General features: G+C 40.1%; 4 protein-coding genes and 2 long non-coding RNA genes across 16 annotated transcripts; 2 read left to right on the forward strand and 4 right to left on the reverse strand.

Annotated features, from left to right (window-relative positions):
• The first annotated feature begins 4,508 nt into the window (after window positions 1–4,508).
• LOC117184350 (uncharacterized) lies at window positions 4,509–5,470 on the forward strand. Its single transcript, XR_004469652.1, has 3 exons — window positions 4,509–4,975; window positions 5,052–5,100; window positions 5,206–5,470. It is a non-coding gene; the product is annotated as an uncharacterized lncRNA (long non-coding RNA).
• Window positions 5,471–12,451: 6,981 nt separating this feature from the next.
• Window positions 12,452–19,366, reverse strand: lgs (BCL9 domain-containing protein legless). 4 transcript variants are annotated; one of them, XM_015188794.2, is made up of 7 exons: window positions 19,097–19,366; window positions 18,670–18,860; window positions 18,282–18,611; window positions 17,999–18,226; window positions 15,438–17,528; window positions 14,534–14,730; window positions 12,452–14,469 (listed from the first exon to the last, which is right to left on the reverse strand). In XM_015188794.2, the coding sequence occupies exons 1-7, from the start codon at window positions 19,210–19,212 to the stop codon at window positions 12,892–12,894; spliced, it is 4,731 nt and encodes a 1,576-aa protein (XP_015044280.1). In that variant the 5' UTR covers window positions 19,213–19,366; the 3' UTR covers window positions 12,452–12,891. The 4 variants fall into 4 exon arrangements, with proteins under 4 accessions (XP_015044280.1, XP_033237081.1, XP_001382224.1 ...); XM_033381190.1 differs by lacking the exon at window positions 18,670–18,860 and having other exon boundaries at window positions 12,892–14,469; XM_001382187.4 differs by having other exon boundaries at window positions 12,892–14,469; window positions 18,670–19,366.
• An 11,080-nt stretch (window positions 19,367–30,446) lies between these two features.
• Window positions 30,447–38,076, reverse strand: onecut (homeobox protein onecut). 2 transcript variants are annotated; one of them, XM_001382188.4, is made up of 4 exons: window positions 37,656–38,076; window positions 34,368–36,978; window positions 32,218–32,384; window positions 30,447–32,159 (listed from the first exon to the last, which is right to left on the reverse strand). In XM_001382188.4, the coding sequence occupies exons 2-4, from the start codon at window positions 36,892–36,894 to the stop codon at window positions 31,797–31,799; spliced, it is 3,057 nt and encodes a 1,018-aa protein (XP_001382225.2). In that variant the 5' UTR covers window positions 36,895–36,978; window positions 37,656–38,076; the 3' UTR covers window positions 30,447–31,796. The 2 variants fall into 2 exon arrangements, with proteins under 2 accessions (XP_001382225.2, XP_033237202.1); XM_033381311.1 differs by having other exon boundaries at window positions 31,797–32,159; window positions 34,368–36,996.
• A 32-nt stretch (window positions 38,077–38,108) lies between these two features.
• LOC26532881 (uncharacterized) lies at window positions 38,109–38,820 on the forward strand. 2 transcript variants are annotated; one of them, XR_001453442.2, is made up of 2 exons: window positions 38,109–38,324; window positions 38,389–38,820. It is a non-coding gene; the product is annotated as an uncharacterized lncRNA (long non-coding RNA). The 2 variants fall into 2 exon arrangements; XR_001453443.2 differs by having other exon boundaries at window positions 38,150–38,324; window positions 38,422–38,820.
• A 152-nt stretch (window positions 38,821–38,972) lies between these two features.
• LOC4811845 (43 kDa receptor-associated protein of the synapse homolog) lies at window positions 38,973–42,962 on the reverse strand. Of its 4 annotated transcripts, none has more exons than XM_001382189.4 (10): window positions 42,613–42,958; window positions 42,427–42,500; window positions 42,285–42,367; window positions 42,032–42,201; window positions 41,756–41,940; window positions 40,636–41,110; window positions 40,476–40,574; window positions 39,805–39,996; window positions 39,538–39,737; window positions 38,973–39,444 (listed from the first exon to the last, which is right to left on the reverse strand). In XM_001382189.4, the coding sequence occupies exons 2-10, from the start codon at window positions 42,462–42,464 to the stop codon at window positions 39,042–39,044; spliced, it is 1,845 nt and encodes a 614-aa protein (XP_001382226.1). In that variant the 5' UTR covers window positions 42,465–42,500; window positions 42,613–42,958; the 3' UTR covers window positions 38,973–39,041. The 4 variants fall into 4 exon arrangements, with proteins under 4 accessions (XP_001382226.1, XP_015044282.1, XP_015044281.1 ...); XM_015188796.2 differs by having other exon boundaries at window positions 42,427–42,529; window positions 42,613–42,957; XM_015188795.2 differs by having other exon boundaries at window positions 42,427–42,545; window positions 42,613–42,957.
• A 4,213-nt stretch (window positions 42,963–47,175) lies between these two features.
• Window positions 47,176–56,894, reverse strand: Ephrin (ephrin). Of its 3 annotated transcripts, none has more exons than XM_001382190.4 (5): window positions 56,640–56,894; window positions 54,154–55,097; window positions 50,933–51,243; window positions 50,242–50,853; window positions 47,176–49,333 (listed from the first exon to the last, which is right to left on the reverse strand). In XM_001382190.4, exons 2-5 carry the CDS (start codon window positions 54,945–54,947, stop codon window positions 49,011–49,013), a joined length of 2,040 nt encoding a protein of 679 aa, XP_001382227.2. In that variant the 5' UTR covers window positions 54,948–55,097; window positions 56,640–56,894; the 3' UTR covers window positions 47,176–49,010. The 3 variants fall into 3 exon arrangements, with proteins under 3 accessions (XP_001382227.2, XP_033237096.1, XP_033237095.1); XM_033381205.1 differs by having other exon boundaries at window positions 56,856–56,893; XM_033381204.1 differs by having other exon boundaries at window positions 56,851–56,887.
• Between the last annotated feature and the right edge of the window lie 8,958 nt (window positions 56,895–65,852).

Below are 65,852 nucleotides of genomic sequence, written 5' to 3' on the forward strand. Positions count from 1 at the left end.
TAAAATAAAATTGGTTTGTTTCATTGGACGAATTAACCACTAAAGTTACTCCGTTACAAGAATATCGTAAGAAGCTTGCTTTAATCATATAAGTAATCTTGTTGTGTTCGTTTTTTTATTATTCAATTCACTTTGAGCCCACACATTTTCACCCCAGTTGAACACCCAGTACAGTTGTGCCAAAAAAGCTAATATGGTTTGCCTTCACTTCCACTGTTTTCGGTCCAAGGCCCATGCTCATGTCTTAAAAATATTTATACATTTTCTTGTCGCTCTCCTTAGGAATACATATGCATAACCACAACTCGCGAGATTTTCCTCATTATATTGTCCTAGCACATATTGAATGCGTGAACATGTAGGTATGTTTATGTATATACATATATATTATGTATGCATGGGTGTGTGTATTCAATTCACCCCCCAAACGCAAAGGACTCGCAACCCAGGCAGCGCAATTTGATTGGTTGTTAGAACTCGCGTTCGCCCCATCCGTACGGAGGATGTTATAGGAAGGAAAAGGACGGGCCATGAGAAAGAAAAGGGGGAAGGAATGACTTAGCGAAGAGGCGGTTTCCTCAAGACCCCAAGACGCAAGAAATGCTTCGCGCTCGGTATACACACACACTTTTAACCCGATTGAACGTAAAAATCACACCCATACTATCATACGTATGTATATATTTATTTACATTTTTACATACTCGAATAAACCAAGTTGGGCGGTCGGCAAGGGCAAGTGAAGTGTAGGAAATGATTCCAAGGAGTGTTCCGTTAATAATTATGCCGGGAGAACAGAAAATTTCATATTTTTTATGTAAACTTTTTGTATTTTATATTTTTTACGTTCATAATGTTGTGGCTATCAAATGGCTAAGCTTTAAATTTACTACATTATATATGTGGGGAAAGTGGATGTGTGTAACGCCCAGAAGGAAGCGTAGATGTATTCTTGATCAGCATCGAAAGATTGAGCAATGTCTGTCTGTCTAGTTCTCAGAGACTATAAGAACTAAAGCAACGATATTTTGTATCTAAACTCCTGTGATATTTCACAACAGTGAACACTTGTTACAATGAGTGTATTTTGAAAACTTCTCCCCGCCCCATAAAAGACGAAAATCTGTGTTACCCACATTTTTTTAGTCAGGAGAAAATCAAAACCACAGAGTAATAGAGAATGCGCATATCTTCTAGACAGCTGAATCTGGATCCCAGCGGATTATTATTAAGCAAGAAGGCGCCAATCTATTTGAAGTGGCTACGCAGACCCAGCCCCGCGCCTACTCATTTTCTCTCTCTCTCTCTCACACAGACACATGGCAATATCGACTAGGATATTAAAAATCTATAACAAAACACAAAACTATTAACTCTCTATTGTATAAAATAGTTTTGGGTCGTCCTCTCTTTCTCCATGGCCCGATATATTTTCACAGATAAAAATGTATCTCATATACACAAATGTATCTCACAGATAAAAATGTATCTTACAGATGTATCTTATAGATACAATGCTTGAAAAATTGCGGTCCATCGAGCCTATTTTTTTTAGTTAATTAAGTAAGTGAGATGGGTTGGAACACGAGCAATGCGAGTGCTTAGGGTGCTGGTCCCCTAGTATCTTTATAATCTTTTAGTATCTGGTATAAACGAAACCATAATCTGTTAAAGAGTCACAAATTTTGAATACACTTGTAACAGTGAGATCTAACAGCATACAAAATTTGGTTGCTCTAGCTCTTATAGTCTTTGAGCACTAGGCGCTGATAGGGACGGACAGACAGACATGGCTCAATCGACTCGGCTATTGATGCTGATCAAGAATATATATACTTTATGGGGTCGGAAACGATTCCTTCTGGACGTTACACACATCCACATCTGTCCGTCCCTATTAGCGCCTAGTGCTCAAAGACTATAAGAGCTAGAGCAACGATGTTTTGGATCCAGACTTCTGTGATATGTCACTGCTACAAGAATATTTCAAAACTTTGCCCCGCCCACTTCCGCCCCCACAAAGGGCGAAAATCTGTGGCATCCACAATATTGCAGATTCGAGAAAACTAAAAACTCAGAATCATTAATAACGACCATATCTATCAGATTCCTGAATTTGGATCAGATCAGATCATTTTTATAGCCAAAAGGAACAAATGAATTTTCAGTGGCTACGCAGCGCCCGACGTCACGCTCAGATTGATTTTCTGTCTCTCTCGCACGCACTCTTTGTCGTGTCGTTTAATATTAGCGGCGTCTGCCGGAGGAGAGCCATACTGACTTAGTATCGGGTATAACTGTAGAGTTGCGGTGTCCGCAGCAACTCTGAACGTTCTCCCTCGTTGATTTTAGATCCGTAGTAGTCAGTTCGGCCGTTTCGCCCACTGTGCAACGTTCCGATAACCAAATCGGGCTGCGTCAGCTGTTGGCAATTGCAGCATTTCAGCATCAAGATCACTTCAAGAAAAACTCAATTGATATAGTTCTGTGTAACTAAGAATACGCTCAGAGAAAAATTATTCTGCATTTTCATTTTGAATTGGCGGGCTGGTCCGCAAGGAATGACGATAAATGATACGGTGATTACGCTAAAAGTGTAACCAGCTCTTCTTCTTTTAATTTAAATGTAAAATGTACATAATATAATTGATAACTGACAAAAGCTCGCCGCCACATGTAAATTATGGGTTTGTCACTCAACAAAAGCTGAAATGTGTGAAAAACTAAGGTTCAGCTTCTGCCCAATAGAGTATGCTGTAAAATCCTTTACAGTAAGGATTCGGAATGTAATAGCAAATCTAACGATTTTTCTTGAATATTTTGAATTTGAATACTTATGAGACTCTAATAAAAGGAAATCCTGTTAATTATATGTATCTATTATATAAAAAAATGTTTTGCGTCATCGTTGGGCATTATTCAGCAACTCTGCCTTAATAAATATTGATATTATATTTATGTATAAAAATGTTATTTAATGTAATTTTGAATATATGTATAATAATAATATTTTGCTAGCATCTGCTCTGAGAATATTTAACTCATTATGAGGTCATCGCACATTCAATTTTGGGCTGATTTTTTGTTGCATAAATGAGATGTAGCAAACGTTCGGAAGTTCCTTGAAAGACAGACAACGTCAGCCTTTACTAAATTCGTCTTGAGCAAGACGCTCTCTCGTTCTACACGTGCAGCTGAGATTTTGAGTCTGCTTGTTTGTATTAGTTTACTTTTTACGATAGAATTGCCCACAATACAAAAAAAGTAATATTTTATATATCCCTAATATGCTAATTTTGCTAAACATAATTTTAATTAATTAATGTTGCTTCTGTAGGGTATTCGTGCGTCGTGTCAATCGCAATTGTCTCGTTTGTCCAAGGGAACATTGACCAAACGGTACCAGACTACTCATTGAATAATTGGAAGGGGTTTAGTTAAGGGAAATATGGAGCCTCTGATTGGGATAGAACTACAAACAGCTACAAGTAAAGACGCGCAGATAATGGGCAAAATTACAAAGTTATAACTGCGAAGACGAACCTAAAGCACTAATTTATTGTAACTGATATCATGGACGACATCATAATATAAGTTTATTTTATCACCCGTTACGGTTTTATACTGGACTTGAAGGATAGAGTCTTCAGTCCCTTATATTTGAAAACGGTACAGGAAAACATCGACGCTGTAGTTCAGACCAAAACTATACCCAAGTCCCGGGCTGTTTAGCTGCCTCAGGATTTCAGGAAGAAAGATGCCCGCCTAGTCTAAAAGGCAGAAGAATCGTCTGCCACGCACACGCTCAGTGGAACGAACAACGCACAGTGGAACATTCGGCCGTTTAAGCTTGCTAATTTAATGACTTCTGCACGAGTTAAGATTTCGTCATGTTCTTCAAATAAAAGAAAAATCCTTTAAAATTAAGCCTACCCAAGAACACGATTTTACGATGTCTAAATGCTTCACAATATTGTGTCAATGTTGAACTTGAATCCGGTGCATTTTTTTTATTTTTTTGGATCAATAAAGAACGTTTAATAGTCAATTTCTCTATACAAATATCTCTATACATATCTGTATACCTTATTTTTAATCTAATTTTTAAAAAAAGTCCAAACAAACATGTCAATTACAAAACTTTGCCTAATTATATATTTTTGTAAAATAATCATGCAAATTGGAAAAAAAAATGTAATAAATTTAATGTTTCTGAAAAAAAAATGATTTGCCGATTTATTTTGGTATTGTATCTCACATGTTTAATATGTGAAATACATGGATGTATTAGTATATGGAACTCGTTTTTTGACCATCTCGACTTTGCAGGAGCTTTTTCTCTTGAAGGAAATTCCCTCTTTATATATATACTCTGTAAGAGAGTGTGTATACAGAACTGGAAATAAAATGTCCATAAGGGCAATTTTCCGTTGCACCCCTTAAATTTCCAGTAAGGGGAAAGAGAGAAATTCCTTTTTCACGAACCAATGAACCACGAGCCAATCTCTAAGCTAGGACGCGTGCTGGCGGCGACTACCCCGTTCTATGGGATAAGATGCATCTCTGGAGCAACCTGGCCGACAAAAAAAAGCAAGTGGACAGGATCATCGAGCAGTTACACAACATGAAATTCGATGAGCTCACATGGGACATATGTAGCTCGGTATCCGTCTGTGAACCAGCTGGAGTTGGACACAATCGCGCGAAGGGTGCTCAACGAATTGGACAATATCCAAAAATTAATTTGAATCAGACGAAGCCGCCATTTTCAGAAAGGCCTACGTAATTCTTCAGTATGTCTTACGTGACCCACCCCGCAGAGTTTGAGGCGGATCCTATTATGTTTGAGGCTCCCGAGGTGGGAGTTACGGATCTCCTAACGCCGAAGCCCAATAAGGAATTTTGTTCAAGTTGGAGAGGGTTTTGAAGAGTTGGCCAGCGGGCAGGTGGTAAGAGGAACGATGGCTTGAGAGAGGTGGGTGTGTGTGTTTGATTTTACTTGTTTTTTCAATTTAATATTTTTTTAATTTGCTTATTTTTGTATGCTACAGCTAAAATATGAACAACAGCCTTGCATCTCTGGCTATAAATTGTTCCCAAGTAAGTGAACCGTGGCTAATTTTAAAACAAACTCGATTCAGTGTGATATCACAGGAGTATGGATATTATATATTTATATTATTATATTATATTATTATTTTATAGTCTCTGAGAAGTAGCCGTCAAACAAGATGGGAAGACTGACAAGGCTATATCGACTCGGCTATCGATGCTGATCAAGGATATATATGGGGCCGGAAAGGCTTTAATGAAATGCCGAATGAAAAAATGTCTCGTCAGCATTAATTGATTCATGATTTTCATTTATTTGGAGAAAAAAAAATCTGTAACTATAATGAAAAAATTTTAATTTAACTACAAATAAAATAGAAATCAATCTGTCCGTATGACCCCATGGGACATACATATATATATAAGCGTTCTGCACCAAGTCTAAAGTTTTTTTACGCTTTAAGTTTGTTGCTCCAATTGTGAAAAATGGGTATGGTATTACTTTTCATGTAGGGGCGACCTCTTATTCTGACACAGAACTTGTTTATCTATCTAATTGATACCTTATATAGATTTATAAGTCTAAAATTAATTTTATTTTCTGCGATACTCCAACAACAATATTATCAACAATGGAAAAAAGTGGCTTGTTGCCCTGGAGAACCACAATGGCTTATTGGTATGCTTAATTTATCCAAGAGAATAAAGGACGCTCGATCGTTAAAATGAGGCGCTCGCTTCAAAATTCTAACGATCATTATGGCATAGTGTTGGCGCATTTGGTATTTATTAGGACAATATTGTTTATTGGCATACAATATACATAAATCTAAATTGCTATACATTTTGTCCAATACGTTGGACTCTAGGACTTATTTTTATTTAAGGTTATATTTTAATTTAAATACAAATTTGTTAAATCAAACCCAAAACGATTAGCTGCGAATATTTAACTCATTTTAATATGATTTCTTTTCGATTTTTCTTCAATCCGTGTGTAATCAGGACCTACAGTTTGTGGGTATAGGTAAAATTATAAACGAACTTGGTCTGTTTACACAAGTTATTATATGAGAAACTTGTCCTTATATCTTGCGTTTTTATAGTTATTTTTTTTTTATTTATCAAAAAACAAGATAGCGTTCAACAAGAACATACTGCAACTTTTACTTCGGTAAAATACTAGGCTTAGGCTTTCAAAAAAGAGCCATAAAGAACGGTAGTGTCAGTTTTATGGTATGGGTGCGAGTGCTGACTACAAGTTATACTATACAATTCTGGGATGCTTACGAAAAGCAAAAAGCGGAAGGTATTCTGCAATTTCAACAGGAGTCAGTATTCAGGTGATGGTAAAATTTTACGTGGGGAAATTGCGTATTTAAATGCAGCCCTCGGCCCTTTCATTGCTATTGTTTTGCAAGTGCCAAGCCAAGTTTATTGAATAAATTTTTCTCTTCGCGTAAAAGTACTTAAAAGTTGAAGAATTACGGGGGTGAGGACGACGGAGCAGCTAAACCAAAATGCGACACAGTCCGAATAAACCCGTTAGCAGAAAGGGGTTCACAATAAGCGTGGGGGATGGATATGGATGGGCCTCACAAAATTTAAATCCTGTTGAATGGGACAGCATGGAAGAATCGAAATATGAAATATTTGAAAGATTGATTCGTCAACACATATTTTTTGCAGAGAATGCAATTTTTGCGCCATTGTGAATTAATTTTATAAACATATTTTTCATGTTTACATAGATCTATCTATTACATAGATATGGAAGTTATTTATGTATATGAAATGGTCGGAAGTATGGCGAAAGAAACGATTAGTCCTAAGACACCCAAACTTAACAAGCGTTCTTCAATATCATTCTACAATTAAACATTATTATGTATTTTATTGTGTTATTTTTATTATTCTCTAGCCAAATTTATAAAATTTGTTTGAAGACGGGCAAACTCGAATTGAATTGTAAAACCGGCTGTGTTGGGCTGTCTATCGCACAGGTTGTCCGTATTTACAAGTATTCCGTTGGCGTTTTATAAGCAAGGGGAAAAAAAATTTAAATAAATAAGATGAAAACCAACCACCAAACGCAAGGCCAGATAGCAAGTACGATTTGAGAACCGAAAGGAGGAAAATTGAGCGACTTGGACTGCCCGGACACCCTCGCCAACCCACTACTGCCCACCCTATCTTCGCCGTCAATCTGAAACCTTCGCATCACAAAAACCCCCTCCCCACAAAATGGGCAGTCAAGGAAAGTCGGTTTCCATCGCCATACAGTCCTACGCCAGTTCTTGTAGACGTTCCTGCTGCGAGGGGGGCTGGGAGCTGGATGATGACCGTGCTGCTTCTAGGGTAAGTGCGAGCCGTGCCGTGCCGTCATCGTCATCATCAATATTTGAATTTAAAATTTCTTATTTTGCAAAACACGCGCCATATTTATTTCTTTTCTTTTGATTTTTCTCGCCTCCCCTTCTATCGTCTTTTCTGCCTCCCATTTTCTGTCGGTCCGGTCAGGCATCCAATCTCAACATACAACCACCCGGTCGGGCAGTGGCACTCTCACCACCCTTCTTCCCTTGATCCACAATGCCGTTTTGTTTTATTACGCAAGCATTTTCCTCCATTAATAGCCGCGAGGCATTAAATTTTTAAATCAGCAACTTGTGCGAGAAATGGCGTGGATGGAAAGAAATGGCAGCGGGAGTGGGAGTAGGATGGAAAACGATGGTGCAAGATGGTGATGAGGGATGGTAATGGCGTGGGTACAAACGGGATGGCGCTACAGAACGAAAGAAGTCATCGCTAATGATGTCCTGGGTACAGTCGCGCATAATTGTATACACCCGACAAAGAATGGTTGCGCATTTGTATCTGGACAAGTACAAGTACATATTTATGTACACTCCACGAAAAATGCACAAATTATTAGGTAATCGAGATACTGTTCGTTAGTGCTTAGTCATATTATACTAGTGCGTATGCGGAATATTGAAAAGGTCTGCATTAAGTGTCAGTGTGAAACGTCTGGAGCGCTCACAGGTTACAATACACACAAATAGGTACATTACTTTCATTGGGGATGGTAAATATCATCTAAGCGCTTCTTAGGATCGCCAAGATTCATATGCAAATGATCAGTTTTATATCTCGAATTCCAAGTAGACCGCACCAACCCTTGAATTTCTCCGCGTGGTGCTGTGGTAAGGAACCTATCCTGCAGCTGCGCTCACGGGACCAGAGTCATGGACCGTTACCGGACACTGGACGATCTGACCAAAGGGTAGAGGAACATCTGGAAAACTGGTTTTCTCACGCTTACCCTATCCATAGCGATCTCAGGACAAGCAGGACCCTGACAGCACGGAAATCTCACCGCGCAAGTATTCAAATTTTATTTGTTAGTGTTCGCTGGACGGCACCGTCACGTCACGTCAGCTTCATATCGTCCACAACCCGGCTAATACAGCCCAACGGACACTAGAGAACCCATAAGAGGGCTAGGGTTAGGTCAGTTGCTTCAAATTTGCATAAATGCCCGACCTTCAGCAATCTGAATTAGAACCGGTAAACTGGTCAGACCGGTTGCGTGTATCCTCTCAACCAACTCAGCATATGCATGCCCATCGAACCCATCAGTGCCCAAGGGCCTTAGCCTTAGCCCGTGCATGGTGTGGCCCAAAAACCCTTTAGCACAGTCCTTGTCGTTGCTGTTGCTGCTCCCCTCTTTCACCCCCAGTTGCTAGGCGCGCAACCTCAACACACATTCTCTCTCACATATGGCCACTCTCGGCTGGTTTTAGCACACATATTCTGTCCATGCCAGGAAAGCTCGCTTAGGCTCATTTAGAGTTTGACGCTGAGCCATAGCAGTTGATTGTTATTGCAAAAATTGATTACGGATGCACGATACACACCTATGTACATACATCTACATATGTATATTTGTTCAGCATGGAGAGCCGGCGGCATTGCGGTATTGTGGCATTTGCAAGTCTGCTAAATGACCGGAAAATCTTTTCTTACCGAGTTGTTAAAAACTTTTAATTGTTTACGATAATGTGGATAGCAATGAACTTTGAATAACATAAACATAGAATCTTAACCAGTGGAATGGCATGGCAGTATAGTGTTAAGTTAGTTAAGTGAGTAATTTTCCTGTTAATGATTTAATGATCCATTGAAATTCTGTCTCGGGCACAATCGAATAGATTCGCTAGCAACAACATGGATAATATTTTTCAATGATTTTATCCAAAGTGACCGCAATTATTATATTCTGAATTTATTGTGTTGATATGCATAGATGCAATGGTAAGCGTCCAGACATACGGCAGTCTGAAATCCAGGTTGTTAACATTTAGTTTATTCTAAATTTTTTATTTATTCACACCTAAGTTAGCTTAGAGAAATGTAGTAATCAACTGTGGTAATCCTTTACGTGCAAGTCCAAGTCGATGAAATTTTCTAAGAGAATTATTTTATGGAAATGTACAAAAACCAGTAGATAGCCAGAACAAGGAAAACTTTTCTTCCTAACTGGCCAAACGAAAAAGTCTCAGGGCTTTTTCATATTTTCATTTTTTCTCTACACCATTTTGTACTCGAGAGAGGAGAGTTGTCCCATTTGTCGATTGTCTACTTTTCTTTATTTCTTTTTTTTTACGTTGCCAAACTTACGCAAGCTGAGGGTGGATTTTATTGTATCGGCCGAGAGCTTGGCCAACCATTTTGTTTTCTTTCACTTGCAGAACCCACCCCACCCTCACCAATACAATCAGATGAGGTAACTAGAGGAATTCCGATTGCGTTATACGCTACTCAAAGAGCAAAGGGCAGACTCGTACTAACATTGTGTAAATGAAAGTCCTTTCCGTCCCCATAAAGTATATATAGCCTTGATCTGATATATATCAAACTCTCATAGTAGGTCAGTTTTCATTTCCGTCGTTTCTCAAAGATAGCGTTATACGCTACTCAAAGAGCAAAGGGCAGACTCGTACTAACATTGTGTAAATGAATGTCCTTTCCGTCCCCATAAAGTATATATATCCTTGATCTGATATATATATATCTCATAGTAGGTCAGTTTTTATTTCCGTCGTTTCTCAAAGACATTACTCCTCCCTCTACCCCTATATACTGCTAGCTTTCTCATAGTGATAATCAATACCTTCCTCCGCTTCCTGACATTAAATTCCATATCACCGCGTATTTAAATGTCGTGTCAAAAGGTCCCACTAAGCTGCTACTGGTCCATTCTCCGCTCAAACTCGTCAAAAACAGGAACAAAAACCCAAGGAAATTACGATATTCTTTTTTATACATTTACATTGCTGTGGTAAAATAAGAAGGCGTAGCAAGTGAAATGCAAAGTGAATACACTCAAGGGACCGACGATTATACGATTTTATTTTATGGTTGCCATGTTTGTAATAGGTTTGAGAATAAAACTAATTAATTTTTTAATCAAAACAAAAAATTTAATTCAATAACAAGATTTTTTCATAAAAAGGCGGGTACATACATATGTATGTACATATAATGCATATTCAAAGGCATAATATAACAAGATGAATTTCTGTATGCGGTTTTTCCTTTTATTCTGAATTTAAATAATCAGTAATTTTTGATTGTTTATCAGTAGTTTTTGACATGTAGAAACAGTCGCGCACAGTATTATTTAAACGAGACATGCTGTGCCTTAAGCTCTCGTCATTAAAATTTGAATGGACAAATCTATTCCGAATTTCCGCAGCCTTAATGCCTCAATAACGCTAAGTGCTGACACATTTCCATTTTGATCTTCAACGTTATCGTCGCTGTCCTGTCCGTCATCTAATATATTTTTAACAATGTTGTCTTCGGAAGGTTCCTCACAAATCGCCACACCATTGTCAATAAGAACATATTCATCCAGTTCTTCTTTTGAAATCGGTGCTGATCACTGATAAATACATACATTTCTAAATGCGTCTTTTTTTTGCATTATTGCGCTGTTGTTTTTTCGGCTTGTCGCAATAGCCGTTATATATAGTCGTTATAACCGGATTCTATAACCGCTCTCCCAAGCGATAGCATCTGAATATTATATAATACATATTACATACATACATACATACATACATATTATATAATTTTAAATATGCAATAAATGTGGGTATAGAATATTTTTTGTTTTTCTATTCTGCAATGTCAGAAATCGCTATCCGGTTCCCGCCGTATTCTGTTGATCGTCTCCCATTTCGCATCTGCATGATTAGTCCACTCTTCCCTGCCCAGCCCACTTTTCCTGAGTCATAATCGAAAGTCGAAAATCGAAAATCATACTTGTTAAGTATGATTAAGTCAAAATCGGTCAACTTTTATGGCAGAACTTTTCATTGGACTATCATCAGATGTACCCCTAGATCTCAAAGATCTCTAATTTCCCATAATAGTCAAGTCAAGTCATAGAGTCAAACCTTCGCAAGAAAACATCTCATATTGGTATGAAAAATGCGAATGCTGCTGCTGTAAATGTTATGCCATATGCATGATATGCCATAGTTTTTAAGAGCCACTTCGAAACACTCCAACTATAAAAAATGTATCTCTCACATTGTGAGATTAATATACAATATTACATAACTCTCTATTTTTATACTCAATCCGGAAACACAACACAACACAACACAATAAGACACATTTTAAAATAAAATTTAAGAAAACAACTTTTATAATAAAACTAAAATTTTAAGTGTATACTTAAGAAAAGTATAAAGTTACATTATGTAGTACATGATTATACTCCGTTAAAAAATAAATAAATAAATTCTAAATTTAAGTTTTTTCATGTTCTTTAAAAAACAACGAACGCAGCCAAGAATATTGAAATATTAAATAGATATGTACATATATAAAATTGAACATTTGTTTGTTAAAGGGTGGCGAAGAGTATGTATCTTTACAAACAAACAAAGCAGAAGGATTTTCTACAGAATCGTCGACATTCTTTCGTCGTCTATAAAAACAAAAAGATATCAAGAATAATGTTGGACGGGACTATTTGAAATGTTATGCAATTTTGAATGCTACATAGGAAGATCAAGTCTATTTCAAATTGGAGCCGGACTCCGAAAATCAAAAAAAAAGGTTTTGCAAAAGCTGTTGTTAACGAGAAATCGATCTTCAGCTCCGCAGATAGCTTTCGTTCTAGTTTATGTTTATTCCTTTAATCGTGTTTGATTTAACCCGATAAGAGGTATAAGATATTAATTTGATTTTGATGGTAATTCTCACGTTCACCCAGCATTGAAATAAACAGAATATTTGTTAGAAACATGTTTCCATTTCCATTCTACTGCAATGGCAATTTTCAAAATAAAATTTATCATGACACAGATTGTTGGACAAGTTTAGTTGCGTTAATTATCTTTTTAATGGAAGAATTTACAGTCATCTTAAAATTTGATATAATAGAGTTGAGAGTAATTTGTTTATATTAGATTTTTACATAGATTTTCTTAATTGCATTTAACACAGAGAGCAGCTTTCAAATAAAAATACAAAGACAGCTGCATTTGAATAACTGATAGATCGATAGCCAATCATTGGCTCGCAAGTCGATTCTTACATAGTCCGTAAAATACATGCACAATATACGGATGGGATACATCTCTGTTTGGTATTCAGAATGTTTCTTTCAATTGTTGCTCCCCATCTAAAACATCTACGATAATAAGCTTAACGAAAACCTTATTTAGAGATGGATGCTTGATAATGGAGACTAGTATCTGAATCATGGCAAGGACTGCAGTTGCGTAGTAGTTGTAGGTAAACAGGCTCTGAAAACTCTTATTTATTCACAAAAAATGCCGGATTGGGTGACAAGTTAGGTGGCATCGCTATCATGTTGCCTTGCTGCTGCTGCATCTGCTGTTGTTGCTGACTCCTTGTGTTGGTTGCGTAAAGCTGTTGCTGGAAGCTGTGATATTGCTGTGCATACTTTAGATCGTTTGAAGAGGGACCAACAAAATTAACGCCAGTCGCGCCATTGGATGTGCTATTACTGGCACCTGACATTATGTTATTGTTGCTGGGCCCGATTATAGACTGGCCCTGACCCTGTGCCTGTATTTGAGCTTGTACCGGTGTAGAGCCAACACCGACACCTACACCCGTTGGATTTTGGCACATCCCACTAGTCATCGACTTCAGGTGCAGAGGTTTTGTCTGATTGGATTGTTGTGATGATGAAAACATACCGGGACCGGGTCCAGAACTATTACATGGTGCGTTATTAAAAATAGCAGTGGGGTCGCCTCCGCAATCAAGCTGCCCATCTGCTGTGTGTGTGAACTGAATCTGCTGTCTATTAATTAAGTTGCCGACGGGGGCTTGTAAACGGGGGCCCATTCCGTGTTGGCGCATTCCATGTGGGCGCATGCCGCGTATCATCGACTGTTGCCCAATTCCCATTCCCATATCATGACCTGCCAGCGTTGCATCTTCCTCCATGACGCTTAATTGATTGCAATTTTGGAAAAAGCCCATGCCGTTTCCAGGATTACCTGGATTGTTTGCCATCTTGTTTTGCTGCTGCTGCTGCTCGGTGGAGGTGTTCATAAGCATGGGTCCTGCTCCTGGTCCAACAATCATTCCACCATCACTTCCCAGTGGAGGACAGATTGATGGTGGAACATTACCACCTGCAGCCATTTGCGGGTTTGCGTATCTCTGCAAGAACTCCAGGCTAGGTGGCATTCGAACATTACCTACTCCATTATTATTGTTATTGTTTGCGTTCTGTGGTCTGACTGGCATGTACTGTATGGTATTTGGTGTACTAGCCTTTACCTGTATATTTGGATTAAAGTTTGATCCAAAATTGACTGGCATTCGACCCATTAAGCGCGCACCAGGTGGTAGAATGCCATGGAAATTCGGAGCATTACCTTGTGACGGGACTGGTCCAGTGGCAGGGCCAGGCCCTAAACCCTCCCGGATAACACCATTGGGAGAATTCGGGTTAAATCCAGGAGGGGCACCTGGAATGCACATTTTCGGATTCAGCATACGTTGACCCATCGGATTCATCAAGGGATTCATGGGATGACAACTGTTTTGAGCATTCATGGCATCCATGCCAGTTGAATCTATGCCGGACATCATACTATGATCAATATTTATATCAACCGGTCCTGGTCCTGGTCCGGCTCCGCCCATCATATTCATCCCACCAGCACCGGCAGGACTTCCCATGCTAGAAACACAGCTAGTAAGCTGCTGGGACATCTGTGCTAATGACGATATTGGATCAAAGTTCTGAGCCATTTTATTTGGTGGCGGGCGATTACCACTGTTCGGATTCAGTGGAATATTATCAGAACGCCGATTAAATTGCACCTGACCACCAGGCGCAGAATTTTGTCGCTAAAATAAAATAAAAAAAAGTATTTCAAAATTGAATGCAAAAATTAAACAAATCGGAAATTACCTCCATGGCAATATTTGAAGAGGATACTTTGTAGGCATTCAATGCTGTATTTGTATTGCTTTGCATATGTGGATGTGGATTAAAATTCACGCCAGGACTAGAAGCTGCAAATCGGGTTTCAATACTTGCATCTATAAGACAATTTCCTGGAGAACGTGGACGATGTGGGCTAGGTCGTCTATTTTTCATATTATCTCCTGGAAATATATTGTTGGAAACAGCTTGTGTAAAAAAGAGTAACAAAAGTGGGAAGCAAAAGATAGATAGTCACAACTGATAATTATATGGTAGCTAAAACTAAAAACTAAACCAAATCTAACAAAAAGGGTTTCCATTCAATCTAACAATATTAAAATAAAATTTGACACGATTTTGTGCTTAAAGCGACCAATAAAAGCGTTTCTCATTATAATGTGGAAAAAAAAGGTTTCCATTCAATCTAACATTATTTTTATAAAATTTGACACGATTTTGTGCTTAAAGCGACCAGTAAAAGCGTTTCTCATTTAGAACTTTGTAGGTTAAGTAGAATTTTCTATAAAACGCTGTGTACAACTGTACCCAACATCAAGTCTCTAATTTAATTTTTTGAATTTGGCTGTCTGGTCCAATGTGCATTGGTTCGAACCGGTGGATTCCGACAAATGATCTGCCTATTTATTAAAGAATTATTAATGGCTTGTGTTGCTGATCAAGAATATGGCCTTAAGGGGTCGCTAGTTTCAGTAAAATTTGCAATTGAATTTTGAATATAAGAAAAAATACATAAAGAAAAATACTGGTATACAGTTACATGAACCAATGCACGGAAGGAATTCGGAAAGTATTCGGCAAATAACGAATATCGTATACATTTATGGAAACCTAAACCTAAACCTTACTCTAGTCAAATATGTTTCATTACCAGAATTAGAATTTGATTGGTTAAACGAGTCCAATTCCTTCGGGGAAAGATGAGATAGTGGCGTGCTCGGATTACTGTTTAGATGATTTAGCACTCCTGATGTGCCGCTACTTCGATTTCGATTGGGATTCGAGTTTTGATTTGATGGCGAGGCCGCGTCCGCCTGAAAGCAGTTCTTCGACCCTGAGTGCACCGCCATTGTGTTTGCTTGCGACGTGGCTACCGCCGCAGCTGCCACCGCTGCTGCTGTTGTGGTCGACACCGGCACTGACCCCGGACCCTCCATGATGGGTGAATTGGCCGGTAAACCCATAGCAGCACCAGTAGTTCGTGGAGAAGGCAGGGATAAGTTGTTTGGACTCGATGGATTTGGAGATTGAGTGGCAATCGGAACCGAAGCCGATCTCTGAGTAGAATGATATGGCGGCGGAGGTCCTTGGAGGGAGTTTCGCACCTGATTGCTGCCGGTAGACTGCTGATGTGTTTGTGCTATTAGAGGCCCTGAAGGTCCTGTCCCTGGTCTGGCTTTACCCCCTTTCAAGCGCTCTTCGAAAAATTGCTGTTGTATTTTGGACCACTCCATTTGGGCCATTCCCGCTTGGGGCGCCTGAGATAACCCATCCTGCAGTTGATTTGGCATTCCTTTAGACATATCTGGCCCAGTTCCTATGATGCCTATGCCGCAGTTCGTGTTTCCAAACGAACCCAGCAAATCTGATGAATTACCTATCAAATTGCCATTTGGGGCTCCAGAGTTTGGGCCTTGCATGTTAACGTTTATCGATCCTGCTCCAGTTACAGGTGTCACTCCCGGTGCTGGCCCGCACTGCAGGCTATTTTTTTGACCGCTATTGCACATCGCAGTTCCCATGTCGGTCATAACATCTCCAGGGAGCAGTACTTCTTCGGATAGTCCAGGGCCTGTTATGTGTTCAGGCTTCATGTTTCCTGGCAAGTGCATATGACGCATTTGCGGATTTACAATAGTGGCACCGGCACCCGCACTGCCTCCACCAGCCATGCTCATCATCATGTCGGTTGGCAACTTAGACAGCTGATTGCCCATTATTTGATTTGCTCCACTACCAGTATCGTTCTCCGGAAAGAGAAATTGATTCATTTTCTTGATCTTGGCAAGCTGCTCTTCCCGATGCTGCCGTTGCTGGGGGGTGAGGTTCTCGTCTGGCACTTTAACCCCTTGCAGCGATATGATGTTGTTCTCGTGGCTGAGGTTCAAATCGTTGGACTTGCCCTGCCCTAAGTCAACGCCCGCAGCTTCCAAGAGCTTTATTGCTTGCGACTCATTAGGTCCGTTGCAGCTTTCGTTGTTATTTCGAGAGTTGGGTCCAGAGCCGCTTCCGGTGCCACCCGCTCCCGCTCCTGACTCCCAGCACATTAGATCGTTCTCATTGAGGGTATCGGTTTGATCAGCATAATTGCTACTAGGAGCATTCATAGCATTACGTTTGCTGTTATCAGATTGATTGAACTGCGCCTGTGACTTTTGGAGACTGCCTGACGACTTCGATTGTGGCGTTGGCTGCTGGGATAACTTTGATACAAGATTGGGACCTGTTGTAGCGATTCCGGGTACAATACCCATCCAGGGTATACCTAACGAGCTTTGCCGTTGCAATTTGTTCATTTTCATCGGATTTTTCATGAAAAAGTCCTCCAGAAAACTTTTGGTCGCTGGCTGTGTGCAGTGGTATGCAATTATAGTTTGGAATTGCCCGCTTAAAACTGATTCAGCTCCTTTGTTTGCAAGCTGGGTGGAAAATACAAAAATGTGATTCTGTTGTTGCATGTAATCCAAGCAATTTCCCACTCCCACGCCGATAGATGTACCTCCATTGCCTGCCATTAAATTTCCCACTCCAACTACACATCCTGCTCCTCCTGGAGTGGCATGTGGAGCGTTCATGTTTAAAGCCACTCCGCTAGATCCGGGCGTACTGTTTGAAGTTTCGCTCATTAAATCAGAGCTTAAATGATTGCAGACAATGCCTCCCATTCCTCCCATTTCGTCAGTGTTCAACGCCGTGGTCGTTTTTTCGGAGCTACTGCTTCCGACATTGAGTTCCATTTTAACTAAATTAGGAGAGAGAAATAATTGTTTAACAATATGTAAGTTTACAAGGTATACAATATAAAAATCTATAAGGCTTGAAACTATTTATAGATATTATTCCAGATCGGCATGGGAACTCTTTGACAAATTTTTCCGATGGTCTTATGCATCTTCCGATCTTACGGTTCAGACTTAAAACTGCTTGTATCAAAGAGAATGGTTTCAGCCAGATAGCTTTAACAGACAGAAAGCACTGACAAATAATTTAGATCGTCGAGCAAGAGGGGAATCATTTTAATTCTGGCAAACATTTAAAATAAACTTTCTGGTCTGGTACAAGCCACGAACTAAAATATACGAGACCTAGTTAGTGATATAAAGGTTTATGAGGCCAAACGTTGTGTATAAGGTTAATTTTAGTTGACGTCACAGAAACTGACTTTCGAAGCGGGTTCTTATGACACCATTCAAATTTTTTTTCTGAACGTACCAGTCGTTACCACACTCTCCTGTGTGTTCCCGGATCGGCCTCCAATTGAACCAAACCCGACAGGTGACATATTTGGTGAGTGATTCTCTTCTTTCTTTACATTCACCAAGCTAGTTAAAACGTCGGCGGGTTCCTCTTTGATCGCAACGGTAGCATTCAATCCCGATCCCGGTCCCGATCCTGAGCCAGCTCCAGAACCTAAGCCCTTAGCTTTATTGGAAGCTTTTTCTGTTGGAACCGTAAAAAATAATTGAAAAATAAATACATAAATAAATAAAATTACCCGCATCTTCATCCTTGACAATCATCTTTTTTTTCTTCGAATGCTCTTCCTGCGACTGGCCAAGATCGCTATCACCCATTTGTGCAAGGGCAGCCACCGCAGATACATTGCTGCTATTGGAGTGCTCACTGGTATTGTTTGGAGATGCGATCAGACACGAGTTGATGCTGCTGGAACCTACAGAAGACGATGGTTGTCCATCGGCTGTGCCTGTTCCAGAGCTACCGTTACCAACTCCACTCGCACTTCCACTTGCGGCGATGACATCTTTCCCATTCTTTGGTACTCCGTTTTTCTCACTCGCATCGTCTGACATTGCTTTCGTTTGGTCTGTAACGATTACCAAATATATTAGGGGCAAGAACCATAATGTACGCTGGACCCTTACCAGGGGATACTGTGGAAAAAGGATCACTTTTGGGAGATCCAATCCCGATCCCAATCCCAACCGACGAAGCACTTGTTGAAGTATCAACGTTTGCTTGTGTCTGTGCTTGAGCAGGGCTAACTGGCATTGTTGTTGACAGCATTCTACATAAGTCTACATAAGTCTTAAGATGTACATATAACTTTTGATTTCTTGCAATTCAGAAAAGAAAAGAAACGGAAACCAGTAAAGGGTATGTCACTTTACGCACACTGGCACATTTTCGCATTACCATACACTTGAATACAGTCACATATTTTAAGCAAAGACTAATTTGTGACTACTAATTGTTATTATATTTTTAAATATAGTTTTTCGCCACTTAACAATCTATTTATTTATAAATTGGTTCAATATAAGGATCATCATGATGTAAATATGTACATACATTTCACGATTTTCGGTATACAACACTAATACACTTGTACAAAGATTCACAAGAGCCAGAAAGAGAAAATGTATAATTTTTGTTTCAACGTATGAATTCGACCAAAACCACACCATTCACATAGAGACACAGGCATATATTTGCAGACCCTTTTACGCGTTATTGCTTAGTTATCCGAATTCTTAGTAAATATCCAAAATAAATGTGCATTATTATTGTTTCTTGCCCACCTTCCAGTGTGACCGCGGAGTTATCGATAAAATATACCGTCCGACCCTCAGAAATATACCGAAACACACCGCCTCATTTTCAAAATATACCGTAAATATACTGACGAATTCAACTTATATTTTACATATTCCTGGTTTTTGATATTCCGTTGAATATTACTAGCTATATAGAACATTTAGCCATACCATCATAAATTCATACGATTTATGAATCAATTTTCTACTTAACTGGCTTACTCTAAATACTTGCTTCTATTGGATCTAGTCTAAAAAAAGGTTTTAGCGGAATAGTTCATACAAAGTAGGATTTAGCGAAATAGGTCACACAAAAAAAACGAAAGAGGATAGTCGTTCATATTGTTCAATTTTTATATTCCGTTGAATAATTCTGGCTAACTTAAACTCTTAGTTCTGCCCACATAATTTTGAGCCATTGATGAATACATTTTCTACAAAATCTGTTAGATTTTACTCCATGCTTTTATTGTATTTTGACTAAAACAAAGTTTCAACGAAACAGCACAACAACAACAAAAAAAATTGTCGCAGTGTTGTGACGTCAATGCTGTTGGTATTTGCAGACTCATTTCTTGTCAAACAGAGTATGTGTATTTGTATACCCTATTTCGTTAATATTATATAAAAATACTGGTTTTCCAAGCTGCTTTCAAACGTAATTAATAAAGTCCTTGTCCTAGATTGCAAGGCCTATTTTTAAGGCCTATTCATGCATTCGATTAGTTTCTTGTATATAAATCCTGAACCCTGTACCTTCTCTGTAAGAAGAATACTAATTGCAAAATATCGTTTAAAACAGAGACTGATTAATTTCTGCATTAATTAGAGCCTGGATGACAAACATATTCTCAGTTCTATAACATTCAGTTCCCCCAGGGTATGTGAACATGTGAACATGGAGTGGGACTCATTTGTCGTGAACCGGGTATTGCCAAACTTATCTTCCGTCGAATATTTCAAGCTATATAGATCTCTCAGCTTTGCTTACTTTATTTTCTCCCTTTAAAGAATACATTTTGTACAAAATTAACCAATTTTAAGTACTTTCATGTATTGTATTTTGACTAAAACACGGTTTACAAGGTAATGTTGCCCGCAACAGACAAGAAACAATAGGCTAAAACAGAGACTTAATTGTTTTTGCCTGGGATGACAAACATTTCCTCAACTCTATAATATCCTTTCCTAGGCTATGCATTGTTGCTTGCATGTTGCCGCAACATGGAACGCGATTTTTGCTTTCGGCCAATGAAAATTCATTTTTGACGATTTTCATCGCGTCGTTCCGTTTTAACCGGTTCGTAGTGTGGCGGTATATTTAAAAAAAACCATGTTTATATGGATATATTTACGTTGTGATATGGAATTAGTCTCATTGTAGTCAACCGGGGAATTACCGATTCAAAAAATACGATGAATTCCTCAATTTTGATATTCCGTCGAATATTCCCAGCTATATAAAACATTTAGCCATGCCCACATAATTTTATACGATTGATGAATCACTTTGCTACTTGATTGGCTTAATTTAAAAAATTTCTTTTATTGGATTTCTATATAACGTTGAAAATGAAATTTATAGATTGATGAAATTGACAAAATATACCATTATATACCGATCTACCGTAAATATACCGTCGGGTCAATTTTGACCTCACAAATTACCGAAGCGTATTAAAAATACCGTAAGCGGTATAAAATATACCGTCCGATCCTCGGAAATATACCGTCTCACTTTAAAAATATACCGTAAATTTACTGACGATTTCAAGTTATATTTTACATATTCCTCGTTTTTTATATTCCGTCGAATATTACTAGCTAAATACATATGTACATCATTTTATCCGATTAATGACTCAATTTTCTGCTTGACTGGCTTGTTTTAAATACTTGACTTGTTTGATTGTTTTTGCCTCAAATTTTGATTTGAATACTGATTGTAAATTCTTCTTGTAGAACCATGTCATCTTTCCTCTGAACTTACAAAAAAACGATATCTTTCACCTGAACCGCGCTAAAATGATTCAATTTTCATTATTTTACTCCCATATTCCTCGATCCTAATATTCCGTTGAATATTACTAGTTATATAGAACCCTCAGCCAAGTCCTCATAATTTTATCCAATTAATGAACTTAATTTCTACTTGACTGGTTTATTTTAAGACTGGCTGTTATTGGATTTTGTCTAAAAAAAGGTTTTAGAGAATAATGGTGGCAAACAAAAACCCTCAGCTCTGCCCACATATGTATATACATAGTTTTATCTTATTTATGAATAAACTTTCTACAGGATTAAACAAGGTTTAAACAAAAAAGGTTCAACAAAAAAATGTTTTCACGTCAATGGTATTTGAAGACTTGTTGCTTATCAACAATTTTTATACTCTATTTCCTTTTTATTTCCTATTTCCTGTTAAAATTTTGTTTTCCAAGCTTCTTTAAAAAGTAACTAATAATGAATTTTTCTCAGATGGAAATGTTTTTGACATATTTATGCATATGCCTCTTTTTCGTACATATAAATATATATATATCCCAATACCTATTCTTGGCCTCTCTAAGAAGTCAACTAAGTGCAAAATTTCGTTGAAATACCTTTACAACTGAGACTGACTAGTTTCACAAACATTTCAGCAATCCTACAATGTCATTTTCCCTAGGGCATGGAATGAAGAATGTTACACTGTCCGTTACGTTTTCTCGGCACATCCAAATTAGTTAATCAATGAATTTTTGACGATTTTCATTGGCCGAAAGCAAAAATCGCGTCGTTCCCGTTTTAACCGGTTCGTAATGTGGCGGTATATTTAAACCTAACACATGAAAAACTAAGTTTATATGGATATTTTATATGTGCTGTACATATATCAAATACATTTTAAAGCTAACTTATCAGTACCAATTTTAATACTAGTCCCTGGGCTGGGCTCCGTTAAAGTGACCAACATGGCTACTACCCTGCTGAAATGAAAATCAAAATCAAAATATGGCTCACTGCCCATCCAAGTCCACATGTTGACGTCCACGTCCTCTCGCTGGGGGTGCCCCAGCAGCTGGTCCTGCTGATTCTCCATCCTTAGCGAATGTCCGAATGCCGCCAGCTTTTGGATATTAAAATGGCTCAGTCTAAATAGTTTACCATCCAAGGGACCATTTTTGCCGAACCTTCTGAATCTGACTCTTTGAGTACATAATTTAAAAGTATGGAATGAGACTCATTGTGTCAACGGATTCAAAGAGAGCCTGACGAGTGGTGCGCGCCAAATATAAATTGTTTGAAATTAAATTCTATTATACTCTATAGAATGAACCTCAACTGCAAATTTTACAAATGGACAGGGAAGGAAGAAAAAGCTTTTGAATATAACATGTGAATTGAAGAAATAAAGAATGTTCCCAACTTTTTTGCGATTCGATATCATTTTTTTAGCTCTTTGTTAAGTACAAAAGATGGGCCCCTCATCCAGTTTTCATAATGATAGCAATAAACATGTTGTCGCGAACGTACGCGAAATAGAAGTCACTTTGGCTTAATATAGTCTTATGTAGGTTTCTATCGATTATATACACAATAATTTATATCTATTGGTGGTTTTATACCCGATACTCAAGATGAGTATAGGGGTATATTAGATTTGTGATTATTCTTGATTAGCATCAATAGCCGAGTCGATTGAGCACTGTCTGTCTGTCCGTCCCTATAAGAGCCTAGTGCTCAAAGACGTCATCCCGCCCACTTCCGCCCCAAACAAAGGGCAAAAGAGGGTCGACTATTGCAAAATGTGAGTTCCTAGATCTCAGAGACAATAAAAGCTAGAGTAACAAAATTTGGTATCCATATTCCTTCTAGACCTCACTATAACACGTGTATTTCAAAATTTCGCCGAACCCCCTTTCGCCCCCACAAAAGACGAAAATCTGTGGCATCCACAATATGGAAGATACGAGACAACTAATAACGCAAAATCATAGAGAATGACCATATATATCAGATTGCCGATAGATCTGGATCAGATCGGATTATTAGTAAAACCGAAAGGAACAAATCAATTTGCAGTGGCAGTGATTTTTTGTCTCTCTCGTACGCACTCTTTGTCGTTCTATGTTAGCGCCGTCTGGCGGAGGAGAGCCATACTGACTAACTATAGGGTACAAGTGTAGAAATACGCTCGCAGTAGCAGCTCACAACGTTCCCCCTCGTAGTTTGAAATGATGTCTTTGAATACTTTGTTGATGAGCTCGTCTTTTGTTATGACAAAGTTACAGAAATTCTGAGGAAATTAAATCAATCCGTTTGAATCTTCGACATGTACTCGATCATTACCGATGGTCAGGAATTCCTCTGTATCATTTTGCAGTGCAACTCTCATGTTTGTTGTCAGCTGAAGTTTATTCACATAGCGCCATAGACTTGATGATTATAGGCATGCGTTTATTTCACCGGTAGGCGTTGGCCTTGAAATTACTGGCAGTGTTTAGCGGAAATCGCCAATGTTCGATGAAGTGCTTCTAAAGCACGTTTATGCGCCATTGTGCATTCGTCCCAGATGATGATTTTCGATGCTCCTAAAACTTTGGCCATTGCGTAAATTTTTGCAATATTACATATATGTAAGTTCTTCAATATTTTTAAGATTTAAAGGCAACTTTGTTATGATCCGCCTCTTTGCCACCCTGGCATATCGTTCCGAGCTAGCTCACGGGGAAGTCAGGGGTGTTTCCGACCCGATAAGCCAGGGGACGGATTGAACAAAACAAAAACAAAAAAACATACAAAAAAACAAATCTAATTTATAGGACAGACTTGGGGACACAAACGTGTCTCCAGTCGGTGCTCCGCTGACGGTTCCTTGGTGTCCGTCTGTCCATGCCCTTCAGCGCCTAGTGCTCAAAAACTATAAGAGCTAGAGCAACGATGTTTTGGATCCAGACTTCTGTGATATGTCACTGCTACAAGTATATTTCAAAACTTCGCCCCGCCCACTTCCGCCCCCACAAAGGACGAAAATCTGTGGCATCCACAATTTTAAAGATACGAGAAAACCAAAAATGCAGAATCGTAGAGGATGACTATATGTTCTAGAGTGTAGAATCTGAACAAGATCGTATAATTATTATAGCCAGAATCAAGAAAACAATTTCGTTCTTTCACGCTCTGTCTCTCTCTAACACACAGGTTTCATGGTCGATTTTGCCAATTGCAACATATGAGTTCAAGGATCTCAGAACCTATAAGAGCCAGAGCAACCAAATTTTGGTACCCACACTCCTGTGATATCGGACCTTGACCGTTTCGTGTCTAAATTTCGCCCATCCCCTTCCGCCCACACAAAAGACGAAAATCTGTTGCATCCACAATATTGCAGATTCGAGAAAACTAAAAACGCAGAATCATAGATAACGACCATATCTAGATCAGGATCAGATCAGATAATTTTTATAGCCAAAAGCAACAAATCAATTTGCACTGGCTACGCAGCGCCCGACGTCACGCTCAGACTGATTTTCTGTCTCTCTCGCACGCACTCTTTGTCGTGTCGTTTAATATTAGCGGCGTCTGCCGGAGGAGAGCCATACTGACTTAGTATCGGGTATAACTGTAGAGTTGCGGTGTCCGCAGCAACTATACGTATACGTTTTATAGTGAGATCTAACAGAAGTGCGGATACCAAATTTGGTTACTCTAGCCTTAATAGTCTCTGAGATTTGTGGTTGCCCCAGATTTTCGTCCTTTGCGGGGGCGGAAGGGGGTGTGGCGAAATTTGGACACGAAACGGTCAAGGTCCGATATCACAGGAGTGTGGATACCAAATTTGGTTGCTCTAGCTCTTATGGGTTCTGAGATCCTTGAACTCATATTTTGCAATTGGCAAAACCGACCATGAAACCTGTGTGTTAGAGTGAGACAGAGCGAGAAAGAGTGAAATTGTTTTCGTGATTCTGGCTGTAATAATTATACGATCTGGTTCAGATTTTGCACTCTAGAAGATATAGTCATCTTCTACGATTCTGCGATTCTACGATTAGTTTTCTCGTATCGTCGAAATTGTGGATGCCACAGATTTTCGCCCTTTGTGGGGGCGGAAGTGGGCGGGGCAAAGTGTTGAAATATTTTTGGAGCATCCAAAACATCGTTGCTCTAGCTCTTATAGTCTTTGAGCATTAGGCGCTGAAGGGGACGGACAGACGGACAGACGGACGGACGGACAGACGGACAGACGGACGGACGGACAGACAGACATGGCTCAATCGACTCAGCTATTGATGCTGATCAAGAATATATATACTTTATAGGGTCGGAAAGGATTCCTTCTGGACGTTACACACATCCACTTTTACCACAAATCTAATATACCCCAATACTCATTTTGAGTATCGGGTATAATAATTTTTGCGTTTCCACTGTTCGTCAACCCGCAAAGTTGAGGATATAAAAGCAGAGAGTATTTATGTTATGCAGAGAGACTTTTAAATTTAAAATTGTGTTGTTTCAACCAGCCCCTAACCAAGACACTGCCCTCCACCTAAGCTTGTTCGTCACGAATAAGTTCTTAGTAAGTCTTAGTAAGGTGCCAGTCTCTCGAGATGTATCACTCTTTTGAACGCGATACACCTCATCATTGAGTCGCTTTATGATTGCTGCCAATTTTTGTTGCAGCTTCGGGGATAATTCTTTCTTTGTGGATTATAAAACAGCACCAGATCGCCATTGTGAAACCAATTAGTGTTCGATCACAGCACAACGGTCACTTCGATAGTTCCAATCGGTTACTGATTCCTGGCAATCAATTCAATAGAATCGTTTTATAATCTTCTCTATTGTTCTGTTGATGCTCAAGTGTCCGACACTACATCCAATGTCCATTGTGGTCCTCTGCTTCGTTTCTTTGGTAATACCAATAAATCGTTTATGGTTTTCCCATCATCACTCTCATATGCTCGATATAGAAATCCGTTTTTGAGGTGTAAGCTTTGCCACAGCTACCAGTATGCCTTTGCGATAGGATTTTTATTAGTCATCTCCTCCCGAAATGTCTTTCCATTATGTTTTTGGCCCTCTACAAGTATTGCGAGGTTCTCACCATCTTCTTGATCTTTACAGATTATATAACCTGTCGCTGTCCCTGAACTCTTGAATCCAGCTAAGTGCTGCGTGATCAGTTCGCAGATGAAATTCCTAATAGATTAATTGCCACGAATGCTAATAGTTCTCTTCTCGTGAGTAGTTTCTTTCTGGTTTCGACCAAACTGGACCTGCGATAATAGGTGCAGAGTCCTAAAAAACTTCTAAGCTCTTGTAAGGTCAGCTTTGACTCCTTCAGTGTGTACTTCTTCTGTAGTTACTTAATGACCCAAATATTTAACTTCAGTTTGGAAAAATTAGCATTTCTTTGGATTTATTTGTAGTCCAGCTTTCTCGATACCGCAAAATTTTGTACTGCCATCTTTGTTTTTTACAAGCACTACTGGAGAACTCCATGGGCTAATGGAGTTCTATGGTTCTATTATTCCATTACGTTCCAATTTTGTTATTAACTATCTTGCTTCTTCCATCTTGGCCAGTGGAACCCTACGTGGTAGCTGTCGAATTGTTCCTGTACTTCCTGTGTCAATTTTATGTAGTCCAAAGTAGTCCTTCCTGCTACCCTATTAAATGAAAAAATGTTCCAAAATGTTTCCAACAAGGAAGAAGCTTTTATCTTTTGAGGTTTTGATAGTAGTTAACCCAATTTTTTTAGATACCTTTTTACGGGCTCGACTACCAATAACTTCTCATCTCCATCCCTCTGACATAACTTAATCCACACTACAGTTTCCATTTTGGGCAGCACTACGACTTTGTGCGATGCATAAATATTCGTCACGTAGCCGTCGTCTCTACTTCCACTTATAGGCAATTCTACATTTCCATATGTAGGAATCGGGATAGAGTCCACGGTGCAGAGAGAGACTCGAAGTGGCCGCCATGTTCAGTACCCTTTTTGAGCAGCAGAGAGAGAGAGACATCACGACAGCAGGAAGTTTCTAGGGTTAAGTGGAGAGATCAAGAGAGCGGGAGTCAGCGAGAGCGAGAGTCAGTCGGTGCCAGAGTTTCGCGAGCTTCATCCACATATCCCAAAGCTATACACACATACAAATACATTGTTAATCATAATCTTAATCCATTTAAATACTTAATGAATGTTCACATCTACAACATAATAAACCGTCGTCTCGGGATTCAATCCATATCAGTGCAGAAACCCTGGGACCACACACATATTTCAGAATTTTTTTTTTGTATATCCAGTGTAAAGCCATAACGGATCGTGAATCTACTCCGATAATGATGGCGTCTACGATATCAGCAACGATAAAATCGTTTTCAAAATTATATGTACAATTCTAAGATTTTTTTTAATCATGCCTATTATTTATTTATTTATTTATTTATTTAATTAACAATTATCTGTTAATAATGGTACTTAGTTACTAAAGGCGGAAAAAGATAAGTTAAAAGTTAGCTAAATTTAAATGATTATAAATATTGCATGCAATTAGTTTAAGAGACAGTTCAGGGGATAGGGTTTGACAGAGGGAGTTATAATTATGGCATAAAACCCTAAAAGGTTCATGATCAGCATAATTAGATCTACATATGGGTAGACGGATAGGCCTAAAAGTACGGGTAGGTCTAGATGGAACGGCCAAGTCAATCTGACCCAAGAGAGTTTGGGAGTCAACAGTCCCAAGAAGGAGCTTGTGCACGAACATTACGCCATTGCATATTCTGCGATGGTGCAACGACGGCAGGTCAATAAGATTTAGCCTAGACCGGTAGGGTGGCAAGATTCTACCTGAGTCCCAGTTAAAGTTCCGAAGGGCAAAAATTAAGAATTGCTTTTGCACGGATTCAATAACAGCCTGCTGTTCTTTATACTGCGGGCTCCACACACAAGAACAATACTCCAATATAGGACGTACTAACGAGATGTACAGTTGTTTTGTAACGTACGGGTCGTCAAACGCCTTGGACCAACGCTTGATGAACGCTAAAACACCCTTAGCTTTATTTACAGTTGCAGCTATATGGGCGTTAAAACACATCTTATGATCAAAAAGGACTCCGAGGTCATTTGAACTCGAAATTCGTTCAAGGACATGATTTCCTAGAACATATGGGACAAAATGAGGAGCGCGACGATAAAATGTCATAAGTTTGCATTTGGAAAGGTTCAGAAAAAGAAGATTAGTTGAACACCACAATAGTAGTTCACTTAGATCAAGTTGAAGGCGTGTGTGCAAATACCAATCAGAGTAAGAAAGACGCCTCTTTACCTGTAGACGTTCGCAGACGTATCCCATTGAGAGGCTCCACATTTCCTTTAGCTATACCTTCCATGATTAAAGAATGAGATGCACCTGTGTCCAAAGCAGCGTGTGAGCGTTGCACTCCGAACTTGATACATCGCCGTTGTGGTCGCGTGGATTACTTCTTAAATTACGGAGAGGGCTGTTCGTTACCTTGCTTGTTAACTTATGGAAGCGGAACAACGGAAACTCCAGTGATCCTATTCTTTGTCGTGGCTTTTATACCCCAATATTTATTTATTATTCTGCCTAAATTATTTATTTATGTTAATTTATATTAATTTCTGCGAAATTAACCGCAACGGAGCGGTTCACAAGAGCCGATCGAATTCCCGCCGATATCAGATCCTTTGGGCCCGATTGCTCCCAGTGGAAGTGCTGCTGCAGCATAACCACTTGACAATTGAAAACTCCAGTGATCCCCTTCTTAATCGTGGCTTTCACCCCCCAGTATTTACTTATTCGCAACTAGCGGACCCGGCGAACGTCGTCCTGCCACAATTTAACGCTTCTGCCATGCATGTAATTCATGAGTACTCTGATCTTATGTTGGTTGCTGGATGTTTGTCCTGTCAGCAACTGATTCGTGATTTCTGATTATTTCAACATAAGAACCTGGGAGAATAGTCAAAAACCGATATTAGCGGCATTTCCTTCAGTACCTATGGCGTCACGCAAGTGGATTTACTCGTCTGATCGTAACTTCGACCGATTGAAACAATTGAAATTGAGACGCTCCGTTTCGACCATCGCGCAATTGTCGACGCGGTACTGTTCGTTTCTTCTTTTGATATATGAATTCAAACATAGTTAAAGAATAAATAAGAAGTAATGACTTATTAGAAAACATCTCTTTGCATTGAACATCTTTACATTGCGGTGATAGCCAAGTTCAATCGTCGAATCAACAACTAAAACGATCTAAAGGAACTTATGAGCTTATGAACTTTGGTGGAACTTATCGTTCTGTGGGCACAGATAGGAAATTATACGAAAATAAGAAGAAGAAGAAGAAGAAGAGAAACTCAGGCTCTGGAATAATATTGAAAACCAAAGGCAGTCCAAAAAGACTCTCATCACCGAAAAAATATCTCCTTTAGGAGGGTTATTGTCACCTGAGATATCACCTCAAGAAATTAATAAAGGTGGACTCCTGCAAATTCTGTGAAATGGAGCAGGAAACATAGGGAAACATCCTATGTGAATAGAATCTCATTTAGGGGAGGAAGAGTGCAACCCCAACACCCCCTACCACCCGCTGGATTGGGGAAAAAAACCCACCAATGCGAATAGTTTCATACAAAATCGAATAATAATCCGACTGGCCGGAACAAAAGATCAATATATGTTCGAAGATCAACACGACAAGGCCTTGTAATAATAATGTATAAATAACATTAAATAAAAAATCATCGCGGATTGAGTTTAGATTTCACAATTACATTTTTCTTGACTTCTGCTTAGCATGTTCTCTATATATTTATTTGGTTTTAGTTTAACTGAAAGTGTAACAAAAACATTTGTAATTCATAATTCATAACGACGTTCTCTAAAAGTGCCAAAAGCACGAGTATCAAATAAAAGCAATCAAATTGTATTTTAAAACTTGAAATTGGTGCGGAGAAAAACCTAAAAACAAACTGGATGGCTATTAATTTTTTGTTGCTTTTTTGTTGCTTTTTAAATTGTATACTTATAAGGCATAGATACATACATAGGTACTTACATAGTTACGGTTGGGTTGCCTTTAATTTATTATTGCATTTATTTGATTTATACATACACTTATTTTATGAATCGGTCTATAAGTACGAGTAAGATATAGATGCGGACTATAGGACTGCTCTTAACTATTAACCCACCATTTACCGTTGCAAAAATTGTATTTAAACTAAATTGACTAGCATACATATTCTTCTTATTGCATTATTGCATCATTGCCCTTCCCTTCCTTTCAAATAGCATACAGATACAAAAAAAAGTGCTTGTTACAGATGCAGTTGAGTATTATTTAAACAATTGTTCACCATTAAGTATTATTAAATTATTTTGTGTGAGCTTTTCGTTTTTTGTGTTCTTGAAATAAATAGTGGTTTTAGAAAAGCACAACATAACTTGAATTCCACTGAAAGTTTTAAATTTACAATGTATATGCATTCGAATTATTTGTTCGGATAAGCGTTGGACTAAAGGGCATACATATAAGTACATATATATTTTGCTTATTTACAGCTTATTTTTTTTCCGTAACTCAATTTAATATTCATTTCCTTTTGCGATAAATTATTTGCGTCTTTCTAAGCTCTATATAATGTAGTGTGTTTGTTGTTTATCTTATAAATTTGACTAGATACAGTTACATTCTTAGACTTTTTGAATCGGTAATAATTAAGTTTTGGGAATCCTTTTAATTTGTTCCTTGTCCATCTATCTCTTAACTTGGCCTCTCAACATACATATGTACATGCACTGACACTCGAACACAACAACTCATCTACATGTGAGTATGTATATTACAAAAGTACTATTGTAGATAAATTTATCTTGAAAGAATAATTCATTTGAGTTGTGCTAAGTGATAAGTGTTACTAGATTTTTTATCTAAGTATACACCTTAAACTTTTATACATATTTAGGGTTGAATTTTTTACAATGGGAACAACATTCTACGTGAGTTTTTAAGCTTTAGCAGACTATCATGACTTTTAGGTCATCCAAGTAATCAGAAATGGCTAAATCGTCCATACAGATGTTGGTTTGATGCTGTTGCAGCCCATGACTTGGACTAGGGGCCCAATTTTCTTCAACATCTGACTGTGGCTTAATCTCAGCCAAATTATCTACATGACCTTTACCATCACCCTCATCGTCTAATAGAATATTTCCAACCACCTCATCCACCCTCCGTGGAATTTGATTGGTATGGACTCTCACTGTCTTCCGAGATGCAGATGCATTAGAGTAAATATCTATATCAGAGCGCGTGTGCGTGTGTGTGCCAGTGTGGGTCCGGGTGCGGGTACGAGTTTCAAATAGCTTGGTCTCTAGGTTTGGTTTGTTCTTGTTGTCGGATTGTTGCCTACATCGGCTATGCTGTCACAACATATCGCCATGCTCGTCACTATTATCCCCATGATCGTCAACTAAGTCAAAATCGTGGCTGTTGTCCAGCTCCAATTCCATATCAGCTTCGTCATCAAAAGCGCCAATCGGTGACATCGCTGTCGTATGGATATTTGCGTAGTTTGCATGTGATAAATTATTGCTTGGATTTTGGTTATGATCCTGTTGTTGCTGACGGTTCTGCATGGAATGCAATGCATTCTTTGTATCGTCATCGCGCCACTTGTCCATTGATCGGCGACGAGCGTTCATAAAGAAATTACCTACGGTGGTAGGCTCCAATCCCAGCTGCCGAGCAATTGTTACTTGCATCTCCTTTGACGGCCTCTTGGTTTCCTAAATGTTTTGTTCATTTAATAATTAAAAAAAATATATATGTATATTGGAAGCTTACTTTAAAAATTGCTTGAAGAGTGCGTCGTTGTAGGTCGGTGAAAACCAGACGAGGCTTCTTTGGATGCGGCATTTGCTCGATCTGAGGTTCCTCCTTGCGACGACAATTGACAATACTGGCAACGGCACCACCAGAAGAAGAAGAGGATGAGGATCCACTGAGCAATCCTGAAAAAGCAGAAAGGCAGAAATGGTAGAAATCCACGTGTTTGGTATTTACACATGAGAGTGAGCATGAAAACAGTGACAATATGGATTTTATTGAAATCTATCAAATCTCTTAAACAAAATGACCTATAATTCCTAGGAACTCTATTCTAGGGGAAGTAGTCTTACGCAATTTATGTTCTCAGATGCTAGAAATGTTGAACCTCTTGTAAAAACACAGAGAAGATGGATATCGGGGTGTAGCTACCGCCTACAAAGAGGATGTAAGACTTACTATATATGACTCAGATCAAATGTTACCTTAATATATTTCGAACCTCTGATATCGCTCGAAAATTATAATCCTATAATAGAGTAATCCTTGAGTGGAATTCAACGCAAGAAACTATTGATAATAATAAGTCGAACAAAAATAAACAGAACTTAAAAATATAGAAAACTGGGTGACCCGGCAAACGTTGTTTTGCTAGTCGAAGAAATCAATTTGATGTAAATGCTCGATGAAATTGTTGGCGTTTATTGCGCTGTTCTTCAATTCATCTACGTCTGTCGACTATCTATGTATCTGCACGTTACTCTTCGATCTGGTTGCCTTTGTTGATTTCGTTCATCTCGGGCCTTTTGCGATTATGATTCACGTAACTGCGCCATGCTCACACGATCATCTGTATTGTTTTCTTGGATTTTTTCACCTGAAATTCGTTGTTATATCTCGCATGGTTCTAGACTTGATCGTTTGACGACTCAAATTGCCCCTCTGCGTCTTATTGGCATTGCTCAAAATATATTAAATTCTCGGGTTTCTCGTTTGTTATTGAACTTCTCCGAAATGGTTCGACCGCTTTTCTTGAAATTTTATGTTCTCTCGATTATAAGTTTTTTTTAGATGTTTTCGCTTCCGATATAAAACGAATAATGATTCATAAACAATATTCAAACCCCAGGAACGAATTTTTTTTCGGCCTACTGCGACTTTGTAAATGTACGAAAAGTTTTATTCAATTTAATATTTTTCATAACATTGTCTTTTAATTTTATGACGCCATACAGGTGCTGCAGCTGCAGCATGGGCATGGCTATGGGCGCTTCCCACTCTTCGGGTACCGAAGGAGTGGTGTGATCGGGATGAAAAATAGATGTTGGCCGATGCGCAGACCTAATCGATAAGCACACAAAATTTCACGAAAATCGGTTAAGCAATTTCGGAGGAGTTCACCAACAAAATTTGTGACGCGAGAATTTTATATATTAGATATAGCAAAAAAACAAAAAAAAAGGAAATAAAAGCAACAACGTATAAAATGTTCAACAAGTGTACTATGTTATGGTGGGAAGAAAATGTAGCCACTCTTTTCAGGGGAAGCTTAAAAAGGGCAAGTACACCCACTATTTTCAGAGTTACTGCAACACCATAACATAAAAACAGTCAAATTTAAAAAAAATTCTATGTTACGAAAATAACAGAGCTCCATGTTAATTCAATTACAATAGAGGCTTGGAGATTGTTCTAGAACAATTCTTTCAACGAAGAATTAGATACGGAAATTCATGCAGTAGAAAGGGTTGCTCTGCTTATGCTCTGCTTGTTTTTGAGGACTTAAAACAAAATATGAAAAGCTCCAAGCTTTAAATATAATTGCTAAGATTGCCAATCTGTGCATTCGTCCGACATATCACTACTCCATGTGATTTCTACCATTAAAAGTCACACAAGACTTGAATAACAAACAAATATTCTGGAAAAGATTTCAAATCAGCAGAGAATTCCATAAATCATATACACATCCCCAAATCTTTCCATTTAATCTCCTAGGAGAGACAACCAATCAGGAAAGAATGCAAACTTTTGTCCCGCACATGCTGTCTAATAGTCAGTATCTGGTCAATGCAGCAAAATTGCTGCTTCCAAAAGCCTGGTCAGGCCACCATCAGTAAGATTAAAAAAAAATTGTTTAATAAGTAAAAGTAAAAAAGTTTATTTACCGTTTCCTGTCATTGTTGGCATAACTGGTGACGAGTCTGTAGCCGTTATGGTCGTAGTTACCCCTGTCGGTCCTGATGTACCACTCACCCCCGTTCCCCCTGAAATCGGTGTACGCTGTGGTATTTGGGCGGCAGCCATCCGCAAAGCAGACATACGTTGAAACTCTGGTTCCTGCAGCCATTTGAACATCCTACGGAACGTTTCTCGTCCGGACTTTAGTTTTGACCATGGCTTTGGGTTGCGCAACAGATCAGATAGTGTGCCTTGGGAGCGGCAAAGTACACGCTGTGCAAAGATTGCCTGTGGAATACTGTATCTCTTCAGTTCGGCCGAGATACGTTGAGCCAGCTCTTTTGTGTTGATCTCTTCCATATCACTTCCGCTTGCATTTGCACTTCGGCTTCCGCCTCCACTAGTGCCGGGGTTGGATTTTGGGGAATGCGACTTTGACAGCTGCTGCACGTTCTGGTAACCATTTTGATGAGACTGTTGATGGCTTGTGTTGGCTGAATGCGGGTTGTTATGGATACTACACTGATCGCCACTAATATCTTGGCTTTTGGGTAGGAAATGTTGATGTCTTTGACTTGGGTCATTCTCGTTCATTCTCATGCCTGCAGCCCCGTCATCCGTTACAGGTGGAGGGGTAGGTGTAAGAGAGACAACAACAGGCATTTCAGCTGTGAGACTTTGTATTGAGCCATTAATGTTGGGCAAGGTAACAACCGATGCGGGGGAGTGTAAGGACATGGAAACAACAGAACCGGCAGAAACTGAGTGGGGGCTGAGTGTTGGACTATGCTGAAGTCCGGCCGTTGAACTTGTCGACGAAGACGTGGCCATTATCAGCTCATGATCATGGTGATGCCCGCTATAGGATGACTCATAATCACTCACAACCACACTGTCCCCTATAACACCGGTCGGTGAGAGGCATATCACCTGTTTCTGCAAAGTTACGGGTATCAGCTGGAGTCCATGACTATGTCCGTTTCCGTGTCCGTGTGCATGTCCATGTGTAGTCACCGCGTCTCGCTTTTGGCCGTTGACGTTAACTCCAATCTGCAACTGCGGGGAATCCGAGTGCGGGGAAAGAGTCACGCATCCACCAGTTACTGGGGAAGGCACTGACACTGAGGAACTGTGCGTATGCAAGTCGCACGAGACTACCATACCGGTGAGCCCGTGGGATGGAGAACCAGAGTAGTTATGTGGAGGAGGAGGAGAAATCATTGAGGGCAACTTATCGTAGGAGGAATACGGCGACTGTACTCCAGATAATCCAGATAATAAGAATGAGCTGCAATCGTTGTTGCTACAACCAGAAGAGCTGACATTACCACTACTTACAGTTCCTGTCTCTGCAGCGCTGCTGGATGAGTTGGTTGTGCCTTCTGCTCCACTTCTACTTCCACCTCCCCCTCCTCCTCCTCCTCCTCCGGAGATGTGACCAGAGTAAGCGAACTTATCGGACATCGTCGATATGGGCGGAAGTGGTTGAATAGGTGTCAGCGTGGCATACGACGTCGGACTAAAACCAGGCGGTGATATGCGATCATTGACAGATGTTAATGTTTGATATGAGCTGTGCTCCAATACAGGACTGAGTAATTGACCGCGCCCACCAGAGTCTCGATCGTCGTCGTCGTCTTCATCCGCATCCCCTTCCACATCCTTGTCGTCCTCGTGAGACTGTACAATAACCGATAAAACCTCGCTGTGAACGCTTCCATTGTGTCCTAGTGCCAGCTGAGCTGATCGATGGTGCATACTTTGATGTACTTGGCCATGAGTTTGATGATGCGTTAAATGGCCATACTGATGCTGCTGTTCTAGAAGCTGCTGGTGTTGATGATGTTGGTTCAGTGTGACCTCTTCCTCCTCGCAGGCTAAGCCGTCTGACGAAAGCTCATCCATTATTCCAACACCGACGTTCGAAACGTCTTCATCCATATTATGACGTTTACTGGCCTGAGACTGACTTCTAACATGACTGAAATCCTGATCTCGACGAACAATAAGAAGCTTGTGCTCCTGTTTGACAGATACACCTTGGGACAGCACCGTATTCACTGAAGCTATTCCATCCAAGCTAATATCAGACCCAACAAAGTCCACTGGGCTACTGGCGATCATTCTCTCCTGCCGCTGTTGATGCTGGGTCTGGGTTTGGTGTTGACGCTGATGCTGGTGGTGGAGCAACGACAGTGGTAGTGGCAAATTCCTACCCTGAATCTGCAGCTGTTGAGGCACAATCTGATACGCTGTCTGCACATTACTGTGCGCGATTTCATCAATAACCATCACAACAGAACTAGGCTCCTCCTCACCAGCCCCGTCCGCCGAGGACATCATTGATTGCATGGTCATGGCAAGAGCCTCACCGCTGACACCATGTAGACTGTGTGACTCGGATTCGGAGTCAGCTTCTTGGTGCTGGTTCTGGTGTCCAACGGTAATGAACTCATCGTCCACCAGTTCCTGGCTAAACGTCTGGGAATCCATGATTTCATTAATTGATTCCATTCCTTACAAAGTTTCGCAGGCCACAGCCACAGTTGTCAATAACAAAAGGTTGGAGATTCCACTTCAGTTATCATCAAACTTTAACTGCAATAAACGAATAAACTACGTCAAACTGATGAGTACTGTATGAGTATTGTTATTGTATGTAATGGAAACAGGCAAAGATTCAGCTTTTGGTATATTATGTAAGTATAATCGAGTTCATCTTAAAAGTATTGCTTTTCCTTTCTGAAGGCGGACTTACTTAAGTATGTATGATTAATGCGCGGCAGCTATTACTTTAATGTTCTCTCCTACGTAGTATATATGTATAGTCGTATGCAGTAAAAGTGAATTTACATACATATACAGGAATATATATGTATATAAAATAAATATTTTTACATATAGCTTTTGAGTTTACTCTAAATGTTTGTGGTATGCTGGGGGTCTGTATTTATTTCTTATTTTTTGTTAGCCATGAGTTCCGTTCCGTTTCTTCATTGTTTTTGTCGCTTTTCACGTTGCCATCGCCGCCAACCCTTAAGGGTTGCTTCGACCTAGCTATACGCTATACATACATGCATGTGCACATGTATTGTATACATACATACATATTTACACATATATATACTCGTGTGTAGTTGTGGGGGGTTGGGGTTGCTTGCACTTTGGAATTATTTGTCACCTTTTGATGGGCTGTATCTCTTTTAAGAGTCTTAACTTTCGTAAGTTCACAAACTTGAATCTCCACCTGATTTTATATTGTTTATACAATTTACCTTAAATGGCTGCTAAGTCAAAAACTACATCATCATGAGAGCCGCGAGTTTCGCCCCACTTTGTGCAACTCGATACATTTCTAAAACGTACACAGGTACACAAATATTTCCGGATTGGATAATTTTCTGAACTTTTTACACATCAGAAAAGCTGTAATTAAATTCCGAATGCTGTTTATTTGATAAACTTTTCCTGATCTGATTAACGTTTCCAAATCGATGGAGAATTATAATTAGAGCATTTCTTATAACGAAACCTTCAGTTGGAAAATTCTCTACGCATGTAGGTGTACGAGTGTATGCATGAGTGTACATGCACACACATGTGGGTGTTATTTTGTAAAACTTTGTTATGTGACGACCGCCGCGTTCCATGAAGTTTCGGCTACTGAGCAGCCACAACACGCCACCCCTCGCGATAAGGGTTGCGTTGCCGTTTTGAAAACCATAGAGAGCTCGCTCTCTCTCAAAAGCCCGACTACCAGCTGTGGCTCGGAAGGAGAGCAATAGGGTCGGGTAGGGCCCAAGGGATGAAATCTCGACGAGGCACTGTGTGTGAAATTACCAATCTAGTAGGAAAAAGTCTACAGCTCCTAAATTATTTAATATAACATAAATCGATTCTTATAGAAACATTTATAACAGATTATAACATTTTTTAATCAAAAGGTATTTTTTTAAAATTCATAGTTTAAACATATACTTTAATTAAAAAAATAATAATAATAATTAGCATGCGCATTGCGCACTGCCGTTTCCGTCATAGCCACGTCCTGCTCATACAGACCATCTTTTGTACTACCATCAAAAATGCCAGCTGGCGCTGTATACTTTTGGGAGCGCAGATGCAAGACGTATCACACTAGAAAGATTGCTGCTGTGGAACTTGGAAGCATTCTGAATTACATAATTAATTTACACATGGTCATATTGGTATTAACACAATAACGTTTTTTGTTTTAATTTATGAATTTTAAGAATAAATATCATACATATCATATATAATTTTAAAACTTGAACAATGCACCTGCCTGATTTGTTTATATGATGGTTGTTAAGGTACTCTAAGTAGTTGTTAATTTAGTAATAATTTAAGCTTAAGCTGTATGATTAAATGCCCATCAGTTGCTATCTTACGTGCTTGCGAGAAGCATACATACATAGATTGGAAAGTGCATTTTCTGTTAACTTTTTTATGCATTTAGAATGCAGCTTTCTGAGAACATACATATATTTTTTGGCTATCTACGTCTTCAAGCAATTAAATTACGATGCTATTAATTAGAGTCCCCTCTCTCCAGTGCTATATTGTATTTTAAATACTCGTACCACTGCCGTTTGCAAGAGCAGATTTTCCACCTCTTCTTAAATATGCAAGGGGGTCAATTAGACAGACGATGTGGCGTTTCTTTCGCTATCGATGGTCAAGCTGGATGCGCGCAAGGACGCCAGTGAGAGATTGCTGTGATACAAAGCCTTCGGGGACAACAGCGTCGTATTTTGAATAGCTGGCATCGTTTTGTTGATATTGCAAAATACAGAAGACTCATTAACTGAACGCGACTGTGCTGACAGAGCTTCAGATTTCATCGCCAAGAGCCCATCGACAGAAAGAGCATTAGCATTCAATGTGACCGTAATGGCGCTGCCTCCATCAGTGCTTTCATTCTCGCCCGCTACAGGCCCACCACCGCAAAGATGCAAGCGAGAATTCAACAACTTGTTGCAGGCCGGGCATGATCGTGCTGGTCCGTTTTTGTCTCGCCGTCGCATTATTTCGTGTGCGCATCTGGAATAAGTGCAAATATAATTACCAAGTATGGTTATATTCTTTAGCTGTATATAGCTTTCAATTTATTTTAGCGATCAACCTTTTACCTACCTCGCATGGAGAATGTGTGCACAGGGTAGGGCTTCTAGATTGCCCGGCTGTAAGCCGAATAATTCCCCACAAGCACCACAATTTAGGCCTAATGCAGCATCTGTCTGATTTGCCAGGCGGAAGTGAGTGTTATATTGATCCTCGTCGCCCAACGCGCGGTATATTAAAGCTAGTCGACAACGAATCTTGCGCACCAGAAGCTGTAATACAGATATAATATACGCATAAATATTATTAAAACTTTCTGGATCTAATATTGATAATCACTTTGGCACCAATAGAGCTGGCAACCTCAAGTAGACGTGTGTTAAATTCCAAAGGCCTGCAGTTGCAAATCTTGTTCTGAAGACGTAAAGTTTCCAGGCACCGGGCAGCCCCGTCCATCGCCTCCATTTGAGCCATGCGATCCCCTAAACTTGCTGATGTACCCATTGCTTGCTCATATTGTCGGAACGCCCGCTGATGTAATATTTTTCGATCGGTCAATATAAAAAAGAAGGAATAAGTTAAATATGTATAAGATTTTTCTTAATAAGTAATTTTAATCATACTGAACGTGTATACTCGTAGGAAAAATCAGGTTGTTATTGTTTCCGAGCTTTCCGAGCGGAATATGTACAAATGGTTTTACTATTCGTAAATTTGAATCGAATCTGATGACTACTAAAGATTTTTTGGCTTTAAGTTGATACAAGCAAATAAACTTGAGCTGCTCTTAGATTTCGATGTGCATGAACTCTATGGATTTTACATATGCGTTAACCTAATACTTGTATTTTATAAATTATACAAAATTATTAATAATATGAATTATGCTTGAATATTTGTGTGTGAAACTACATTTTCTATAGTTCGCGATAATCTCCAAAATAAAAAAGTACAAAAGACAGAGGGGAAAATTGAGTTGCATATAGGCCATGCACATTTTTTGTACAAACATCAATATCCATTTTCTTTCGGTATATATCCCCCATAACACGGACACTTCTTGTGTATGTGGCCTGATCTCCGGAAATAAGCGACAGTTTAGTTGCCTCCTAAAAGAAATTATATTTATCAAAACTTGTCGACTAAATTTTTAGAAAAACCTTCAGTTACCTTACAGTAGTCCTGCGCATCCCCCAGCTCGCCCTGCTTTCGCAAGGAGGCTGCCATGCGCAGCAAAGCGGCTCTATGATGACAGGAATTCAGGTCCCCCAGTTGTAGGGATCGCGACAAATCGTATGCTTTGGATGCGTAGGTGGCACTTTTATTATTATCCTGTAGTCGGCCGAAAAGTTCGGAGAGTGCCACGTATACTTGCAACTCCAACGAAGGATCGCCAATGGCTATAGCTATCTTATGAGCCCCCTGCAGGCCCTCCAATGCTCTAGAAAATCCGCCCATTTCAAGGTAAACTCGTGCCACTGTCAAATGGACCAGTCCACTGCGGCATTTTGTTCCGCACTCGTTATAGAGCGAGTGACGAGCGTAACTCAAAGCTCGCTCGAGACCACCTAGACTAGCATGTGCTCGACTGAGGTTTAGATACGTCTCTGCACGCATGTTTGGAGAGTCGAGTTCCTCTGATATGCTAAAAAATAAAATGACAGGTTAAACTTGATAAGACTATGAATGACTTTTGCCCAGACTATTACTACAACATGAAAATGTGGTAAAATCAATACAAGCAAGAGTTGAAGACTAGCTTTAAGATTAATGCTATATGTCAGCTATATAAGGAGTCCTGTAATTCTGATTCATATTTCTTGGTGAGTTATGTATGCTTGAGCATTAAAAATTAATTTCTTGAAAGCCTTAATTTGCATCTTTATTGTGGTACATGTACGCGCTTGAATGCTTGGAAGTCGAAATTTAGGACTAAGTTTTGTGATTACTAGTAATATTTTGTAATAAATGTATACTAAATAATATCATTCAAATTTTCTTTTCTTCTTCTTGATTATTACGATGTATTGATTATTATAATGTACATAAATACATATGTATATATGTAGATATCTGGAAAATCGGAGCTGCGAAGATTTGATATATGTATATACCTGTCATAGTCATTGTGTAAACATTTTACATTTGTTTCTTAAGAAATCTTCCTTCTGCATTTTATGCTGACATTTTAAAGCACATTTAAAAAATTTCTGAGCAAAAAGCAACAACTAAATACTATAGCCAATTTCATTTTATAGCACATTCGGGAAAGGTAGGCCATTTTACTCACCCAAGCTGTTGATGACCGAACTCAATAGCTTCACGAAACTTTCCCCAATCCATATGTGCCTGATACAAATAACCCAATAGCTGGAAGCAATCCTCGCGACGACACGTGCCTTTTAATGCACTACGCCAGGTGCGTACTGCAGCTGTTTGATTGTTTTGCTCATAAAGCCGAAGACCGCGCTCAATCTGTGAACAAATCCAATCAGTGAATTGCCATATATTGTATTAATACGTTCCTATATCGTGTGTTGTAAACGTACGATAGGGAAATATTCACCTTTCGTTTTGCAATGTACTGTCGAAGGCTTCGTTGGCAAGCCAAAAAACAGCTGATTACAGAACCAGAACGTAATAATCCTTGGCCAGTCCAGAGAGAACGCGAACCTGCATCAGGGCTTGAGCCATAGCCCGCAACTCTCGAATAGCTCTCATCTAACTGACATAAATCTGCAATCAAATATCATCATGTCCAGGTATGTGTGCATATTTATACATATATTTAATTTATGTACAAAATTTTAAGGACAAACCATTTGAGTTTCCTAACAAGTATCGCGATCCATCAGGTGACGCTAGTAAGTGAGTTGCAGATAGATTTTGGCTTTGAGGAATGCTAAAATTAAACCGAATTAGCTCCAACATACATATTTAAGCAATATTTGCTGAATATACCTAAGCAGATCCTTGGACGCAATGCTCTCCCATGACATGACAGGCTTTTTAATTATTTTGTAATTGTGATAGCCCTTTAAAGAGTACCCCAATTGTGTCAAATCTTTGGCAAGATATAACTTTATTAATGAGATAATAGTACACGCCTTACATCAAGATGAGCGTTTTAGAATTGTATGTACATACCTAAACACGTCACACTTGACCTATTAGAGCGTTGCACAGCTTCAATTTGAGTGACCTTGCACGAGCTTCCCGTACACCACACACCTGCAATCCTGTATTCGTACGTGCATATGTATGTAAGCTACCTGCCCTGCACGTCTATTATAGTAACGTAGCACTAATACTTCTTACATTACATGCAAAATGTATTTAATTTGCAAATTTTTGTTCATCTGTTTTTTAACATGTTTTGTAAATTTAACTTGTTTTCCCTAGCTTTGATTTAATTTTGAGCCTATCTACGTAGACGGTAGTGAAAATCGAGACTGACAAAAACAGAACTTGGGTGGTGGTTTTCTCTCTTTGCTTTGAGGCTGCGCGGTCCATACAAATATATTGTCGTTCAGGTTGCGAATGGGTCAAGAACGGAACTAGTTTCGCTCAGCTGCACTCTCAGCAAGTGTTTCTCCGAAATACAACTAGGGCCTGTCTAACTATGTAATACCCTTTAGTTAATATAATATGCTGCTTCATAAATTGGCTCCAACAGTACTTTAATTATTCTTAATGTCCCAATTTATTATAATCACACTTATAACGAGGGGGAACGTTGTGAGTTGCTGCGGAGACCGCAACTCTACATTTATACCCGATACTAGGTCAGTATGGCTCTCCTCCGGCAGAAGCCACGAATATTAAACGACACGACAAAGAGTGCGTGCGAGAGAGACAGAAAATCAGTCTGAGCGTGACGTCGGGCGCTGCGTAGCCACTTCAAATTGATTTGTTCCTTTTGGTTCAAAAATGATCCGATCTGATCCAGATTCAGCAATCTGATAGATGTGGTCATTATCTATTATTCTGCGTTTTTAGTTTTCTCGAAACTGCAATATTGTGGATGCAACAGATTTTCGTCCTTTGTGGGGTCGGAAGGGGGTGGGGCGAAATTTTGAATCTAACAGGAGTGCGGATACCAAAATTTGGTTACTGTAGCGTTAATAGTCTCTGAGATTTGTGGATGACCCAGATTTTTGTCCTTTGCGGGGGCGGAAGGGGGTGTGGCGAAATTTTGACACAAAACGGTCAATGCCGATATCACAGGAGTGTGGATGCCAAATTTGGTTGCTCTGGCTCTTATAGGTTCTGAGATCCTTGAACTCATATTTTGCAATTGACAAAACCGACCATTAAACCTGTGTGTTAGAGAGAGACAGAGCGAGAAAGAATGAAATTGTTTTCTTGATTCTGGCCATAATAATTATACGATCTGGTTCAGATTTTGCACTCTAGAAGATATAGTCTTCTTCTACGATTCTGCGTTTTTAGTTTTCTCGTATCGTCGAAATTGTGGATGCCACAGATTTTCGCCCTTTGTGGGGCGGAAGTGGGCGGGGCAATGTTTTGAAATATTCTTGTAGCAGTGACATATCACAGTCTGGATCCAAAACATCGTTGCTCTAGCTCTTATAGTCTTTGAGCATTAGGAGCTGAAGGGGACGGACAGACGGACGGACGGCCAGACAGACATGGCTCAATCGACTCGGCTATTGATGCTGATCAAGAATATATATACTTTATGGGGTCGGAAATGATTCCTTCTGGACGTTACACACATCCCCTTTTACCACAAATCTAATAAACCCCAATACTCATTTTGAGTATCGGGTATAAAAATCCCACTTTTGTTCATGGCATTAAAACTACTTTTTCTGATCGACTTCTGGCTCCAAAATTATGTAATGAATTATGATTTGGTACAGGGATATATTAGTGTTGTGTAGATGTGTGTAAGAAGGACAAGTTTTCGACCCCATACAAAAAATAAATATATATATTCTTTATAGCCGAATCCGATATACCTACATATTTCTGCCTGTCCGCCCTCTTGTTTGTAGCATACTTCGCAGAGATTATAAGAGCAATCAAAATTATTGTGAAGAGAAACCCCTGTGATATCATACTAAAACAAGTGTCTTTTAAAATTGTGCCATGAAAAATGATCATTTCTATAAGAATGCCAGGTCTGGATCAAATCGGGTTATTATTATAGCCAGAATGAACAAATCAATTTTCAGTGGCTTCCATGCGCTTACTCTCTCTCTCTCACACACACTCTTCCTCGTTGGAGCGAGCTGAAAAATGGAAACAAAATATATAAATATATAAAATATTCTAAAATTAAAAGAAAGAAAGAGGATAAACGGAGTGCAAAAATTAGTATTATAACTAGCAGTCGGGGTTCCTCTCCATGTTTTTCTCGTCTTTTCTCTCGTTGGCTGTTCTACTAAAATTCCCCGTCCCCGGCTACATAAATAGGACTACAAAAAGTATGTAAATATATGTATACTATCGGGTAAACTATAAGTTTTATCTTTTTTAATGTGTTTTAGAGTTCATGAACTATCCTAACTTTAAATATTGGAATTGCTTGTTGTTAACAGAATTGGATTCTAAATTTGTATAACCATACAAATCCATATCAGATACCGTGTGGAAGATTGACTGATCAGATTAAATGAAGCTTCAATGAGCAATATGGTAAATTTGGTTAGTTTGCATTTTTTTTAAAAAATGTATATCTATTTTTTGCATTTATTCTAAGTTGATGACACTGACTGTAGTTTAAACAAAAAGAGGCCAAAACGGGCAAATAGGGATGATGTTGTATTATATACTATAATTAATAGCTTGTTACTTTAATCTTTCGTATGTGTGTACAAGTATATGTACATATGTTGAAAAGTTTTCTCTAATAGAACACACATTTGTGGGTTCGCCAGTGGCGCAAACACTGGCTGAACTAGTCTAAGAACGTGAAGCAAAATGACGTTCGACCTTGCTATCGACGTAGTTTGTCCAGTAAATTGTCGAAAATCTTGGTGGCTTTCATACAGAACGGTCCAGTCTGTCTTCAGATATGAGCGAAAGGGTTCGGGCTAACAACAATATGCTCGGATCCGATACACAGCACAGATGACTTGAGACAGTGATAGGTCAAGGTTTTAGGGACGTTTACTAAGAAATATCGTATGTTCTTTATCTGATAGCGAGTAAACAACAGCTTTTATAGCGGACGGTGGAATATACGAAAAAGATAGAAAAGTAGGAATCATTGTTACACAAAGGAATTTTACGTTGGAGCGAGAAGCTTCCTGACGTTTCTGATACGTACCACTTGTATTGACATTTTGCAAAACTAGAAAGGTGCACTCTCATCCTAAAGTAACTAAGATTTTTTCTTCAAGATTGCATTGTTACATCCGGGAAGCCTGTTGTGGGATTTTCAACGTCCAGTGACCTTAGGCTAACTTTTTATTTACTCGTAGCTGCCTGCCACCAAAGCTTTGCGCCGCAGGCACAGTCGCAAAAAAAAAAATAATAATCAGCCACGCCACATAATCGTTTTACATATTGGTTGATTTCAGGTTGTAGTCTATGGTATGTCGCTGATTCAGTACGTACGCCCCACCGCCGTAAACATTACCGTTAAGTTATTCAAGCTGGTGTCGACGACCTCGATCTACTAGATTATGGACTAAGGGCAGGCTCTAGCTCGCAACACACGCTGTTCACTAAAATAAATGTATAGTTTTAAACTGAATGTAAATGTAAATTATTTTTATTTTCATTATTACATGTTATCATTATCGCATGAAATTTCTCCTCTGTTACTTGATCGGTTCTCTTTTCATTCCTGCTCATACATAGTTTTTGTCTTATGCATTTGCTTATTTTACCCCTTATATGGTATAAGTAGATATTAATATGCTGCGCTACCATTACAAACTACAATATACTTCTCATTCTCACCAACATACAAATACATATGCATACAAGGGTGCATACATGTCAATTGAATTAAATTAATTTCATATTGATTGATCGGATCGGCCTGCATTGTATGTATGTGGTTTGCAATGTGATGTTTTGTTATGTGTTATTTGTGCATCGTACATTGTTTATGTATATTCCAAATCAAAATTACTATGTGGTGTGAAATTTAACAAAGTTTTCGAATATTACTGATCTGTGAACGATGTCGGGTTGTACTAATTATGTACAATATGTATTGTGTGACCGTAAGTGTGCGTGTGAAACAAATGATACCTGTCCAAGAATGAAATCAGAGCAAGGGGTATTAAGGAGGCACAGCCTGTCGTCCTCTTAGGCTCCCACTTTGTCTGTTTTTCTGACTGCTTTCCCGATAAGCCAGGGATCAGCTTTATTTTGTATGCCGCTTACTCTCCCCGATTTATGTATGTATGTGTGTTTTAATGTGTCTTGGATGTAGTAGTATGTGTTATCCTAACGATTTTGAAATATTATTCGGAATCAGGTTTGTTATGATGTGGTAAACTATCGTTCTATTGTATGTATCTTTATGAATGTATGAATGTTTTTGTATGTATGTTTTCTTAAGTGAATGGTGCATTACGGTATGTACGATCGCTCTGTGGCGGAATCTGGGACTGAATCTAGATTTCGGTTATTTCCGTTGGATGGTATAAATTCGGTTTAGTGGTCAGGTTAGCTGTGGCAGTACAAGAATAAAATTCGCCCAGAGTACAAAAGAGAAATAAGAACTAAAGCTTGTTGGGTTTTTTAATTGTTTGGGTTTCGTAAAAAAGCATGTGCACTTATTCGCGATGGATTGTGGATTAAAAAATTGTTTAAATAAAACTATAGAGTTTATACAAAATGCATAATTAACGCGTTAATTTTGATCTATATTTGCAGCCATCTCAGATGAGTTCTTAGATTATTCACCGTCTGTTATTTTGTCGGTCATCGATTATAATTTGTGTCTATTCGCTGTGGCAAGAACAGAGTTCTGTGTTTGAGTGTGTGTGTGTGTGTGTGTTTATAAATAATACACACTATTCTATGTGAGAACTTATCGAATTCTTATATTCTTCAATGTTCATGTAATGTTAATTTTAAATCTCGTCACTTTCACCACTAACCATACGGTATACATACATATAATGTATGGTTAGTGCTTTCACACAAATGGAGCACACGATGCATCAATATATTGTTTATTTTATACGATATTTTTTTTCGTTCCTTGATGTTTTTTGTTTTTGTTTTATTCAATATACAATGTCTATAACGTTTCACCTAAACATTTGTTTTGTATATAAATAAGTATATATACTATATGTATATACACACATACTTTCTTTAATTTGAAGAAACACTTCACTATACTGCTTGGTTCATTTACAAAATAAAAGTATGAAATTAAAAAGTAAACATCAAATAAAAACAAAACTTAAAAAGAACTTAAAACTTACAGTTGAGTTCTTTGAATTTCACCTTTACCATATTCAAAATACTTAACACGAATGTTAATATACATAAATGCATACGAAACATGCATACATATACATGAGTTGTTTCATTTATCCTTTATCATTATATACGCGGACATCATCTGCTAATGCATTAGCATTAAGCTGAGCTGCCTTTGGATACCTTAGTCGCTAATTTTCTACACGTCGTCTATATAAACGTAATCTAATAAATATTGTTATAATTTCAGTCGAAATGCCCATCGTGCAGGTTATTGCACGAGGAGTAAATGTGTGTATGCGTGTGGTTTGGTGAATGTAAATGTATATGGGATTCAGAGCGTTTAGGTAAATTCAATTTCCAAGCCATTCCCAAGGCATTTAACTCTCTTTAGTAACAAATTCGTAATTGGCACCTCACCTCCACCGCCTTACATTACATCTTGCCTGGATATGCCACGCAATTCGGGAATGATAATCGCCACATTTTCAGCCATACTGCCAAACTGCCAATTGTTTGTATCGTCTGTTTGGCCGAACTTTGTGTCTTTTTACATTGCCGTAGAGTTGGATGATTCGGTGATTTACGTGAACTTACGCCATAATGCGATTTTACAAACAGAAAAGGGCACAATATCGATAAGGATCGATAGTGCAGACATTGTGGCTAGTGGCTAGGCACGTTATGGTGTATATATGCAGTTAGCTGTGTAGCTAGTGCTATGTATACCTGGCCCATTGTTCTGCACTTAATCTCAATTGCTGCCGACATCCTTCATTTACTTAAGTGGATTACATTTAAATCTAGATTGCTACATCTAATTTTTAATACGATTGAAATATTTAATTTGTTTACTTATGAATTCTATTTCACCTTTCTCCTTTCTTTCTGTTCTATTTTCGTATATTTTCGAATCACTGTGATTCGACTCAATTACAATTAGATTAGAAAATCAATAAATACAATTTCACCCCTCCGAAGTCACACATATAGCATTCAAATTTAATATTTTCATATTTTCGCTTATTAAGACGAATGGAAAATGAGGAAAATGAGTGTAAGTGACCTTTACGATATAAATAAATAATTCAGAGCGGAACGGGTCAACTGGTGGCTCAACAAATTCACCGATTGCTTTTCGTGTTGGTAACTTGGCAGTTCTTGCTGGAGGGACTGAATGCCTTATTTTCTGGGCGGCAACGCTGGGTGGGCAATGCGATCCGAATTACTTGGTGCATTGCAAGGATCGCGAAAATGCTGACTAAAGATGAATTTATCCAGTGGGCAGACATGCAAACGGCTAAAGAGGAAGGCAATGGCAGCCAGGAGCATAGCCAGATCCAAACGTTGAAGTAATTTCTAGCTGTAATCGCCGAGCCACTGTTGTATGTAAGCTCTTCATTCTTTACAACCTCGTTGGGATGCTTGTCGTAATGGTGGTGATCATCTAGAAAACAAAGATTAGTATTAATCTAATGAAACTTATATTCAGTCATATAAATTAACATAAATTTCTCTCATAAATGATAAATTACTTATTCAAGAAGTTGACATTGGCCGTAGGGTGCGAATTTGTATGTCTATGTGTAGATCGCTAAAACAAATATTGAATATTCAATTCTGACATTGGCATTTATACTTAATAGAATTCAAGCACCTCTGCCTCCAGACAATAGTTCGAAATAATGTATAATCTGATACATTCCTTTTTATAAATTGGGTTATCCGTCAAATTCCTATTATACAGAATTTCGCATCGATTGAACTGCCATGTCGTTATAGAGATGCCTCTGTCCTTAGTATATTCCTTCTGCGTCGACTATTTGCCTGATTCAATGCAAACTATCGGTATAAAAACTCCGGCAGTATAAAGTGAAACCTTCAATCTGAGATATTAATATGTTTAACAAAACTAATTTATTTCCATCGTATTTGTTGAATGCGTTTCTTTGAAGATCATACAAAATTGACCAAGATTAGAATGATGGACAATTTTTGTGACAAAGAAAAGACGAATCTCATAGGGTATAAAAAGCTTCGCCTCTGTACTTAATTAGAATTTACAAATACGGGCGGCCAAATAATCCCACGCTACTCACGGGTAGTTTGGTAACTTAAATCCCAAAAAAAAAAAAAAAAAAAAAAATTTGACTGTCTGTGGTGTTCTCAATTTTGATTCGATTTGTGTATTCTGCACTACGCTACTTCGATTTGGGTCAACGACTGGTGGTAAGTAAAAAACATTACTATCACGTGCAATGTTCAATGAAATGGCTCCGCTGTTACCGTTGCCACCACCAACATTTTTTGTTTTGTAATGATCATCGGAGGACTGTTTAATTAATGTACCCTTACCATTGCCATTAGAGTTGCCGTTGACATTACCCTTGTGCGATGGATAACTGTGCTGCGTTGGCACGTTGTTTATCCGAATGCCAGTTTGAATGTGGTGATGTCCCGGATATGCTATATTTACCCCACCGCGGCCAGGTGGAAGCATGTTTATGCTACCATGACCATGACCAGGAGATAAGATAATTCCACCACCAACGCCGCTAGAGCCAACATTGTTGCCCATAATGTTCGGTTGAATAGGTATACGGTTGAACTGATCGATGTTCGTATTGATAGAGGTGCCCAAGCCATTCATGGGTCCATTGTTTGGATTTGTGGCTATTCCCACTGAGGGTGATCCGCCCGAGAGGCCTCCGTTGACACCGCTTATTCCAATAGTGTTTCCGGGACCAGTATTGTGGCCGTGAACATGTCCGTGACTGTCATCATGGGCAGCGATATTGACACTGTTGCCACCCCCTGGATCTGCGCCTGACACAGCCACGGATGTGGTGGTTTGTGTGGTCTTATTCTTTTCTTCGGTGGCACAACACACTTTAAATACGACTTTCATATTGTTTGTAGAGCAACGACCCCCAATGCGTCGATACAAGTCGTCTTTCGATGAAGTTGCTGCGTTTGAGAACAAAAACATTAAACGGTTTTGATTACCAAAAGCATATTCCAATCCATTTTATATAAACGAACTCACAAATGAAGTAATAATCATTTCCAGGTAGGAACTCCAAGCCACCTGGCTGCGGTGTAAATGGCCGGAAAGTTATTGTAAAAAACATTAATTTCTGAGGTTTATCACATATAGCTATTACTCGCGGATCTGCATTTGTTATGCGACATGTTTCGTACTCCACTTTAGACACATTGTATATTATATATTTCTCCGTTTCGTTTTCAAATGTCCCTGGCTCGTACACTGGACATATTATGTGCACCTGGTCAAATTCGAAGGCCAGGTTGCCTTTGTTGACATCAATTATGTGATCGGTGTTATCTATCCGAAATCTGCGGGATAAATTAATAAGAAATAATGCACACATTTTCATTGTAAATTCAATTCACATATGGAATCAACTTCCCCAAAATATTCAGTCACTAAGAATTAAGCAGGCATTTAAAGAATGACACTGTATTGATTAGATTCATGTATGTTCAATATTGTTTAAATATATGTATGTTCATAAGTTTAAAATAATATTGTATTACTGCATTACAACCCTGAGTGACTACGCATACGACTAAAACGAAAACACAGCATCATAGAGAATTACCGCAATATCTACCCAGAATACAGAAAACCATTTCCCATTCTATGTCTGCATCTTTTAATGAAGCCTCCTGACGTTTGACCGGTAATAAGATATAACAGCTAATAATATTAATATCGTTCAGAAGTGCTTGCGCAAAGCATCAGTAAATGAAATAATTTTTATCAAAATAGAAAGTCTTACACATATACTTCATGTTATATTAATTTTTTCAATTAGGTCGCGACACGTCAGATGTTCCAGAAAAAGACAGAAAAATTACTTTTACGTTTAATAACTTGGGAAATATTCATTCAACATTTCAAATATATGTGCAAAACATTTAAGTTTCGGGACTACTGCTCTTTTGACCTTATCGACCTTATAAAAAAAACGAAGGGGAACGTTGTGAGTTGCTGCGGACACCGCAACTCTACAGTTATACCCGATACTAGGTCAGTATGGCTCTCCTCCGGCAGACGCCGCTAATATTCAACGACACGACAAAGAGTGCGTGCGAGAGAGGCAGAAAATCAGTCTGAGCGTGACGTCGGGCGCTGCGTAGCCACTGCAAATTAATTTGTTCCTTTTGGCTATAAAAATGATCTGATCTGATTCAGATTCAGCAATCTAATAAATATGATCATTATCAATGATTCTGCGTTTTTAGTTTTCTTGTATCCTCAATATTATGGATGCAACAGTTTTTCGTCCTTTGTGGAGGCGGAAGGGGGTGTGGCGAAATTTTGACATAAAACGGTCAAGGTCCGATATCACAGGAGTGTGGATACCAAATTTCGTAGCTCTAGCTCTTATGGGTTCTGAGATCCCTGAACTCATATTTTGCAATTGGCAAAACCGACCATGAAACCTGTGATTTAGAGAGAGACAGAGCGAGAAGGAATGAAATTGTTTTCTTAATTCTGGCTATAATAATTATACGATCGGGTTGGGTTTTTTCACTCTAGAAGATGTAGTCATCTTCTACGATTCTGCGTTTTTAGTTTTCTCGTATCGTCGAAATTGTGGATGCCACAGATTTTCGCCCTTTGTGGGGGCGGAAGTGGGCGGAGAAAAGTTTTGAAATATACTTGTAGCAGTGACATATCACAGAAGTCCGGATATAACACGTCGTTGCTCTAGTCTTTGAGCACTATGCGCTGATAGGGACGGACAGACGGACAGACAGACAGGGCTCAATCGACTCGGCTATTGCTGCTGATCAAGAATATATATACTTTTTGGGGTCGGAAATGATTCCTTCTGGACGTTACACACATCCACTTTTACCACAAATCTAATATACCCCAATACTCATTTTGAGTATTGGGTATAAAAAGAGGCTCGTGTCGACAGGTGTATAAATTTGTTCCCGAAACAAAGTAGTTATCGACGGTATGGGTATGTTTTAAAGCAAGACAAAAGCCACAAAAGTTTTCCCAAGGAACCATTTCATATTAACTGGTCGTAAACTGTTTGTTCGGAAACTGGTCATCTACGACTGGACATGTTGCCACTTTTTCGATAGAGAAAAATATTAAGATCAACAAATTTTTTAACCACTCAATATATCGAATATCGAAGGGGTCATCTGCCTTGTAGTTCTTTTATCTTTTTAAGATACTTCGAGAAAGAAGTCGTACATTAACGCATTAGAAATCCACAGATTTACTCACTTTAAGAGTTGTCCCAATCATTTTTGTTCCCTCGGCGATTTCTATATTCCTGGACGATCTTGCATATGACAATATATATTTATATACTTATGTAAATAGGTACATGCTTCAAAAGAAACAAAATCGTCCAGGAATATAGAAATCGCTGAGGGCACAAAGACGATTGGGACGAATGTCAGCAAACCCCATTCCTATCCCATTCTTGGACCCCTCTACGCACGCACGCACGCATGACTACAACCTCCTCGTCGTTTCCTTGGTTTCGTTGTGCCATTCCACGTTACTCTCCTTTGTTTTTTTTAAGCGCTTTGTAAATTAAAAATCACCCCTAATGATGAAGTACGCATATTTTACAGGCCGTCTTTAGCGACACACTCACCATCACGCATCGACTTGCAACTAGGGTTACATGCTCTTGCTGGGCGCACGGTATATATTTTTATTTGCACATATTTGAATACGTAGCCACCCACCCAAAATCCCAGTAGGACTAGCAACAACAAGACCAGATGCACACCCCAACAACGCAATCACCTCTCCGCCTCACCTTTTGCGTAAGAAGAGGGAGCATTTCTGTGGGATATCTTTCTGTCTACATATCATGTGTATAACATGGCAAATCATTAAAGCGAGTTTAATCATTGCAATGAACTACAATGCACTACATACCCAATGGATCCAAAAAATGCATTACAAAATTGGATTACAGGATACTGGCTCTGAAGTTTGTAACGTAACTTATAGAAGGACGCACCCATGCTAACTTGTCTCATAACTAGTTTTAAAGCCATCTAACGAAATGATGTACTTACATACTGATGTAGTCTACATTTATCTATACCATATCATATCAAACTTTTTTCTTTGCTAAGATAATCCAAACAATGTTTTATATTTCTGTTAAATGTTTTTTTATCCGGGTGAAGCAAAAGCTCAAGATTTCTGAATATTTAACTGTAGATCGTTCTAATTTAGGGTTATATTAAACTTACATGCTGTTCGATGTGTTCCAATGCATGTAGAAGGTTTTGGCGCAGCTTGACATGGTCGAAAGCAAAACGGTTTCTATGCAGATTAGCGTGAGAAAAGTGACGAACGATGTAGCGCCTAATGTGGGCAAAGGAATTAACATTTTGCATCGCACCAGCGATGAGGATGAGGAGCGGTTTTTGTTCTTGATATTGGGATGTTGATGTTGCTTTAACGTCCTATTCGCACCTATTTCTGTTGATGTTCTTGCATCCGATTCGATTTCTACTCCTTCGCTAACTGCTGTATCCGCTGCAGCCGATTGCTGCTGTTCCAATGATTTTTTGGACTGGAACGGCATAAATGTTTTGTTAGCAATGCTCTTGCTTTTGCTCTTCGACTTTCGATGCATAGCTGGTTGGTTAATGGTGGTCGTTGTGGTAGTTGCCTGGTTTCGACTTCGATCACTTAGCATTCTTGTGGTAGTAGTTTGCATGTATAGCTTAATGTTCAATGGATAACCAGTAAATAGCTGTACCCGCTGCTCCTGTGGACACCTTTTGCAATTGGGGGAAGCTAGATCTCTGCCTTTCGCTTCCTGGTGTTTCTGTGGCTCATCCAGTTCCTTTTTCAAAGCCAAACAGCTCTGAAGTTTGTTGCGACTTAGTTGGGGCTTATTGCAGCATGGCACGGATGATTGCCTGGCATTGCTTACTTCGGCTTCTACCAATGGCTGGGTCTGCGTCTGGATGTGGATCTGGCTCTGTGACTGGTTCCAGGAGAAAGTCGCACGCAACTTTTTTGCCCGATCTTGCATTCTGTTAGTACTCTTTGTTCGATGTGAATAGACTGCTTAACTGATCTATATATTTAGTGTGTAAGTAAATTGCAAACGTCTGAATGGTTTCTTTCTCTGAGATTAATCTAATGGCTGCGTCGGCACATGCCGAAATGTATCTTGCTCCATCTGTAACCAAGATAAGAGTTAATGTGAAGGGTTTTTGGTACGTCAAGATTAATAAGATAGTGTATTGCGGTAGCCCCGCAATTGGACACCAATTGCAACAGTGCCAAGTGTCAGTACATGGAACGTTGATGAGTTCACGGGTGTCAAAATCATAAGAATTCCAATGATCCTGCTAGCATAAGTCGCATTTGAGTAAAAGGTGATACGGTGTAAGACTTGAAAGCAAGACATTCTCCCGTGTAGGATCACACAACTCATCTTTAGCACCACATTCACTTTCACATCCGTTTTGCCACTATTAACTTAACCCCAGGTACTGACACTTCCACCACACATGCATGTGTACTAGTTTGTACAAATATTGTGTGCAAATGCATAAAATAAATATTTTCCTATTGCCCCAAAAGCAGTCACAATTTTTCTGGATTTTCGCTGAGCCTGGGAGACACCGTGGATTGAGTGCCGTGCGGCAATAAATTTTAAGCAAAATCGACTCATCTCAAATTAACACTGAACACTGGTCCGACGGTTTTTAATTGCTTATTAGTAGCATAGAATATCTAGTAGTATCGTAGTGCACGTAACGTGTTACTGTTTCTGCTTCGACTAGGACTTTTCAGGACTACAATGAATTTTAAGTTGAAATCAAATTCATTGTACGGCCTAGCGCTGGCCCTCGGACTCCTGTCGTCTTTCGTTTATAAAAACTTCTTGACGGCAAGCATATCCGTGCCTGCTTATGTACAGTATTTCAAGAAACTCTTTACACACTGAAAATAAATTTAATTTTTTGACTTTGGATAAGAAAATAATGGCTTTTGATTCAAATTTATAGAATTTTTTTAATTCATTACCATTCAGGGATTAATTATAAAGTAGTAGCGGTTTTTGGGCTGTCTTTTTCCCACTTTCTTCTTCAAGTAGGCCCACAAATTTTCAATGGGGTTAAGATCGGGACTCCGGGGTGGTTTCCACAGTTGTAAAGCAGTCTCACATTGGACTCTTTATGTTTGGGATCATTGTCATTGAAATGAGCCAAAATTTCTACGCACTGGTTTTTAGATTTGTTTTTAAAATTTGGAGGTACTGTTTGGCATCCACTGTGTTCTCTATAAATGCAATATTTCCCACTCCTCGGCTATAGATGCACCCCCAAATCATAACCGAAAGTTTTCCAAATTTTACAGTAGGAATGATGTTTCGGTTATCTTATTCGGTTATTTTCTTATCCAAAGTCAAAAAATTTAATTTATTTTCTGTGTGTAAAGAGTTATTTGACGTACTGTATGCATATGTATGTATACACCAAATGAGACGTTTTCTGTATACATACACGGCGTATACATACACACTTACACCGAAGTCCTCTCTCTCCCCCCCCCCCCCCCCCCCACCCACCACAAACTACTAGGTATAATCTTTGCTATGTTATGTTAAAATTTTGACTCAATTTTCATTTACAATGTTTAACTTGTAACAAGAAAACTTTTTCGAGCATTCATATATACTCATAAAAATGGGGAAACACAAACAAACACGCACACACACAGGTTTTTATGTACACATTTTCCAAACGAATCGAATCACTTTTTTCCATTTGCTTGCTTTCAAAACGTACAAAAGCGCTGTATTTGCATTCGAATCATTTTAGTTCTTTTAGTTTTTTCAATAGACGTGTTTATCTAAATATACATATAAATATGGTAATCTAGAACTACTTTAAGAGCAAAAGAGTAAAAAAAATGTACTTTACTTTACTTTACTTTAAGCAGTGTGACCGCGGATTTATCGATAAAATATACCGTCCGACCCTCAGAAATATACCGAAACATACCGCCTCATTTTCAAAATACCCGTAAATATACTGACGAATACGAGTTCTATTTTACATATTCCTCGTTTTTGATATTCCGTCGAATATTACTAGCTATATAGAACATTTAGCCATGCCCACATAATTTTGATACGATTGGTGAATCTATTTCCTACTTGATGGGCCTATTCGAAATAATTGTTTCATTCATTCATTTAATAATCTTAAGTCTTAATAAGACTTATTAATAATAATAAAGTCTAAATAATATACTAATCACTAACATCACTATCGTCACTAACGATGTCGCTGGGATTTTTTAACAGCATTTCAGTGTTCGGTTAGAAATTCTCGCAACTGTTGTTCTTTCTTAGACCTTGTCTTACATATAAAAGATTTGAAACATTTATAATTTATATTCTTAAAACTATTTCTTGTATTTGTTTTTATTAAGTTCACTTCGGAGAAAATTCTTTTGTGTGTTTTTAATAAACTAAAGAACCTCATAATTTTTTAAGGGGACAAATTCACTATCGATTCCCTGCGGATCTTTAATAAGTTGAGGAAATCTTTTATACAGGTCATGCAAATTGGCCATTGACTATGTCTTCAAGGTTTAGGAATGAGAGAAGTTTAAAAACCTTCTCGTTAAAAGGCAGCCTTTTCTTTAATTGTATACTCCACTCGATCAAAAATGACTGTGCTCTTTGGAAAAATGCATATTTTTCATTTCTTTCTAATTTTGACACTTCGAGACTTACATTTGAGAGAGTGAATTCTGCAGATAAATTTTTTTCTATGGCCAATTCGTACTCAAAAACGAGGGGGAACGTTGTGAGTTGCTGCGGAGACCGCAACTCTACATTTATACCCGATACTTTGTCAGTATGGCTCTCCTCCGGCAAACGCCGCTAATATTAAGCGACACGACAAAGAGTGCGCGAGAGACAGAAAATCAGTCTAAGCGTGACGCCGGGCGCTGCGTAGCCACCGCAAATTGATTTGTTCCTTTTGGCTATAAAAATGATCCGATCTGATCCAGATTCAGCAATCTGATAGATATGGTCATTATCTATGATTGTGCGTTTTCTCGAATCTGCAATATTGTGGATGCAACAGATTTTCGTCCTTTGTGGGGGCGGAAGGGGGTGGCGCGAAATATTGGGATATACGTTTTATAGTGAGATCTAACAGGAGTGCGGATACTAAAAAGAAAACTCTCAGTGAAATAACCCCAATCCAAGGTGACACTGTCATATGCCGAGGGATGCATGGCCGAGGGGGTGCTCGGTCGCTTATATGCGGACTCTGGATACCTGCCGACCTCCAGTTTTAATAAGGCTTCCCGGGGCACGCGGGCTATGCCTCGGGCGACTAACCCCTTCCCGCCTACTCGTGGGACCAAATATGCCAAATTTAAACATAAACACAAAAAACACCGCAAAGGAGCACGGCACTCCTCCTAAAGTGCCGGAGGGAAAAGACCATCCCTCTACAAACGCATCTGGGAAACCAGTGCCCAAAAAGACGGGGAAGGAGACTAAGTCGGTCCACCGTCTCGAGGCAGCAGGCGCTGTGAGGAGAGGACCGAAAAGCCAATCGGGCCAATCCACGTCGGGGGGCCCCAAGGGCGACCCGGTTACCGTCGGGGCGACCATGCAGAGCGATATCGCGGCTGGCAGACCCCTTGGGACCGGGGACCCCTTGACAACCCCGGCAGGCGGCGCCTCTGCCTCGAAAGATAGGCCCAAGTTCCAAGACAAAAGACGTGCGGCCTTCATCCTGGGCAACGACGACCCGGTGTTCCTGGCGTCTGCCCAGGGAATCGAATCGAGCCGATGGGCCAAGACAGTCCTGCCCGACTACCAGCCAGCCAGGACACCGCCACACAAGTCCAACAGGCCAAGAGGACCAAGACACTGAGCAACCGCTCGTTTGCCGAGGTAGCGAGAGGAAAAACCCTGATTGGAGTCCTAGATAGGGGCTCTAAAGACGGGCAGATCCCTAGGGACAAGTGGCACCTCGTGGAAAACGAGCTCCAAGACCGTTTCCTCCAGGAGTTGGAGGAGAATGGAGGACCACCGCCCAAGTGTGAGGACGCCGGATGGCACCAAGGCAGGGTAAAAGCCATCGCCTGCCAAGATGCTCGCTCGGCGGCCCTCTACGCGAAGACGGTAGCATCGCTCAAGGAGGTCTACCCAGGAGCCCAGCTGGAGGCCGTGAAGTGGGAGGACATCCCCAGCAAGCCGAAGGCCAGAGCGTGGGTCTCGGCGAAGCCTGCAGAGCCGGATAAGATTCTCCGGATTCTGCAGGTCTGCAACCCCCACCTTCCCACAGCCGATCGGAAGGTGGCCAAGGTAGAGGAGAGCAACGGGCAGAGGCGCCAAATCATCCTCGTCCTGAACGAGGAGTCGGTCAGACTTCTCCACGACACGGAGGGCGCTGTGGACTACGGCTACAAGAAGGTAGTCGTAGTACCGTACAAGTCCGACTCTAAGGGCATGCAACCCACGGTCGAGCCAGACCTGGAGCCCCCGGAGATCCCTAGCACGGAGATCAAGCCTGCGGTGTCAGACGTGGCATCAGTGCTGTCGGATGACATCCTAGACGGTTACGTGTCAGACGTGAGCGATCTCACTAGGGATCTCAAGCACATCGGGGTCGGGGAGGAGTTGGACTCTTCGGAGAGCGACCACGACAGGACAATGGTGGATGTGAACCTCAGGAATGTCACTGATACTCCTGCAGATAAACCTCCACCATTGTAAGGCAGCATGCGCTGCTCTCTTGCTCCACCTAGCCAAGGGTGGAGCCGACATAGTCCTCATTCAGGAGCCCTGGATCCTCGGGGGGTCTCTGGTCTGAGGACTCCTGACTATAAGCTATACGTAGCTGACTCCGCCGGTAAAACTCGCACCTGCATCCTTGCAAAAAGAGATTTGCACTTATTTTTGCTTCCGACCAACCAGACCCCCCTCCACAGGCGCTTAGGGCGCTAATCACAGACTGCGAGGCCAAGGACACCGGCCTAATCGTAGGGTGCGACGCAAATGCACACCACTGCCAGTGGGGAAGCACTGACACCAACGAAAGGGGTGAGTACCTTTCCAACTATTTACTGACCACTCAGATGGTCCTTTTAAATAGGGGGAGTTATCCCACCTTCATTATTAAAAACCTCAAGGAGGTCCTGGACCTCACACTTGCCTCTCATGAGTTACATGGGAACATCGTATCCTGGAGGCTCCTGGAAGAGCACTCCTTCTCGGACCACAGGTACGTGGAAACCGTATTCTCTTTTTCACTACCGAGACCAGCTCAATTTCGGAACCTTAGGCGGACAAACTGGGCTCTGTCGTGTTCTCCCTGAGACTCCACCTGAGGAGGAGATTTCCAGGGAAGCCACGACTCATCTTGTTAAACTATTTACCGACGCCTGCAATGAGGCGCTCGATAAATCCTACCCCTCTAGCAAGAGCAGAGGCCGGAAGAAACCTGAATGGTGGAATCCGAAATTGAGGGAACTCCGGAAACTCTCAGGACCCTAAACAGTTTTACTGCTTCGTAAACAGTAAGCGTAGAACGTCCGCACACCCATCCTCGCTATCATTTTGTAATACGTCGGCAAATAATGATCAGGCAATTGCCGATCTTTTTGCCCAGTTTTTCCAAACCACCTATTCTGAGGAACGCTACTCTGGTCAACCGTACCCATACGGAGGTCGAGGTTCAAGATCTTCGCCTAGTTAAGCCGGTGTTTTCACCGGGTCCAGACGGGGTTCCAGGTTGTGTACTCAGGTACTGCGCTGAGGCTCTGTGTGGACCATTGCTTAAACTATTCACCATGTCCATTGATTCCTCTTGCTTCCCCCCAATCTGGAAGGAATCGTTTATAATTCCTCTCCATAAAAAAGGTAGCAAGTCTGATGCAAAAAATTATAGAGGTATAGCAAAGTTATCCGCTATTCCCAAATTGTTTGAGAAGGTTTTAACTCCGCACTTGCAACATCTCTGCAAGTCACTTATATCTCCAACTCAGCATGGATTTATAAGGCGGCGATCAACCACCACGAACTTGTTAGAGTTTACCTCTTTCATTATTAAAGGCTTTCAAGGTAACTTACAGACGGATGTTATTTACACCGACTTTAGTAAAGCATTCGACTCTGTAAACCATTCCCTTTTAGCACATAAACTTGACCTTTTAGGGTTTCCGCCCAACCTCCTGAGATGGATTTCTAGCTATCTTTGTTCTAGGTCTCAAAGAGTCCTCTTCAAAAACTCCCTCTCTTTACCAGTAAAGGTTTCTTCGGGAGTACCACAGGGCAGCCATCTAGGCCCCTTACTCTTCACACTCTTTATTAATGACTTGCCTTCAGTAATAACATACTCTTGAGTACTTATGTATGCGGATGATGTTAAACTCTGTGTCCAGTACAAGGACATTTCATTCTAGTCTCGCTTGCAATCCGACCTCAATAACTTTCAGTCATGGTGTTGTGCAAACTTGTTACACCTTAATGCCTCGAAATGCAAAGTTATGACATTTCATCGTTCTAACCCTTTGTTGGCTCCCTACACCCTATTTGGGGGTTCTCTTGAGAGAATTACCCTGGTGGATGATCTGGGTGTTATGTTAGATCCCAAGTTAAAGTTTTCCGAACACATTTCTACCATGGTAAATAAGGCCATGGGCGTGCTTGGGTTCATAAAGAGGTGGTCAAAGGAATTTGACGACCCCTATATAACAAAGACTCTCTATACCTCGCTTGTTCGTCCGATCTTAGAATACGGCTCCTGTGTATGGTGCCCTCAGTACAAAGTACACCAGGACCGTATAGAATCAGTACAGAAAAACTTTTTACTCTTTGCTCTGCGGGGCCTTAACTGGGATGCGGGTGTAAGACTCCCATCTTACTCTAGTAGACTATTATTAGTAAACCTCCCATCCTTAGTTAACCGTAGAAAAATGCTTGGTGTGATATTTATGCACAACTTGATCAGGGGTGACATAGACAGCCCTGATCTGTTGAGCCGCATAAACTTCACGATTCTTATTAGACTGACTAGAAACTTTATACCGTTGTTCCTTCCACTTTGTAGATCGAATTATTCCTTGAATGAACCGTTTAGGGTCTTATGCTCGGATTATAATTCCCTCTACAATATTATATCCTCCACTAATTCTCTTCCTCTCATTAAATTACTAATCCTTACACACCTTTCTAGTAATTAGTAATTGTAGTGGTATTTGTATTTTGTATTTTATTGCATGCTTAATTTCTTAATAAGTTTAGTGCTAATTTTCCTCGAATGTTAGTCTAATATCTATCTTTCTTGCATGCTCGCGTTTGGTTCGGCTACGCACCGCGCGTCATGCGGCAGCGCCCCTCGGTCGGTTGGGCGGGAGGAGGGCTGCGTTTTGCCTGGGATCCGCGCGTAACAGCCTTTTGCTGGTGTCACACGGGCCACTTGACGGTGCAGTAATTGCATCGCCTCTTGATAGATGCAGTCATTGCATGTCAACGTCCAAAATAAAAAGCCTCCCGGAGACTCTTCAATAAAGCTAAGGCTGAAAACGCTGAGCAGAACTGGGCCGATTACAAGGCCAGTCTGTCAGTTTACAATAAATAACTGAGGAAAGCCAAACGCGCCTCATGGCGTAAGTTCTGTAGCGACATTGAGAATAACTCGGAAGCCTCGCGCTTGCGCAAAGTTCTCTCGAAGACTACACCCACTCTGGGCTACCTTAAGAATGCCGACCAATCATGGACAACGTCCAGCAATGAGTCGCTAAATGTTCTCCTCATCATCCCTGCCCAACTGATTCACGCTGGACAAAAAGCCACTAATTGGCTCAAAAGGATATACGAGGGAATCTTCTCCCATGGATATATCCCGGAAACCTGGCTTCATACCAAAGTCGTCTTCATCCCCAAGGCAGGCAAGCCCTCGCACACTGCCCCCAAAGATTTCAGACCCATAAGTCTATCGTCCTTCCTTCTGAAGACGATGGAACGGCTTTTGGGTATGCATCTCACGGTAAATATTCCGCCTAGTCTATTCTCAGACTCCCAGCATGCCTATCGGAAAGGAAGATCCACCGAAACGGCCCTACACACGATCACATCGATCATAGAAGCGTCCCTCAACTGTAAGGAGTACACCCTGGTAGCCTTCCTCGACATAGAAGGCGCCTTTAATAACATCCTCCCGACCGCCATCACGGGTGCACTGACGGACGGGGTTGACTCCCGGACGGTGAGCCTGATCGATCAGATGCTACAATGCAGGACGGTTGAGGCATCACTGGGGACGTCAACGTCCACCAGATTTGTCAGTAGAGGCACCCCGCAGGGCGGAGTCCTCTCGCCCCTCCTATGGAACGTGGCAGTGAACGAACTGCTGCGGGAGATAGAGGGGGGTGGCTGCCGCGTGGTGGCGTATGCGGACGATGTTGCTATAGCATTCTCGGGTAAATTCCCGCAGACGCTGTGTGAGTGCCTGACAAGCACACTCATGAAGATGTCAAAATGGGCAGACAAATGCGGTCTAGGCGTCAACTCGTCTAAAACGGAACTGGTGCTCTTTATTAGGAAGTACAAAGTTCCGGCACTGATTCCCCCAAGACTATGTGGGGAAGCGCTAGTCTTCAGCAACAACGCCAAGTATCTTGGTCTAATCCTCGATAGAAAGCTCGATTGGAAATTGAGCATAAGGGATAGAGTAAAGAAGGCCACAGTAGCCCTCTATACTTGCAGGAAAGCCATCGGACTAAGATGGGGAATGACCCCCTATATAGTTCGGTGGCTTTACACCACCATCATACGACCGATCATGCTCTATGGAGTGGTGGTATGGTGGCCAGCCTTAGACAAAAGGACATGCCTCAATAAACTCAGTAGAGTTCAACGCATGGCAGAGCTATGCATAGCTGGCGGGCTACGCACTACTCTATAGGAAGCCCTGGATACTGTGCTGGACCTCCTCCCCATAGATCTGATGGGAAAGAAAGTGGCAGCACTTTCCGCACTCAGAATGAGAGAAGCCAGACTGTGGAAAGCATCCGCGGTTGGGCACTCGGGAATCCTGACGAGACACCCGCAATTACCAGAGAGGACAGATTATTGTGTCCCTAGTGATCACCTCTCGACGCCTTTCCAGGTATCAATCCCACTTAGGGAGGACTGGGAGATGGGCGAACCAGCACCCGCAAATGCGGTTAACTTCTACACTGATGGCTCAAAGTTAGACGGCCGCGTGGGAGGCGGAGTCTACTGCAGCGAGCTGAAAATCAGTCATTGCTTCAGGCTCCCGGACCACTGTAGTGTGTTCCAAGCGGAGATTGAAGCCATAAAGGCGGCCATTTCTATCGTCTACAAACTACGTCTAGACATGCACTTAGTGTGCGTCTTCTCGGACAGCCAAGCGGCTATTAAAGCTCTAGGCTCAATATCGTCGAACTCAGCGACTGTAAATGACTGCAGCAGGTCTCTGCACGAGATCGCAGAGTAGTTAGATCTCTTCCTTATATGGGTCCCCAGCCACAGGGTCATCGAGGGAAACGACGCCGCCGACGAGCCAGCCAGGCAGGGTACTACAATTCCTCCTTATGGAGAGGAAGCAGGTAGCGATGCCTCTGGCTACGTGCAGGCTCCTCACGCACGATTTGTTCGTGCAAAATGCCAATAGGAGATGGCAGCAAACCGTTTCCTGTAAAATCTCAAGATTGATATGGCCATATCGATCGAAGAAGCGCTCAGCCGAGCTGTATAGGCTCAGCAGAACACAGTGCTCTGCAGTTACTCGAGCCATTACGGGACACTGGCAGATCGGCACTCATGCCTCTAGACTGTCAATCCCTCATAACGACTTCTGCAGGAGTTATCGCGACGAGGAAGAGGAGGAATCGGTCCTCCACTTCTTCTGCCACTGCCCGGCCCTTGGAAATCATCGTCTTCGTATTCTCGGGACAGACACAGACATTTCGGACCTGTCCGAAATCAAACCGGGGACCTTGTCCAGATTCATCCAAGCCTCCGGATGGGACTGCCCTTAATTTGCAACAGCCTGTTTCTCCACGGTTTTTAAGCACTGGGAAGGGGCACACGCCCATGCGGCACCACAACGGACCTTCTACAGGTCCAAGTGAGCTTGGGAGGGTTTCATCACTCCCCCAGGCTACCGCCTGAACCTAACCTCACCTAAACATACATAAAGACACACACACACACAAACAAAAAATAAATATTTAATTGATATTGATAATTGATAATTAATATTGATCACTGGAGGAAGTGATAATATTTTTCCGGCAACCCAATTAACTAAGTAAAATTGTATTATTATTCACGGTGTTTCGATAATGAATGACTGAATACTGAACTTTAATCTTTTTACTGAGAGGTGTGCCTATGTTATTTGATTTTAAAGCTATTCTATATCTTACGATCAGATGTGACCCTATTTTCATTCAAAAATGTATATTGACTATCATTTTCGCTTCTTATTTTTATATTCTAAGAAACGATAACAATCGATATGTTATAAAGTTATATATTTGAAGTATGTTATCTCAGTCCTTTATGAAAAATACATCTTATGACAATATAAGATCTAGTGACAGCAACAATAACACGGTAATTTACAAAAAAGGCATATTGTTAATTACATGATTGAGGTTGGGGATGGGGTTGGGGACACACCGAGTCTATTGCATCACTTCCCATGACCTTCTACGATCCCAAGGCCTGCGAATAAGTGATTAGAAGGCAAAAAAATATTCAGTCTAATGAATATTACCAGCTTCAGGGGGAGGAAATGGAAATTTCTTCCATCCAAGTTAATGGTTGCTATCGCTAGCTCCTTCCACTTCTTGCTACGAAAAGTCTTCAGTCGAAAATCACGACGAAAGGAGTATTCCCATAATGCTGCAGGTTTGA

This window comes from Drosophila pseudoobscura, chromosome 5 (genome assembly GCF_009870125.1).
Source record: "Drosophila pseudoobscura strain MV-25-SWS-2005 chromosome 5, UCI_Dpse_MV25, whole genome shotgun sequence".
Taxonomy (NCBI): Eukaryota; Metazoa; Arthropoda; class Insecta; order Diptera; family Drosophilidae; genus Drosophila; species Drosophila pseudoobscura.

Excerpts from the sequence above, each read along its gene's own strand:
- Ephrin (XM_001382190.4), bottom strand. The coding sequence starts at position 54,947 with ATGCAAGATCGGGCAAAAAAGTTGCGTGCGACTTTCTCCTGGAACCAG. Across the intron at positions 50,854-50,932 it reads AAATGATTATTACTTCATTT|CAACTTCATCGAAAGACGAC; the intron begins GTGAGTTCGTTT and ends TCTCAAACGCAG. Across the intron at positions 49,334-50,241 it reads CGGCAACTCTAATGGCAATG|ATGATCACCACCATTACGAC; the intron begins GTAAGGGTACAT and ends TTTGTTTTCTAG.
- lgs (XM_015188794.2), bottom strand. The coding sequence starts at position 19,212 with ATGGTGTGGTTTTGGTCGAATTCATACGTTGAAACAAAAATTATACAT. Across the intron at positions 18,612-18,669 it reads TTTTTCCACAGTATCCCCTG|ACCAAACGAAAGCAATGTCA; the intron begins GTAAGGGTCCAG and ends TAATCGTTACAG. Across the intron at positions 14,470-14,533 it reads CTTCAAATATTGCCATGGAG|CGACAAAATTCTGCGCCTGG; the intron begins GTAATTTCCGAT and ends ATTTTATTTTAG.
- LOC4811845 (XM_001382189.4), bottom strand. The coding sequence starts at position 42,464 with ATGTCATGGGAGAGCATTGCGTCCAAGGATCTGCTTAG. Across the intron at positions 39,738-39,804 it reads CCAGCTCTATTGGTGCCAAA|CTTCTGGTGCGCAAGATTCG; the intron begins GTGATTATCAAT and ends TCTGTATTACAG. Across the intron at positions 39,445-39,537 it reads GCACACATTCTCCATGCGAG|ATGCGCACACGAAATAATGC; the intron begins GTAGGTAAAAGG and ends CACTTATTCCAG.
- onecut (XM_001382188.4), bottom strand. The coding sequence starts at position 36,894 with ATGGAATCAATTAATGAAATCATGGATTCCCAGACGTTTAGCCAGGAA. Across the intron at positions 32,385-34,367 it reads GCCAACAATGACAGGAAACG|GATTGCTCAGTGGATCCTCA; the intron begins GTAAATAAACTT and ends CTGCTTTTTCAG. Across the intron at positions 32,160-32,217 it reads CTCTTCAAGCAATTTTTAAA|GAAACCAAGAGGCCGTCAAA; the intron begins GTAAGCTTCCAA and ends CAAAACATTTAG.